Source organism: Ipomoea nil, unplaced genomic scaffold (genome assembly GCF_001879475.1).
Source record: "Ipomoea nil cultivar Tokyo-kokei standard unplaced genomic scaffold, Asagao_1.1 scaffold1564, whole genome shotgun sequence".
Classification (NCBI taxonomy): Eukaryota; Viridiplantae; Streptophyta; class Magnoliopsida; order Solanales; family Convolvulaceae; genus Ipomoea; species Ipomoea nil.
Window position 1 is genome coordinate 1,220,970 of NW_017617992.1, and position 72,089 is coordinate 1,293,058.

Here is a 72,089-nt window from a genome sequence, read left to right on the forward strand (position 1 = left end):
TGCTTGTGTAGCGCTTATTCACTATTGTAACTGTGTGTGGAAAATAGTGAATGGCGTAAAGTGGACTAGGAATATTACGCCACTTCCGAACCACTATAAATTGCATATCTCATTTACATATCGCACTTACTTAATTCTCTTTATTTATCTATCTAGTATTGGACTAACCCGTTTACTATTCACTGTTAATCTTAATCTTTCGGGTTTAGTGTGTTTTCACGTATGCATGTAACTCAAACTTTCCATGCTTAACATTTGAATTATTCTAAGCAAGTTTGACGTGTTGCATGTGACATTCATCATACGGTTGACTTTGCACGAAGTCTTATATATAATCTTGAATAATATTGTTAAATATTGAGTGAACCATCTCCTTTAAATATTCAAGATATTCTTTTCATCCTTACACATCATCTAAGCATATCTAACATGTGAATGTGATTCAATTTATTGATTGGCAATAACTCTTTACACATATTTATTCCGCTGTGCACTCCAAGTTAAATACTTCTCTATTTACTTGTTGTTTAGAGTTGAAATTACCAAAGAGTTATATATCTTGAAAAATTTTAAAAAGTCTATTCACCCCCCCCCCCTCTAGACTTTTTACCACCCTTTCGGGACCAACAGTGACTTTCTCTTGTCTATCCCTGCATAAAGCGCCTCTTCTAGGTGATAAGTTATTAAGAATATTTTATGTTCAACCTTACATGATTTAGTAGTTATTCATAGATCTGAAATACTGGATGTGAGTCTGTCCATGTCTCATCTTCACCAGCAAAAGTGGTGTTTACCATAGATTCCCCACCTTGAGGGTTTCAACCCCATTTCCCTTAATGCACTCAATGACTAATTTTCTGTTTAGTCCTTTTGTTAAGGGATTTGTTATATTTCTGACAGATCTCAAATATTTCATTGTGATCATGTCATTCACAATTAATTGCCTTACAGACTCATTTTTGACTCGAATGTGTCTTCTCTTTCCATTATAGATACTATTTTTTCAACACATATCGCAACTTGTGAATCACAATGTATAGGAATTGATGGTGTTAGACACCCACACAATGGCACATCTGCCAATAGGCGCGCTTCTTAGCTATTCTACTTCTTGTCCTGCTAGATCTTAAGCTATGAATTCTGATTCCATAGTAGATCTAGCTATGCAGGATTATTTTGTTGATTTCCATGATATAGCAACTCCACACAAAGTGAAGACATCCACTTGGGGAGCAAATTTCATCACTATTAGATACCCAATTAGCATCACAGTAACTTTCCAACATAGATGGAAATCCTCCAAAGTGAACACTACAATCTTTTGTACCTTTAAGATACCTCAGGACCTGTCTAAGAGCATTCCAGTGCTCTCCATTTGGATTATGGGTATACTGTTGAGCATGCTCACTGCATAGGCTATATCAAATTTAGTGTAATTCATCAAAAACATAAGACTTCCAATTATTTTTGCATACTCTTCTTGAGACACATATGTCCCTTGATTTTTTTTCTCAAGTTTACACTACAATCATACGGGGTTTTAGACGGTGTCACATCATAACTGTTAATTTTTTTTTCAGAAGGTTTTAGTATATTATGACTTTGTGACAAAATGTATGCATGTTCAATTTTACCAACTTTTACCCCTAGAATCACATCGGCTTCCCCCAAATATTTCATTTCAAATTTGGTAGATAATAGTCTTTTAGTCTCATTTATAGCACTAATATTTGCACGAAAAATAAGCATATCATCACATATAGACATATTATCGCAAGATATGAAACTATAGATTTGGTATAAACACAAGCATCTGAACGATTAACAACATAACATAGACTTAATATTGTCTTATGGCCCGCATGGGTAGCTCAACTGGTCATAGAGGTGAAACTTTGGAAGAATGATGATGTAGTAGCAAAAATAAGATCTGAGCTCGGGTGTGAAATATCGTCCTCAGGGGATTGGGGGATATGGCACGCAATATGCAATCACAATAAACTAGGCACTAGCATAAGGAAATCAACAAGAAGCTAAGCAAACTACAAGTTTAAGGAAATGATAAGACTAACACATATACACAAAGATAAACACAAAATAAAGAAATAGGACTCAAGCTAGGGAGCATTATCATCTAGATGCTTTAACAACCTAAGGGATTAGGGAGAACAAGTAACCAAGGAATCTAGCGGGAATACACGTAGGTATCCTAGTCTACGAACCATTCTCGTGATTAATAAACAAGGATTAGAACAAGGAATTGCCCCACTTTCATGGTGAATCAATTCCAAGCCCATCAAGCACACAAAGCATCTAAAACCCCCAATTTCCTCTATTTTCGTAGGAAGAAATCGGGTCTACGCAAGGGGTGGCTTGGATTCATCACCTAACTCTCGTTGAGGCAAGAAATCCTCCAAAAACAAGCTAATGAAAGTGTACATCAAACATTAACAAGATATAAATACAAAACCTTCACAAACACATGAACCCTAGGTTAGAGTTCTTCCCCTTTTTGCAATAATCACAAATCAAGCATCAAGATAGATAATACAACCCTAACTCAAGTCCATAAACTAACTACTCATGATTAAATAGCATAAAGAACACAAAAACATAAATGTAAAGCATAAACATTGCAAGATAAAGAGATAAAAGGGAGAAGAAAACTTCACTAAGAAATGGATGGTAAATCTTGGAATCCAAGTGTTGAATCCTTGATTACAAGCTTGAAAAATGTTAAGAAACCTAAATCTAAACCTAATCTAACACTACAATATGAAAGGAAGTGAAAGAGAGAAGCTAGGGCTCAACCATGGGTCAAAACCAAGTTGAAACGACACAAAAACGCGCCTAAATAGAGCAGAGCAGATTGGGACGCCCTCAGGGATGGGCATACGCCAGGGAGTACGATTTTTGGTACATTTCCAGTGAAAACTGGATCAGGGAGAAGAGATGCGTACTGGCATGCGTATGGGCGTACGGCAGGGCGTACGAGGCTGCTGGAAACAGAATTCTGTGCACTTGTCTTGACTTCTAGGCTATTTTTCTCATCTAAAACCATTTTATTGGCACTTATGGTCTTCAACAAAGTTGTAGCCCTTTAAGTTGGCTTTCCAATGGTGCAATAATCACTCCATTTGGACATTTCTAGGCCGATATATGGCCAAAAAATCGAACAGTGTCCGAAATGAGCGAAAATTACAATGTCTTGATCTTTTGCTCCTCTTTTGTTTTGGTTTGCCCAAATGACTAAGACCATTGAATACACCACTCTTAGACTCCCTTGGAAGAGTTTTGCCCATCAACTTAGCTTCTCCTTGGCTCCCATGGACTCTAAATGTATCCATAATGCTCCACTTGACTCCAATATCCACCAAAATGCATGATATTACTCATCTTTGATTCCAATGCTTTCCAAACCAAACTCCTTGCAAAATAACACAATTTAGTCCCGATCTCATGAAATTTGGAATGATCTATATGCAAAATGGCTTAGAGAAATGGTGGAAAATATAGACAAATAAGCACTTATCAACTCCCCCACACTTAAACATTTGCTTGTCCTCAAGCAAAGACAATAAATAAATTGCCAACCTAGCAATGAAATTGATCATACTCCCAATTTGCACAAACAATCAAACCACAATCCAACTTGCTACAAAACAACTTGTTTCAAGAATCACCTTAGCTTGGCACACAAGTTCCATTCTCAAGCCAATAACAAAGCACCAAAATTATTTAAGTGTGTGATGATCAAGTGTGCACAAATGCTAAGTTGAGATTATGCAAAACTTGGCTTTGAATGAGATTCCATAGGCTTGTCCTTCATACTCCCACTAGTTCAACTCTAAGATTGCATGCTAAGATCAAGTAGGACTTTATTAGGCTTGTAATGGGGCTAAGGGTGAATGGCTAACAAATGAAGGGGTATGGAAATAAACAAAGGAGAGAATTTCACATTTATTCATAATTGAGGCTAGAAGAGATATGACATCTATAAACTAAGGAGCAATTTATAATGGAACACAATGCAACACTCTAAAGAGGTGGGGGTTGAGTACAACTCTCAAAACAAACTTCAAACTTTTATTCTTTTTCTTTTCTTTTTATTTTTCTCATCTTTTCCAACACTTTTTCTCAATTTACTCAACATCTTTTTTTTTCTTTTCAAATCAACCAACAAACTTATTCAATGAATCAAGACCCCCACACTTAGACAAAATTATCAAGAGGATTGCTAACAAAACAAGCTCCAATAAAGATATCTTCCAAGAAAAAGAATAAATGTTCTATTCTCTCAAGGGTGGAAGGAAATATTTTGGCTAGGGCTTAAGGGTTAAATGATGAGGGTTAACACAAGGAAAAACAATCACAATGTAGGGACAAGTGCTTAGCACTTATTAAACAAACACAAAAGGCTCAACGGGGACAACTAGTGGTAAACACATGTGTAAAGGGTAGGCTTGAAAGACTCAGGCTAAACAAAATGGCCTAAATCATTTCTAAGCATGCAAACCTTAGACTTCACACGAGGAGTAATGAGGCAAGTTCTAGCAAAACAACCATGACCGGAATCTCACATAAGCCTTCACTAGCATTGCATAACACACAAGATCAAGAATTGATTCAATTATTAAGTGGTTAACAAGGCTATTGGCAAGAGAATAGATCAATCAAGTATTACCCCTTGGCTCATCAATCACAAGTTAAATTGCAACAAGTTCCACCAAAACAAACCACAAACCAACAAAGAGGGAGTAATCACAACTTCAAGCAAGGAAAAACAATTTACCAAACACTATGCACAATGAGTCATCCAAGCAAAGTTTCAAAAAGATTCAAAATTTCAAAAAAAAAAATTCAATATTTTGTCTACCCCCCACACTTAGAAATTACATCGTCCTCGATGTAAAAGAAAATAAAGCACAAGGGGGAAAATGTTGCACAATAAGCACAAGTGAGAGCATGATATATCAAAAATAAAAGTGTAAAGAAAAATAAAGAAGAAAGTAAAGTGCAATAAAATGAAAGATAACATGGGGTGCCTCCCATGAAGCGCTAAGTTTAACGTCGCTAGCTCGACTCAACCTCTCAAAATCAACCATCAAGGGATTGAAGGAGAAAAATTCCCATCTTTCTATCAACTTTTCCTTCCAAATATGTTTTCAAGTGACGCTCATCAATAAATTCCTTGGAGCTCAAGTTCATCACTTCAAAGTTTAAGACATTATGCTCATCCAAATCAAACTTCAAACATATCCCTTCCTCAAAGCCATTTTTAATCCATAAGTCAACCAAGGATTTCTTCCTAAACCTTCGATCAAGATAGTAGCTATGAACTCGATCCTTTTCTTGATCTCCACTTTTTTTATCTTCTTCATTTTCCTCATCTTTGGCAAGTAGGGAGAATCTTGGGTCATCTTCATGCACTAAAACAAAAGAAGAATCCTTGGATATGAAAATAGGCAAATGAGAGCCTCCACTTTCATAAACATTGACGCCTCCCGGTTCCCAAGTTATTCTAAAGTTCTCACCCAAGGGAGTGTCATCCAATAGAGGGCATTCCTTGTTTGTGCCACACATTCCATCAACTTCATCATTCTTTAGCACTTCTTCCATTGACTCATTCTCAAGTTGCTCCTTATCACCATTATCTTGCAACTCTACACTTTCTCCCCAACTTGGTGTCTCCATCTCAATGCGTTCATCATAGACCTCATCATCTTCATCTTCACCATCAATGTCCTCACCTCGCTTTTTATTTTCTTCAACCACATGACCTTCATTTGGCAAGAGCAACTCTTGTAGAACATCTACATTGGAAGACAATTCTTGAACGGGTTCTTGAGTTGTCAAACCTTGTATTTGAGCCATCATGTTGTCTAGTAGAACTTGTTGCTCATTCATTTGCTTAAGCATGTTGGCCATCATAAATTTCATCTCCGGATCTTGATCAAATGGTTTGAATTCTTGTTGAGGTTCTTGATAGAGTGATTCTTGAGGTTCCCGTTGATTCTTGGCATATTCATCATCACTTGGTCTCATGGGATAGCCCTCATCCTCAATGTCACCATCGGGTACAATAGTGACTCCCCAACGCCTAGCCAATGCTAAGGTCTCCTCATCTAATTCATACTTTCCAACACTTGGTGAATGGGTGTGATGATCATATGGGGGTTGAGTGTCTTGGGGGTATGGTGTGTAATGAATGGGTGAAGGGTATGGATTTGGAGAGTAATCTTGTGGTGGGAAAAGATGTTGAGGTGGAGTGTAATCTTGTGAACATTGAGGGTATTGATCATTAAAAGCATATTGAGGATCTTGGTATTGTTGAGGATAAGAATTATGGTATGGAGGTTGGGAATGACAAGGTAAGTCTTGGTAGGATTGTGGTGGGTAAGGATTTTGGAAGTTTGGAGTGTATTGAGAGTATGAGTTTTGGGGGTGGAATTGTGGTGGACAAAAATATTGAGATTGAGCATCATAGTAATGGTTAGGAGGTGGGGGTTGAGTGGTGCAAGGATCTTCATATCCATCATGTTGGTTACCCCCATAAGATTGAGAATCATAATATCCTCCTTGGAATGCATACTCATCCATGGTGAAAGTTCTTGATTGAGTGGTAAAAGCTCCTCCTTTTGAATCTAGAGCGTATGCACAAAGTATGGATCTTTCAACCAAAACTCAAACAAGGTAAAACAATTAGCTCTTTAAACAATAAAAAACAAACAAAAAGAAAGAAAAAGCTTAGTCTCCTAAGATTCCCTAAACTCTAATGCTAGTAAAATAAGCAATCACATAGAACCACCAAATTGCCAATCCCCGGCAACGGCGCCAATTTTTGATGTAGTAGCAAAAATAAGATGTAAGCTCGGGTGTGAAATATCGTCCTCAGGGGATTGGGGGATATGGCACGCAATATGCAATCACAATAAACTAGGCACTAGCATAAGGAAATCAACAAGAAGCTAAGCAAACTACAAGTTTAAGGAAATGATAAGACTAACACATATACACAAAGATAAACACAAAATAAAGAAATAGGACTCAAGCTAGGGAGCATTATCATCTAGATGCTTTAACAACCTAAGGGATTAGGGAGAACAAGTAACCAAGGAATCTAGCGGGAATACACGTAGGTATCCTAGTCTACGAACCATTCTCGTGATTAATAAACAAGGATTAGAACAAGGAATTGCCCCACTTTCATGGTGAATCAATTCCAAGTCCATCAAGCACACAAAGCATCTAAAACCCCCAATTTCCTCTATTTTCGTAGGAAGAAATCGGGTCTATGCAAGGGGTGGCTTGGATTCATCACCCAACTCTCGTTGAGGCAAGAAATCCTCCAAAAACAAGCTAATGAAAGTGTACATCAAACATTAACAAGATATAAATACAAAACCTTCACAAACACATGAACCCTAGGTTAGAGTTCTTCCCCTTTTTGCAATAATCACAAATCAAGCATCAAGATAGATAATACAACCCTAACTCAAGTCCATAAACTAACTACTCATGATTAAATAGCATAAAGAACACAAAAACATAAATGTAAAGCATAAACATTGCAAGATAAAGAGATAAAAGGGAGAAGAAAACTTCACTAAGAAATGGATGGTAAATCTTGGAATCCAAGTGTTGAATCCTTGATTACAAGCTTGAAAAATGTTAAGAAACCTAAATCTAAACCTAATCTAACACTACAATATGAAAGGAAGTGAAAGAGAGAAGCTAGGGCTCAAGCCCAGGTGAAAGGAAGTGAAATGACACAAAAACGCGCCTAAATAGAGCAGAGCAGATTGGGACGCCCTCAGGGATGGGCATACGCCAGGGGGTACGATTTTTGGTACATTTCCAGTGAAAACTGGATCAGGGAGAAGAGATGCGTACTGGCATGCGTATGGGCGTACAGCAGGGCGTACGAGGCTGCTGGAAACAGAATTCTGTGCACTTGTCTTGAATTCTAGGCTATTTTTCTCATCTAAAACCATTTTATTGGCACTTATGGTCTTCAACAAAGTTGTAGCCCTTTAAGTTGGCTTTCCAATGGTGCAATAATCACTCCATTTGGACATTTCTAGGCCGATATATGGCCAAAAAATCGAACAGTGTCCGAAATGAGCGAAAATTACAATGTCTTGATCGCTCCTCTTTTGTTTTTGTAACACCCATGATTTTCAAGACATTTAAAACTTAATAATAAAGGTAACATCTCATTAAATCCCAAAACGTAACATAAGTGTACGGGGTGCTATGCCACACCTGGGCTAGAGAACCCAGGTGCACAGGCTGTCTAACTACTATCCTCTGAAATATAAATGCATAATATGGCACGCAGGCCGAAAGGGAAACTATACTACTTCTACGCTCCAGTTCTAGCGCGCTCCAGTGCTCTAATCCTCTGTGCCTGAAAGCCAAATATATCTGTTCAGCGAGAGATGCTGGTAACCCACTCCAACGCGTTGAAATACAATACATATAGAGATATATATAGATATACGAAAACCATTTTGAGCATGAAGATATATCCTACGAACTCTAGCTTTAAAACCGGGAATGACTCGACAGATAAGGCCAGACACAAGCAACAGTTATAACAGTCATAAGCAGTTCATAACAGATAAGGCAAATAAGGCAAAGCATAAACAATGATCATAACCCAACATGAATAATCCCCAATATAAATCCCATAGTCACATCCCCCAAGACACTCCTAATCACAACTCGTCCATATCACAACACATAACGCACGTTGTTGGCGCCACAGGACCACTCGCATGCCCATACATGCGGGTCAGCGCATATAGCTCTGACACGGCCCCACAGCACCATGCCCCGTATCGCAACACGGGGAGGCCGATCGCAACCGACCGATGAACCGCAGCTCATCATAATGTTTGATCGCAACCAAACAGTTGACCGCAGCCCAAGAGAGTATGTCATCTGACTGTAGCCAGGAATTCCCATCTGACTACAGCCAGCCTCTGAACCGCAGCTCAGGAAAGATGTCACCTGATTGCAGCCAGGAATTCCCATCTGACTACAACCAGCTTCTGGACCGCAGCCCAGGATACCGTCATCCGACTACAGCCAGGAATTCCCATCTGACCATAGCCGGCTTCTGAACCGCAGCTCAGGATAACCAATCCGATCGCAACCGAATTGGGGTAACACGCACACATAACACATAGCAAGCACATGCAACCCACATTACACATTGGGAAGGGGGATAAAGCGTATAACAACCTTATGCGTGATCCATCACGTACTAAGAATAGTCCTAAGGGGTTCATACTCCTTCCACCTAGGTCAACGGGATACCAATTCAACTAGCATGCAATATAATAGACTCATAAACCTACGAACGGTACCCGAAATATCAAACTAGACATAGGCACGACAAACGGGGTCTGTTGGGACACCACAGGGATCGGGGAAACATCAAACGGGGAAGCCGGGGTCCCGAGGGGGGGAAGATTCCAGCGGGTAGCCGGTGGGTGGGGGGTCCACCCGCCGGCTGCCCGCCGGCCAACACTGTTCCGGGCAGCGGGTGCCCGGCGGGCAGCTGCCCGCCCGCCGGCTGCCCGCTGCCGGGACTGCCCGAAGTTGCCACGGGTAGGTGGCGGGTCCCCTACCCCCCACTGACTCTTTTCATCACTTTTCGCCCCGGGATCCGATGTGGAACCCGAAACCATGCTTAGACACTTTTCAACGTAATTAACGACAACACATAGACAGTTAACGGATCAAATACGATAAACGAACGGCACATAACCTATCATGCTTTTCTAATCATAATCAACACCCGAAAATGCGATTTCCCCACCCGATAATCCAAGAATAATATCGTACGATACAACCTAGGGTTCTAATTACTTTTATATCAACAAGAATACAATTCGTCTTCTAATTGCAAGATTCGGTAGGAACAACACATAATCATCAAGAATACCAATTAATCATCACAAACATCATAATCATCAAGAACAACACATAATCATCAAAACCCCAATTAGTCATCAAGAACATCATAATTATCAAGAAACTCCCAATATCAAGATTATCAAGATTCCTCATGGAATCATTATATCGACATCAATAATAATCATCATCAATCGCCATTTACAACAATATGGGGGAAACCCTAAGGGGAAATCATAACTATAAAAATAGGTTTTGTTGAGACATGGGTTACCTCTTAGCCTTCATTAATTCCTTGGCTATGAAGGATCTTTCTTTAAGCTTTCTTGCTTTCTTGATTTCTTCTAAGGGAATTCTTGGAGCTCTCCTGGGGCGATGGGGCGTCTAGGCGTGTGGGGGGTTCCGGGTGTCTCCTAAGTTCCCTATTTATATATTTAAGACTCCTAATTAGGGCCTGAATGGTATGGGTTTACTAATTCTATTCCTTATAGGACTCAGGGACTTGCTTTAGGGATAAGGGTCCATATTAATTAAAGCGGATCCTAATCACAATCTGAGTAGTAAAGGCCTACTTCCTTTATTCCTAATAGATAACTAGGTCTAGGATTCCTAATTAGGATCTGAATAGTAAAAGGTTTACTATCTTTATTCCTAATAGGCTTAAGCCTCTAATTTAGGCAAGGGTCCACGGTTCACGGTGGACCCTATTAATTAATTAAAGGGGAACTTAACATAATTAATCATATTTAATTATTATTAGCGGGATTAATTAAATAATTAATCCAGGATTAAAGGCCGTAACACGGGGTGTTACACTCTCCCCCCCTTACAAGGGGCTTCGTCCCCGAAGCCCGGTGTCATAGTCCACCCTTTCACCCCTAGGCATCCCGTAGTTTGGCCTCCTGGGTAGGAGTGTGGCCCTACGTTTGTCTTAGTTTGGGGTAGGCTGTACTTTTGGTGGCGTGGTGATAGAGAAGTTATGGGTGTACCTCGGTTTCCTGCGCTGGGACTGGGCGCCCCACGAGTGCCCAAGGCGGCCTCGATCGCTGCCACCCTCTGATCGAGTGCGCGTGTGGTGCGAATCAAGGATGAGAACCCTTCTTCCATAATTTGGTTTTGCCGGTTGAGCTGTGCGAGAATGCGCTCATTGACCGAGCTCTCGTTTTGATCCCTCGGGTCCCTTCCGGATCGTGGTTGCACTGTCGGGTCGGGCCCGTCATCCTCCTCCTGTTCCTCATTTTCTTCCGTGCCTCCGCAATCTTGCATGGCCCGCTTGAGCTTTTTGTTGGAGATGTCCAACCGATCAACCAATTCTCTACGTTCCACTTCGGGTTTTTGGCAAATTTCTTCGAGGGTGAGATAGTGTCCTCCCTCGGTGTAGTAGATGTCGTTGCGGCGGAGGTTTTGGGCATTGAAAACCATGCCATTGGCGGTCTTGACTTCGGTGTGGCTTAGGTCTACCCCCTTCTTCTCCATGATCCAACTTAGGATCATCCCGTAAGGTAGGCTAAGCCGGTTGCTTGTTTTGCAGAACTCTATGTGCTTTAGCATGAGTGCCGGCAGGTTGAACTTGATTTTATGTTTTAGGAGATACGCAAAGGTGCACTCCAAGCTCCTTACGTCCTTGCTCTTGTTATTGGTGGGCAAGAGGCTATCGGTTATAATCATAACCAATATCTTTTGCTCCGCCGATAGCCACTTTCGGTTGGGTCGAGTAGCCGAGGTGAATCCGTCCTCTTTCCCGAGTAAGTACCTGAGATAGTCCTTGTATCCCGTAGTTTGGGTGTCAATCCACCCTTTCCGGTCATAGTCGGACACACCCGTGGTGGTCAATTTCAAGAGCTTGGCCAAACGGCCTTCGGAAAGCACAATTTCCTTGCCGCGGACTTTGGTGGTGATTTCTACCTTGTCACCCCGTTTGGTGGCTACAAGGTGTTGATAGAACTCCTTCACCAATTCGGGGTACGTATCCCCTTTGATGGTGAGATACGTATCTAAAAGTCCTTGGTGTTTAAGCATATCAACCAATTCCGGAGAGAATTGGTCGGGTTCATGTGCTTTACCTCCGATTACGGTGTAATCGGCATTGTTCCACTCCGGGGTGCGGATTCCGAGGGGTTTCTTTGGCATCGCGATAGGTGGTACTTTTCCGGTGGGTTTTCCGGCGAGGCTTCCGGGGAGATTTCCGGCGAGCCTCCGGCGAGGTGGGCAGCGCTCCGGCGTGTTTTCCCGGCGGGCGTCCTCGACGAGGCGGCGTCTTCCGGTTGCGAGGGAGGCGGTGGCGAGGCGGGGTTCACGATGAGGAGGAGGTGGCGTGGGATTGGCGTTCGGGTGGAGGTGGCAGCGGGTCTCGGCTGGGCGGACTCCGGGCGGTCGGCGGGTGGTCTCCGGCGGCTTGGTCTGGACTGCGGCGAGGCGGGGCGGCGTCACCGGGGAGTGGCCGGGCGGTGGCGGCGTCCGTTCGGTGATGATGGGAGGTGGCTGCTATGGTGGGGCAGTGGGGTGTGCGAGAGGAAGGAGGAGAGGGTGTGGGGAGGAAGAAGGAGAAGAAGAAGGGTTTTTGATTTGGGGATTTTGTGGGTTTTAGGGATTTAGAGGGGTTTAACAAGGGAGTGTCCCCTTGAGGTTTCAAGAAACACTCATGGCTTGGTGGTTGGGACTTGGACTTATAAATGGGAGGTTTAAGGTTCAATCCTTAATTGTGACATTAGGCATTTTTTGATGAGGTGATTTTTGTCCTTTTCCTTGTTTCGTCTTTTAGTGAGGAAGGGTTGGGTGGATGGCATGACTTGTGTTTTACTCTCGTAGTGGAATCGGGATTTGAACGAAAGGGAATCTTTATTCATAATACTTTCTAAGTAGCTAAGCTAAGTAGACATATTGCTCCCGAAGTAATTAAACTGAATAAGTGGTTTATACGATACAGGGGGCGGTTACAAGGGGGTGATGGCTTAACCTAGACAGAATTCGCTTTCGGGATTTTCTTCAGCGGGGTCCGTATGGTCCTCGTCTTCAGGGATTGGGTTTTCCCCTTCTAGGTCTTCTTCGTTTCCGAGGTCGGCTTGCGTCTGGCTCATGACGAATATTTTTCCGGGAGCGCCGTAGCCTCCTTGATGACCGGTGCCCCCGTGTTGGCCCACAGTGGCGGGGCGCGGTCTTTGGGGTCGAGTGCACTGGAAGGCCTTGTGCCCCTGCTCTCCGCAGTTGAAGCATCGCCAGGGGTTGCCTGCGCAATCCTTGCCCCTATGGCTTTTGTTGCATCTCGGACAAGGGAAGCTCCTTGGATTAGCTTCGTTGTTTCCCAGGGTTGGTCTTTGGTTGGTCGGGTTGTTCGTCCTTGTGCCGGTGTCGTTTCTCGTTCTTTTCACTGGCGGTGCCCCACTTCCGGTGTTTCTTCTTCGTATTTGTTCCTGAACCCCGCGTTGGAGTAGTTGGATCCGATAGAGATTCGCGGCACTGGAGTAAGCCTCGTTGAGGGTCCGAGGTCTGCTTACCACTAGCGCCTTTCGAGCTTCGAAGTTGAGGCCCGACACGAATCTCTCTATCTTGGTTACCTCGGTGGGGACTAGCTCTGGCGCGAAGCGTGCCAGCTCGAGGAATCGTTTATGGTATTCTATGACGGTGGTCGTTCCTTGTTTTAGATGAAGGAACTCTTCGTACATGGATGCCTTCACGTGGGTTGGATAGAATCTCTCTCGTAGTCGTGTCTTGATGTCCTCCCAGTTGAACCCCGGTTCTTGTTGATAGGTGGGTCCCTCGTGGATCCACCAGAGGTCGGCCTCGTGCCCGAAGTAGAACGAGGCTATCTCTACACGGTGTCCCTCTGGGCATTCCACTACTCCAAAAATCTTATCAAGCGTCCGGATCCATTCTTCTAGGACCGCGGGATCCTCTTCTCCCGAAAACGTGGGTGGTCGGTGATTTGAGACTTGTCGGGCGACGTCCGAGTTTGCGTTTGATGGAGGCGGTGGGGGCCTGTTGTTGCGAAGGGCCGCGTCACTTAGTGCCTGTGCGACCTGTGTTAGTTGCTGTAGAGTTTGGGTTAAGGGGTCATTAGTGGCGGGTTCCGGAGTCCTTGATTGCCTTCTGTTCGGTGCCATGCTATCGTCTTTCTGGTCAGTGTTTATAAGAATGTTAAGTTAGAGTTCGATGCACTTCTGGTGAAGTGATAAGTGGGGAAGGGTTTTAGAATGGGGAAGGGCAACGTGTAGGGAAGTTATGTGTAGGTCTCACAATCTCACCGCGCGTCCTAAGATTCCTGAGCCTTATGTTCCTAGGTACCTAGAGTTCAAGCCTAACGTCCTAAAGTTCGGTCTTAAGAGTCTTTTCCTAGGGTCAACTTAGGCTCTGATACCAACTGTAACACCCCTGATTTTCAAGACATTTAAAACTTAATAATAAAGGTAACATCTCATTAAATCCCAAAACGTAACATAAGTGTACGGGGTGCTATGCCACACCTGGGCTAGAGAACCCAGGTGCACAGGCTGTCTAACTACTATCCTCTGAAATATAAATGCATAATATGGCACGCAGGCCGAAAGGGAAACTATACTACTTCTACGCTCCAGTTCTAGCGCGCTCCAGTGCTCTAATCCTCTGTGCCTGAAAGCCAAATATATCTGTTCAGCGAGAGATGCTGGTAACCCACTCCAACGCGTTGAAATACAATACATATAGAGATATATATAGATATACGAAAACCATTTTGAGCATGAAGATATATCCTACGAACTCTAGCTTTAAAACCGGGAATGACTCGACAGATAAGGCCAGACACAAGCAACAGTTATAACAGTCATAAGCAGTTCATAACAGATAAGGCAAATAAGGCAAAGCATAAACAATGATCATAACCCAACATGAATAATCCCCAATATAAATCCCATAGTCACATCCCCCAAGACACTCCTAATCACAACTCGTCCATATCACAACACATAACGCACGTTGTTGGCGCCACAGGACCACTCGCATGCCCATACATGCGGGTCAGCGCATATAGCTCTGACACGGCCCCACAGCACCATGCCCCGTATCGCAACACGGGGAGGCCGATCGCAACCGACCGATGAACCGCAGCTCATCATAATGTTTGATCACAACCAAATAGTGGACCGCAGCCCAAGAGAGTATGTCATCTGACTGTAGCCAGGAATTCCCATCTGACTACAGCCAGCCTCTGAACCGCAGCTCAGGAAAGATGTCACCTGATTGCAGCCAGGAATTCCCATCTGACTACAACCAGCTTCTGGACCGCAGCCCAGGATACCGTCATCCGACTACAGCCAGGAATTCCCATCTGACCATAGCCGGCTTCTGAACCGCAGCTCAGGATAACCAATCCGATCGCAACCGAATTGGGGTAACACGCACACATAACACATAGCAAGCACATGCAACCCACATTACACATTGGGAAGGGGGATAAAGCGTATAACAACCTTATGCGTGATCCATCACGTACTAAGAATAGTCCTAAGGGGTTCATACTCCTTCCACCTAGGTCAACGGGATACCAATTCAACTAGCATGCAATATAATAGACTCATAAACCTACGAACGGTACCCGAAATATCAAACTAGACATAGGCACGACAAACGGGGTCCGTTGGGACACCACAGGGATCGGGGAAACATCAAACGGGGAAGCTGGGGTCCCGAGGGGGGGAAGATTCCAGCGGGTAGCCGGTGGGTGGGGGGTCCACCCGCCGGCTGCCCGCCGGCCAACACTGTTCCGGGCAGCGGGTGCCCGGCGGGCAGCTGCCCGCCCGCCGGCTGCCCGCTGCCGGGACTGCCCGAAGTTGCCACGGGTAGGTGGCGGGTCCCCTACCCCCCCACTGACTCTTTTCATCACTTTTTGCCCCGGGATCCGATGTGGAATCCGAAACCATGCTTAGACACTTTTCAACGTAATTAACGACAACACATAGACAGTTAACGGATCAAATACGATAAACGAACGGCACATAACCTATCATGCTTTTCTAATCATAATCAACACCCGAAAATGCGATTTCCCCACCCGATAATCCAAGAATAATATCGTACGATACAACCTAGGGTTCTAATTACTTTTATATCAACAAGAATACAATTCGTCTTCTAATTGCAAGATTCGGTAGGAACAACACATAATCATCAAGAATACCAATTAATCATCACAAACATCATAATCATCAAGAACAACACATAATCATCAAAACCCCAATTAGTCATCAAGAACATCATAATTATCAAGAAACTCCCAATATCAAGATTATCAAGATTCCTCATGGAATCATTATATCGACATCAATAATAATCATCATCAATCGCCATTTACAACAATATGGGGGAAACCCTAAGGGGAAATCATAACTATAAAAATAGGTTTTGTTGAGACATGGGTTACCTCTTAGCCTTCATTAATTCCTTGGCTATGAAGGATCTTTCTTTAAGCTTTCTTGCTTTCTTGATTTCTTCTAAGGGAATTCTTGGAGCTCTCCTGGGGCGATGGGGCGTCTAGGCGTGTGGGGGGTTCCGGGTGTCTCCTAAGTTCCCTATTTATATATTTAAGACTCCTAATTAGGGCCTGAATGGTATGGGTTTACTAATTCTATTCCTTATAGGACTCAGGGACTTGCTTTAGGGATAAGGGTCCATATTAATTAAAGCGGATCCTAATCACAATCTGAGTAGTAAAGGCCTACTTCCTTTATTCCTAATAGATAACTAGGTCTAGGATTCCTAATTAGGATCTGAATAGTAAAAGGTTTACTATCTTTATTCCTAATAGGCTTAAGCCTCTAATTTAGGCAAGGGTCCACGGTTCACGGTGGACCCTATTAATTAATTAAAGGGGAACTTAACATAATTAATCATATTTAATTATTATTAGCGGGATTAATTAAATAATTAATCCAGGATTAAAGGCCGTAACACGGGGTGTTACAATTTTGGTTTGCCCAAATGACTAAGACCATTGAATACACCACTCTTAGACTCCCTTGGAAGAGTTTTGCCCATCAACTTAGCTTCTCCTTGGCTCCCATGGACTCTAAATGTATCCATAATGCTCCACTTGACTCCAATATCCACCAAAATGCATGATATTACTCATCTTTGATTCCAATGCTTTCCAAACCAAACTCCTTGCAAAATAACACAACTTAGTCCCAATCTCATGAAATTTGGAATGATCTATATGCAAAATGGCTTAGAGAAATGGTGGAAAATATAGACAAATAAGCACTTATCAAATCACCAGGGATCGAGTCTCACTAGCGGCAGTGTGGGAGCAACCTCTCAAAGTGAGGGGGGCTCCTTGTGCGTAGTGAGCACCGGTCTAGCCTCTGTGGTTCATGTTCAGTTGAGTCACCATGATTTACATCCTCCCAAATGCTCTGTCATGCCGGGGTGTGGGGGGCCCTTGGGGTTGGGGTTTAGCCTTTTGGAGAAGAATATTGTCTTATGAAATTTTTCATGCTATGATTTTGGTTTTTGTTTTAAGCCGTATAAGGACTTTTTAAGTCTACATACATTATGTTATGGTCCAGGAGTTGCACATCTTGGGGGTTGCTCCATATAGATCTCCTCATCAAAATCACCATTCAAGAACCTAGATTTTAGGTCCATTTGGTGTAGGGCTGTGCATAAACCGACCCACCCGAAAAACCCGACCGACCCGAACCCGAATATATGCACTTGGGTGGAATCCGAGCCCGAATTAGCATACCCGAACCGTTCACACGCCACGTAGCCGGTTAGAACGAGGCGGGTTGGGGGTTATAAAATCCCCCCGAACCCGTCCGACAACCCGAATTAGGGTAAGACTGCGTATACCCTAAGGTATACGACGTCGTGTAAGCGGTGTATATATATTGCCTTTAGAGGAAACCCTACTCATTTCCGCAGCTTCCTCGTCTTTCTTCTGACTTCTGAGAACTCTCTAGAGTCGTTCTCTGAACTTCTCTCGTGAGTCTCGTCTTTCTTCTCTGAAATCTGAAACCCTAGTTAGTTCTTACTTCTTTCTTCTCCAGATCTCTGACTCTGTGAGACTCTGAGTCTCTGAGTTCTCTCGTTCTCTCTGAGTTTGAGTCTCCGGTGGAAGCTAGCTAATATTGTTCGGTAGAAGCCCTATTCTAGAGTCTGGACGACCGGTGGCCGGTGCAGTGGATTGTAGATTGATGTCACGGTCTCACGGATTTGAAGCCCTTTGTTCTCGGGGGTTTGATTTGGAGAAACAAAGTAATCTCTAAACCCTAATCTTAGACATACTTAGATTATACTCTTATATATTGTGATACGTTGTTGTTATTTGTGATTCTATGATTCTGATGACTGTGACAAAGTGAATCTGTTGAGAAGTTCCGGATTGCATGTCACTTGTCCCTTATTTGTGAATTTTTGATCCTTTGATTAGGGCTTCTATGATTCTGATGACTGTGACAATGTGAATCTGTTGAGAAGTTCCGGATTGCATGTCACTTGTCCCTTATTTGTGAATTTTTGATCCTTTGAATAGGGTTTCTATGATTATATGGACTGTGACATTTTAGAATCACTTAGTTGTGATTGTTTGTGGAAGCCCCTAAGTCCCTTACACTTGTTGATTATACTTTGTCTGTATTGTTTGTGGAAGCCCCTAAGTCCCTAACCCCTGTTGGCTGTTGGATGTTACCTGTGTTGGTGAAAATGGTGGAAGCCCCAATTGTAACTACGAATTGTGAAATCCAGTAAAATGATGAATGTAAACTTCAGGCTTTCACCATCCTGATTTCTGGATTTCTTTGTCACTTTGTGTGATTAATGTGATACTGTGATTGTATCCATGTATGCCTGTATGTTACTATGTTTATAACTTATAAGTTATAAGTTTATGGATGTATGACCCTTAATAGTTAATTCCTTAAAGTCCCAATTATGAAATTTAGAAAAATGATGAAGTTAGGAACTGCCTGTCTTCTGATTCTGGATTTCTCTAATTCTGACATTCTTTGAAATGGTTCCCACTGTACTGATAGTATTCCATTTCTTTAGATGGAAAATATCATAGAGTCTGGTAGTCAACCTTCCAACTCTTCACTTCATGGATCTACAGTGGTGGAAGCTCAGACTGTTGAGATAAATAATGATCAACAGAATGTGCAACCTACTGCTGCGGTTCTTCCGAAGAAAAGGAAGGTAGTTGAATCCAGATCTCCTGTGTGGGATCATTTTGAAAAGATTATTGATGAGAATAATGTTACTGTTGAGGGCAAGTGTATATATTGTGCCAAAATATATAAATGTGAGACCAAAAAACATGGTACTTCATCATTGAGAACCCACATGTTTAACTGTCTTAAAAACCCTCACTCAAAAGACACAAAGCAATCACTTCTGACCTTTCAAGTTGTTACCAATTCTGATGCATCTCCTGCTACTGTTGGTGAGTTAGGAACTTGGGTCTTTAATCAAGAAGCTATTAGGAAGGCCTTAGTTGAAATGATTATAATAGATGAACTCCCTTTTAGATTTGTTGAAGGTCCTGGATTTAGGAAGTTCATTCTGGTATGTTGTCCTAGGTTTAAGATTCCATCAAGATGGACAATTAGTAGGGACATCAATTTGATTTATGAAGAGGAAAGGCTCAAGTTGAAGTGCATGTTTAGGGGAAACACTCAAAGAGTCAGTATTACTACTGACACTTGGACTTCTATTCAGAGAATTAACTACATGGTAGTTACTGCTCACTTTATAGATGAAGAGTGGAGGCTAAATAAAAAAATTATTTCATTTGTCCCTGTCACATCACACAAAGGTGAGTCTGTTGCAAAATCCCTTGAAAATTGTTTGCTGGATTGGGGTATTAGAAATGTCTACACTATTACAGTGGACAATGCATCATCAAATGACACTGCCCTAGGTTTTTTAAAAAAGAAATTGATGTCTTGGGGAACATCTACTGTGAAGGGCAAGTACATTCACATGAGATGCATTGCGCATATTTTGAATTTAGTTGTGCAAGATGGGCTAAAACAGTGTGATGATTCTGTGAAGAAGGTTAGGGATGCTGTAAGGTATGTGAGAAGTTCACCTGCTAGACTTAAGAAATTTAAGGACTTGTCTGAATGGCTTGGGATTGAAAAGAAATCTTCTCTGTGTCTAGATGTTCCAACCAGATGGAACTCTACATATCTTATGTTACAATCTGCAGTATTTTATGAGAAAGTGTTTTATTCACTTGAAGAAAGTGATTCTTCCTTCAAATCAGATTTGGGTGATTCTATTCCTAACTTTCTTGATTAGGAGTCTGTGAAGAGTTTGGTGAATCTGTTGAAGTGTTTTTATGATATGACAATAAGAATTTCAGGTTCTTTATATGTCACATCTAACACTTTTTTTTCTGAAATTTCTGATTTATATTGCCTATTGAATGGAATGGTGGAAGCTGGTGGTTCTGTGAAATTGATGGGGGAAACTATGAAGGTTAAATTTGAAAAGTATTGGGGGGATATAGATAAGATGAACTTGATGATATTCTTTGCAAACATTCTTGACCCCAGGGACAAATTAGAGTACATGCCAGCACAGATCTTACACATGTATGGTGAGTTAAAAGGTAAAACCTACTATGAGAAAGTGGTTGCAGCTTTTACAGAGTTGTTTGATGATTATGCTGCCTCTGTTGTCCCTATTGCTCCTGTGATTCCTTCTACTGTTGTCCCTACTGTTTCTGTCATCTCTTCTACTGATTCTTCACAGTCTAATGTTGGGAAACCCCAGGGTTTGTTAAAGTCCCGGATTAAGAAACAAAGAATGGAGAGTGGGGGAAAGAAAAAAACTGAGTTGGAAATTTACCTTGTTGAGGCATTAGTTGAAGAAGAATCTTCTTTTGACATACTTAGATGGTGGAAGCTGAATGCTGAAAGGTTTCCTATCCTTTCAAAAGTAGCTAGGGATGTCTTAGCTATACCAATATCCACTGTTGCCTCAGAATCTGCCTTCAGTACATCAGGGAGGGTTTTAGATCCTTTTAGGAGTTCTTTAACTCCTAAAATTGTGGAAGCTCTGGTTTGTACTCAGGATTGGCTTAGACTGCCTAATACCCCCATAATCAATTGAGGAAAATCTGGAGGAATTGGAGAGATTTGAACAAGGTAACATACTAACACTTAACTTTCCTGCATTTTCTATTTACTTTTATTTTAAACTTGTCCTTGTATTTGCAGAATTGGGTGCTGATGGTGGGAGTGGAGCTGGGAGGATTGGTGGTTCTACACTTCCTACGATTCCTGTAATGTTATGCTTTATACTTTATACTACTTTATATTCTTGCATTAATGTAATCTGTATACTGTATTACTCGTGACTCATGAGGCTTGGTAACTAATTAGTAATTAGTTGCTGCCTAGTTGTCCAGTTGTCCTAATGAGGCTTGGTAACTTACTAACTTGTTGGTTGCTGCCCTTGGACCTTGGTGCACTGGACAGTGCCACAGTGGTATAACTGTTAGTTGGTAAGTTTGTTGTTGGACTCAAGGGTGCTGTACTGCTGGTAATGTATCATTGTATTATGTATTTAAGACTTTAAATAATTTAACTATTTGTTATGGCGATGATGAAAGCTTCCACCAATGATCTGAAATAAGGGATTAAGCTGGTATGTTGCTCTATCCTCATGGGGATGTTGTAGCAATTTGCCTTTAATCCTAACTTTGATATGGACAAAAAGCTTACTGAGCCAATGTTTAATATCTTATTTTCTACATTTTATAGTTTTATAACTTATTTTGTTTTTGCTAATTCATCTTAAGTTTTGAGTATTGACAGGAAGAAGAAGAACAGTAGGCTAGAGCTAAAGTAGGAACTACTAAGCAATCTGAGCTAGGAACTTGGATATTTTTTGAATTACTGTAATTTTGGTAATTTTGTGCAATGGTGGTTGCTGCAGTGTTTTTTAGAAATTGGCTACTTTTACAGTTTTACATTTTGTATAAGCAAATTCATAATTGCCCTTGCCCATTTGACTTTTTGGAGTGTAACTGTCTAAGTACTAGTTGTCTAGTTTAGTAGCTTTACATGTAGTTTGTGCACAGTGCACTACATGTTTTTGTAAATTTTTTCAGTTTTACTTAATTTTTACACGTTTTAGTCAATTATTTAATTTTGTTTTTATATTTTAAATATCCGAGATGCATTCGGATATCCGACCGACCCGTCCTCAACCGAAATCCTATAAAACCGAAAAGATTTTACAAATTGATACAATGAGATTGGGTTTAAAAATAATAATCCGAAATCCGTGCGGTTTGGCCCTCCGAGTATCCGAACCGAACCGAACCGTCCGACGCACAGGCCTAATTTGGTGTACCAATAACCTATGCATATATGTTATAATACAAATAGAGCTCAAGCAATTGTAGTGTCAAGTTTTATCTCATGTGTCTACATGGGCATGGACTTACCTCATTGGTTCAATATGCAGTATTTGGGAGAAGAGGTTAATGTTTGAATCTTGGCAGTGGCAATGTGGGGATTATGCCTAAAGTGGACAGATGTCTTGTGCGCACCGGCATTTGGCCTTGTCTCCTGAGCCATTGAGTCACTGTGATTTATATCATCCCAAATGTTCTGTCGAAGCATCATGCACGCACGAACTGATCATCCCACCTAATGAGCTACTAAGCTACAATAATTCACCTCCACCATCTTGTTGAGTTGAGGTATGAGGGCAAGGAAATTTATTTTTTTACGACAAGCATAATACAAATAGAGTTAATAAGAAGTATTTATACGATAATTTAATGCTATTGAGATTAGGTGTAAGAGCATCCTTATCAGTTGAGGTTATTTCTCAGTTATTTGTGGGTCCCAGCATCCACCTCATCCTCCACCATCTCATTCAATCAAAAAAAAAAAAAAAAAAAAAAAAAAAAAAAAAAAAAAAAACCCTTCTCCACATCAGTTTTGAGTTATTTCTCAGTTTTTTATGCATCCACCATTAACCCACTATATTTTAATTACTTCTCTTACCTGCTGGGCCCACAAATATGCCATACTTTACATAAGAAATATATTTGAAATAACTCCTCCCCACATCAACTATTAATTTTGGATTGAGAGAATTCATGTAGAAATAACTCCTAAATAACTACTAGTGTGGATGCTCTAAGAAGACCAAGATATATAAATTAAAAGCAATAGGTCATTGCTCAAGTGGTTGTTTATAACCGAATGTTTTTCTAAAAGATACCAGGGACGACTATTGTATCCATTAGAGCAAATGTAACAATAAAATTTTTTTTATCAAGTTTTCTTAGCATATCATGATATCAACATTCACTATCTCATTTAGGCTCTACTTTGTAGAACTTATTTTAAAACTTATAATTTATTTTAATCTATAAATAAGTTATAAATCATGTTTGGTAAAACTTGTAGAGCTTAAAATAATATTTTATTTTGAAGCGCTAGCATAAGTAGTGTTTAAAAATAATTAACTATTAGCTTTTAATTTTATTCTCTCTTTTCATCTTTATTAATTTACACAAATGACATCATCTAACCTTAATTAATCAAAATTCTAATATTTTTATTTATCCTTTTATGTTTTTTCATTAACACTTATCAACTTATTCACCAACTAATTTACCAAATAATTACAAAACACCTTGTGCACAGATGGCACCCGGGTTGGACTCCTATATGAAAGGTTGTGAGTTTGAGCTTCAGTGGAGGCGTTATTGGCTCTTTGTGCGAGCCACTAGTCAGTAACATTCAAAAAAAAAAAAAAAAAATACCACATTAATTTCAATTAACTTTTCAAGTAGGTGTGCTACAATTTAAAATTACTCTTAATAGTTTGAGTTTTTTTTCATGTTTTTTTGTGACTAATCTATATCAATTATATTTTTATTATTTTTTATTTATTATCATTTTAAAATTTTAATTGTAACTACTATTTATGATTAAATTAAACCTATCAAATTTTAAGTTAATTAATAATTATAAAAATTTCAATTGAAATAATGTTATTAAAATTATATACTACTACATAATTTTTTAAAACATTGCATAAGAAAACAATATAGCAACGGCTAGATAGTCCATCAATAGTTATGTTGTGCATCCGTATGCACCACGTCGTTTTATTAAAAACGCGTATCCCACTTAAAAAATTCAGTTTTGATTCCCCTCAACAGCATTATGTTGTTCATTCATTTTGGAATTTTAGTTCATAGATTATGGATTTTTAGTTCATTCATTCTGGATTTTTAGTTCATCGATTCTGGAATTTTAGTTCATCAATTATGGAATTTTAGTTCATAGATTCTAGAATTTTAGTTCATAGATTCTAGAATTTTAGTTCATAGATTCTGGAATTTTAGTTCATCGATTCTGGAATTTTAGTTCATCGATTCTGGAATTTTAGTTCAAAATATGCACAATATAATGTTGTTGCTGGGAATCGAAACTGTATTTTTTTTTTTAAGTGAGACGTGCATTTTTAATAAAACGACGTCGTTTTTGCATCCGTGTGCACCATGTATGGTGCATACGAATTCACAGCATAATTTGCCATAGTCCATAGTCGACAGAATTGGAAAGCCGTTGCTACTTACGAGCAACAACCATTTACCCCCAAAAAAAATATTAATTGGCGACCACTTTAAAATAGGGGTGTAAACAAGTCGAGCCGAGCTCGAGCTCGTTAATGGAAGCTCAGCTCGAGTTCGAGCTCGGCAATTTTCGAACTGCTCAAACTCAGTTCGAGTAGCTCGATTGTTCGAACTCGATCTTGAACTTGAGTTCGAGCTTGATCCTGACCTTTTTAATTGTTATTTGTATATATTATAATTATATTATGTTATATTATATATTACAAATATTATATATTATACGGCTCGCGAGCGGCTCGACGAGCCACGAGCCTAGAATATCTAGGCTCGACTCAAGCTCGATTATTAAACGAGCTGTTCGAGCTCGAGCCGAGCTTTTACCGAGCCGCTCACGAGTGACTCGTGAGCGGCTCGGCTCATTTACACCCTACATTAAAACGCTCAACATGCGAGCATCCCTTCCCCCGGCCACCCCTCAAATTTTCAATAGTTCAATACTTTTTAAAAAATAAAAAAATTAAAAAAAAATTAAAAAAATTAAAAATAAAAAAACAAAACAAAAAAAAAAAAAAAAAAAAAAAAAAAAAAAAAACCACTTCATCAACAAGAAAAACTCGCCATGAGTTTTTATTATCCGAAAAATAGTCCAAAAATACGATGGTTGGGATGCTCAATCTTATTAAAACACTCTTATCGCTAACAGTACAAACCAACTCACCTAAGACCTATACAAAATGTTTGAACTAGCCATCTGGCATCTAGTGGGGCTAACACTATATTTATTCATACGTTTTATTTCATTTTCCAAAGGGTGAACCCCTCCCCCCACCCAACCCTAAGAATAAAGTTTCACCTCTATGACCAGTTAAGCTATCCATGCGGGCTTTATTTCATTTTTCATCTCACTACATATAATAACATTGTTTTGCTTACTTTTTTAAAAAAAAAAAAAAAAAGAATCATAATAACCAGTTTAGTTGGCATGAGTAACCGTGCACTCTCATTCCTTAAGAGAGGTCAGAAGTTCAAATCCTCTCTCGTATGAAAAAAATCAATCTGGTCTGAGTATAGTACATGTTTAAAAATATCTCCTACAATTAGGACCTTCTCAAGACAATTCATTTATATTCGATCATTTCCATTTATTCATCCAATAAAATCCAAATTAAACAATAAAGATTTTATTCCTTAAGACTTAATGGCATGTTTGGTTCATGGAATAGGTCAGGAATGGAATAACATTCCTTGGAATAGATCTATTACATCGTTTGGTTGGATCATTTTGACATGGGAATAGCATGCCTAGGAATGAGCTATTACCTTCGCAAGGGGAATAGTCATTCCTAGGGGGAGCCTTGGTATTAGCTATTCCCATGCCCTTGGGAATAGCTTTTATATCACAAATACCAAAAATATCATTTGCACATTATATAATATTTATATTTATTTAATAAATATAATGTATTATATAAATGTATATATTTAATTAATTATAATTTTTATCTATCAATAAATATATATATATATATATATATATATTTAATTAAACGTGCTGTAAGAGTACACTTATCTTTTGTCCTTATATATTGCGCTCCAACCTCTAACAGGGCGTTTGGTTTGAGAGATTTTAAATTCTCTTCCCACTTAATTCTCACATAATTCTATAGGCCATTAAATTCTGTAGTTTGGTTAGAGGGAATTGCAATTCCCCCATTTTCATGGAATTAAAATTCTATGCCCCCCCCCCCCCTCAGGATTTTAATTCCTGGGATTTTAGGAAGAAAAAAAAATAGTGATGAAACAAATTTACTCTTCTCTTGTTTAACCTAAAATGAATGTCTGATCTTTCTTTTTTAACAACAACAATATATATTTTAGACTTTATACTACTTATTCCCTTTAAATTCCCATATATACCAAACATTGGAATTGAAATTCCCAGTAATTCTATTCATGTCAACCAAACACCGAAATTTAAATTCTCATTTTATTCTTAGTAATTCAACTGTTATGAAATTACAATTCATTTCTCACATAATTCTCCCCTCCAACCAAACGCCCAGCAAGGTAAGGTTTTCAAAATCCAAAAGTAATTACTTAGCTTAATCACACGGGTGCTAATCTCTAGTACCTCTGAGTTCAAAACTCAACAGTCTCTCATTGATAAGCTCTAATTTGTTTTAGAATTGTCTTAATCACGCAAACTTTTATACCAAAATAAAATGCAATATTTTAATGTCTTATAATAATGTAGCATGTCCATATTTTACTGTATACATCCTCGGATAATAACTATGAATTTTTCTCGTCATAATATATACACACAATCACATTAATTAGTTGCATAATCTATTTTTAGAATATTGTGCTATACTATACAACGTTATAAAAGTTTTAGGCTGATATACTTAGTAAATTATACTGTGGATCAAGGTCCACCTTGTAATTGTGGACCATAATTCAAAACGATATTCGAATTATGTATCTACAATTAACATATTATTTATCTTCAGTTAACAGATTATGTACTTATAACAAATTAAATGTATATAATATATTAACTGAAGATAACATAATATGTTTTTTTTTTGAATGCTACTAGCTCTATTACATTGTAGTATCTGTTCATATACTTTCTCAACCTACTAAAACACAAAGAGCTAATAATGCCTCCAATGAGGCTCGAACTCACAACCTTCCAAATGGAAGTCCAACCCGGGTACCTTTAGACCACATAGTCCTGGTGAATATATATAATATGTTAATTATACGCACATAATCTAAACAGAGCAGAGTCTACACTTTACAATAGAGTTAATACCCATTTTGGTCCTCCGACTATTAGCTAATACTCGATTTAGTCCCAAAGTATTAAAAGTACCCAATTTAGTCCTCTAACTTTTAAAATCACACTCAATGTGGTCCTCCGTTACAATTGTCATCTATCCACCATTATTTTGAGTGAAAAGAAGTCAATTTACTTGGTCCAAACCCATTTCTTCCTCTGGTTAACGCCGCTGGTGTCACTTCATTTAAGGAAGAAATGTGCTTTATCAACTAAAATGAAACTTATGCCCTTCAAAATAACGGTGGATAGATGGCAATTCTAACGGAGGACCACATTGTGTACTATTTTAAAAGTTAGAGGACTAAATTGGGTACTTTTAATACTTTGAGACTAAATCGAGTATTAGCTAATAGTCAAAGGACCAAAATGGGTATTAACGCCTTTACAATATAACGCAAATTATGCCCTGGAAACGTGTTCACCGTGAATGGTGAACACAAGTCCAAACGACGTCGTTTTTAGGCAAAAAAAAAAAACGCGGATGTGAATTTAACGGCGCGCGTTTGATCAAATTATGAATTTTCTGTTAAGAGATTATGAATGTAATGAAAATTCATAATCTCATAACAGAAAATTCATAATCGCATAAAAGTAAAATATTTTTTAAATTATGAATTTTCTGTTATGAGATTATGAATGTAATGTAGATTCATAATCTCATAACAAAAAATTCATAATCTCATAACAGAAAATTCATAATCTCATAACTGAAAATTCATAATCTTATAACAGAAAATTCATAATCTCATGGTTCCAAAGTGAATGTGTAGGCATGGTTCCAAAGTGAATGTGCAAGGATGGATTCATAATTTATGAATGTCCGTGATTTCAGACAGGAATGTGTAGGCATGGTTCCAAAGTGAATGTGCAGGCATGAATTCATAATTTATGAATGTCCGAAATCATTGCTCACCTCAAATTAAAGTGAAACCGCGAAATGTGAAAATGAAGAAAAAAAGTCACGCAATTAAAAAAAAAAAAAAAAAAAATAAAAAGGAGGATGTACTAACACCGTTGGAACCGTGTTCCATGGCATAACGATTCCATGGCATAACGATTGACAATATAACTATTGGATATAGTTTATACTTTAAAACTTGTTTCAGTTTGGGCTAGCAATAGCCAAAGCCCAACAGTATATAATAAATCAAGATCATAAGCCTATAAATCTAACCCAAACCCAATTAAACGAAGCCCGAGAATCACGGCCCACAATTTATAATGGAGCGTTATGTTGTGCAACCGTGTGCACCATTCATTCTGGATATATAGTTTAAATTAAACACAAAATAACGCCTTTAACGACAATCGAAACTGATTTTTTTTTTATGTCGGACGCGCGTTTTTAATCAAAACGACGCCGTTTTTGCAACTATGTGCACCATGCATGGTGCACACGGTTGCACGGCATAATTTGCATTATAATGGGAGTTGTTATACCATGGATCAGGGTGCACCTTGCAAGGTGGACCTAGTTCTAAACGACATATAAATTATGTATTTTTAATATTAAAATTGTGTATGTCTAGAATATAAATTGAGTTTTTAAGTCAAAACACACAACAATGTTGAAGAAAATTTGTGAATACAATACATTAGTATAACATCCTAATCTGTAGTATTTGAAAGGAACTTGTGAATACAAAACAATGTAATCAATTATATATATGTTAACATTGTATGTTCGTAGTATACAAATTATAAATTTTTAGAAAATAAATTATGAACATTTAATATGTAAATTTTGAACATTTGGATCGGGGTATACATAATAATTTGCGTTACAATGGCGCCTGCATATTAACATATTCAATGGGTTCTTCTTGAAGCATCAGACATGCATCAGTTTAGTGTCCAATTATCGAACAGATTCCACATGCTTTTACAGTTTGCATGTTGCCTACAGCTAATTGACGAACAAGAGTAGTTAAACAGGAAATTTGTTGTTCAAGAGCATAAATGTAATACCTCATTCACTTGCTTAGATAGTTGGACAAGTCTATTGCCAAACTGTTGAGAGTTTGCTGTCATGTTTGCAATTAGATTTCTTGCAGCATCGGACGTCTTGTCTACTAGAGCCCCTCCATTTGCAGCATTAATCATGCTCCTATCCGTCAGAAAAAGTCCTTCATAAAAGCATTGAATAATGGGTAATTGATCAATGATTTGGTGGTGTGGGCAGCTTGTGCAAAGCTTCTTGAAATGCTCCTAATATTCATACAAAAACTCTCCATTGTTTTGCCTTATACCACAAATTTCCTTTCGAATGTTGGCCGCCTTTGAAGCTATGAAATATTTCTCATGGAACACTGTCTTCAAGTCATTCCATGTGGTGATGCTCCCGGAGGGTAAATAGTATAGTCAATCCTTCGCTGAATCTTTCAAAGAAAAGGGGAAGGCTTTCAACTTGATTTGTTCTTCAGTAACCTCTGTAGGTTTCATACTTGAGCACACCACATGGAATTCCTTTAAGTGCTTGTGAGGATCTTAACCTGCAAGTCCATGAAAAGAAGGCAAAAGATGAATTAATCCAGATTTTAATTCAAATTGCACATTAACATCTAAGGCATGAAAAGTAATGCAGCAATTATGTAAAGGTACTGAAAGCAAAGAAAAATTTGTTTTTGGGACAAATGAAAAGAAAACAAATAAATAAACAAGAAAAGCTCCCCGGCAACGGCGCCAAAATTTGGCGAGCTGTCGTGGGCTCCCAAATTAAAGCCTTACAAACGTAGTAACGGGAGTAATGATCGACCCCACGAAGAATAATTAGTTTAATGTATGTGTTCAAATTAAAAGGAATGGGGTTTGGTACGAAATTGATAATCAAAGTAGGTAAATGAATAAAACGATGAAGACAAAATATTGAAAGCACTTATAATAGAAAACATTGGTTAGTAAATATCCACTGCTGAATTTAACACTGATCATTGATTCAAAAGGTAATTAATATGCAATTGAATATTTGTCGTGAAATTATTTTATTTTCGTTTTCCCTTAATTGTAAGTAACTAAATCACATGCGGTTTAATTACCCCTAACTACCAAATAACCTAAGCACAAGCGATTGTATTAATTTAGAAAAATATTCTACCTGAGATCAATTATCACTAAAGCCGTTAATAATCCGTCTTCGTCGCTACTGAAATTAGCATGTGATGGTGTAAATTTCCACGGGGTAGTCTTTTACACCATATGTGTGTGGTGTATGTGTATGTAGGAGGGGAAGGAAAGTTGTAGTTCCTTTCTGATGATGCAGAGGAAAGATAAGGAAGAATAGAAACAAGAGAATATTGAGTGTTGAATGTTGAGGCTTGTTATTGAATGAGATTACAAGGAAGGATTAGGTCCTAAAGGGTTGGGTCCTTTATATAATTATAGGACCTAACCCTTAGAAAATATAATATTTTTTAAGGGACACTTACCTTTCAGGGTACAATAATATTACATTAATTATGCATTTTAAATTTATACGAGTAGTCTTTGTCTATATTTATTCATCAGCATGACTTGTACCACAAATTATTATCTAATACAGCAAATAATTATATCAAATAAATAACTAGTAGGCTTTCCTAGCAATTAATTGATACAACTATTAAAATAATTTAAAAAAATATTTAATACTCAAATGCATAAAAATTATATAACAAAAATAAATAAATAATCTCACAGCATAATCAATTTCGTGACTTCAATTTACTAAACTAACCTAAAGAAAATTAGCTTCGCAGAGACATTAATAACAACTTCAAAGAAAGAAAAATTAAGATAATCTAGAGGAAGAAGAATCGCCCCCTCAAGAGAAATTTTTCACTATTTATACACCTCTCAATATGGACTCAAGTCATTTTCTACCACCCACTTCCTGTAGTTCCGCGTAGGAAGAGGTCATCGCCTAAGCTCAAACCGCTCATAGTGGACATTTGCGCTGTGATTGACGAAGTGCTTCCTGTTTTTTCGCTGTGCCGCACGTCCCGTACGTAGGAATGAAACAAATGTTTAATTTGTTTTGCAATCGTTATACCGTGCACCACGGCGCACATAGCACTGTGTACCTCGCACCTCCCAAAAGGTCAAAATGATGTCGTTTTGTTAAGTTATGTAGGGTGTTGACGCGATTATGTACATTATGTTATACAATTATGTACATTTTTTTATACGATTATGTACATTTTTTTTATACAATTATGTACATCCGAAACAAGAAATTTATGTGTATTATGTTAAGAGTTTATGTGTATTATTTATTATATTAGATTATGTATATTATCTTTTCAAAAAAGAATATGTGTATTTTGTTATACAATTAATCAATTATGTACATTCTGTTATACAATTATGTACATTCTATTATACAATTATGTACATTTTTTAAACATGAATTTTAAAATAAAAAAAAAAAATTAACAGCGACAAACAGAAAATGAAATTTCCAAAAAAAAAAAAAAAAAATACAAAACGACATCATGCGCCCTGGTGCACGATATAAATTGCCTTTGTTTTGTTGCTAAGAGTTGGTCCAATATAAATCACTAATGAACTTGAGCTTACTTATATTAAATTAAAGTAACTAAAGAGTTTACTAATAGCTTATTGTGCTCAAAACACATTATTAACTAGAGGAATAAGGTTTAAATTGTCCACCGAATGTAACCTGAAAGTGCAATTAGGCCACTAAATGAAAAAAAAAATAATATAATTAGATCACTAAACACTCCAAATGTATGCAATTTCACCTGATAGCAAGTTACCATAATTGCACTCTTTTCGTTTATGAAATGAATAGTAACCTGCTATCAGGTGAAATTGCATACATTTGGAGAGTTTAGTGGCATAATTGCACTCTTTTCGTTTAGGGACCTAATTGCACTTTCAGGTTACCTTGGCTAATTTGGACCTTATTCCTTAACTAGATAAAATATTTATTTTGCTTATTAATTATTAAACTCCAAAAAGAAATAAGTATTATCTAATAGTAAATAATTAATAAAATATATTATAAAGATGTACATAAAATAAGAGTGCAAAAATGTCTATCAACAAATCTAAGGGCTATGCAATTCTTTCAACTTTCTCACAACCATTTGACATGTCAAATCCTAGCTTTCTTGAAAGACTTCAAACTTTTACAGAATTTGAATCTTTCCTACAATGAGTTTGAAGGAGCAGTCCTAACCACTGGAATCTTCAACAACACAAGATCTGTTTCAATTGCAACAAATAAAAAGTTCTGTGGGGGTATACTTGAGCTGAAACTTCCTGAATGCAATATTACAAAGTCCAAAAAGAAGAATTTAGAAGGTTATTTGAAAATAGTAATTCCTATGATTTTTGGGATTGTTGGGCTAACTGTTGTAGTGTTTATTCTCTGTCGTAGATGGTTATGGTTAAGAAGACAAAGAAAATGACCCTTTCTTAATTTGATAGAAAACTCAATCTTAAGAGTGTCGATCATATCATTCCCTCTTCAAGTGCACTAATGGGTTCTCTGAAGAAAATTTACTAGGAGTTGGTGGTTTTGGAGCTGTATATAAAGGATCTTTTAATCATGATGAAACCGTTGGAAAAAATAGCATTAAAATGACATTTTGAGTTATTATTTTGTGGTACAAATATATGTGGGATCCATTTCTGATTTGGGTTGGGTCAAAGTAGATTCGGGTTCTTCGTAGTGAGACAAAGAATTTGATATAATGTACGCTCAAAATGGATAATAAGTGAATGAGAAATTGATTCTCAAAGTGAACCTATTTGAGAGAAGTCAAATTAAGCTGAGAAAGCTTAAAACTTAAGATTAAACTTAATTAGTGTGACAACACGAGTTGTCAAGCTTGAGAATAAGCTTTTGGGAAGCTTAATTAATGTGCTAATTTGTTAGCACGAATTTGGAATTGGGACGAAAGATGCCTGCAGAAGCTTTGGTTTCGGTGCCTTTGTTTTGGAGCACGAAGTAATACTCTTTGGCTTAGGCTCTTTTCGTGCTCCTTTCATAGGAGCAGCACGAGTTAATGCTATATGCATTGATTCGTGCTGCACCATTTCGGTGTTTGCGGACCACTAGAGTGTGGTTTTCTATCCCAATTTCGTTCAACCTTCAGGTTTGTACGGACTTCTCGGTCACTCAGATATTTTGAAACGGGTCATTATAGTCGGTACGAACTAATCGGATATTAAGTCCGTGACCGTTAATATTATTTCTATAATAAGTACGACCGTTTCAAACATTATAATTCAATTATTAAATTGAATTTATGTTGGTTAATGTGTAATGCTGATGCTATTAAGTACCAATCTCATATATAAACATGTTGTGGGAGCAACCTTTTTGAGAGAGTGATAGAGAGAAAGTGAGAAACAACACAAGAACACACAGAAATTCTAGTTTTCCTCTCAAAACTCTGCTCCTACTTCATTCTTGAAGTTGTGTTCTGCATGTGCTCTTGTTCGCCGGGTTCGTTCCTTTGGGTGCTCAAACGTCGAACCGTAGTACGTTTTATCCTGGGAAGCCTAGGCCACAACGCTACTAGCACTTTTGGGGAGTGGCAAATAAAGTTTTAAGGAAAAAGGCAATTCACCTAACTCGTACTTACCATCTTTCTTCCTCTCCTTTTTTGTTTTGGATTATGCTCTAAGCAAAAATCCTTTCTACTTTCTTGTTGATTGAATTGTAATATGATAATAGAATTTCCAACAGAAACCCATTCCTCGAGAAAAATGCAAATGAAACATCGTAAACTCAATTGCAATGGAAGTGGAACTAACCTTGGTGCTCTGTTCTTGAGTTAAAGCTGCATCTTGAATTCATTGTAGAAATGGAAGTAGGATCTATGATGGTTTGCTTTATCGGATCGTAATTTCAGAACGATTAATTTAATTTAATCCTATCTTTGTTAGTCCATACCAAAACAATTCTGAAATTTCTTTTTGCTTTTACAGTTTTCAAAAGGTATTTATACATATTTTTAAAAGGTATTTGCAGATAATATATACTCCAATTACGATATCAATATTTAATTTAATGGGAACCTTATGAATTAGTTGCATTTTAGTCTCCAGGAAAACACTGAGATTGAAGAGAATAGGGCGTAAAGTTTTTCTCAAAGGATAAACATTCTCATGGATGTGGCATCTGCTTTAAATTATCTTCATAATGATTGTTAACCTGCAATAATCTATTGTGATCTAAAAACAAGTAATGTTCTCCTTAATGAAAACACGACAACACATGCAAGTTATTTTGGAGAACGAGGAACTGTGGGTTATGCATCACCTGGTAAGTATAGTTATTACTTATTAGCTTATAACAAATATAGTTATTAGCTGCATTAATTGATTGTAAAAAAAGTGTTTGGTAAAATAATTGTTACCCGATTACATACAAAATTATTTTTTCAAAAAAATGTCAAAATTAACTAATAAAATAATTATTTTACCAAACAAGACCTACACCTATTATAAATGACTCTACTACATGTAGAACCAAATCTTACTCCCTTAAAGTTACTTTACATGGGCCCGTAGAAAAATCATTTTTCAAAGCAAAATATGCCTTTCGAAGAAGGCCATCAAAAGCAAGTAATGTATATAGACATGTATCTTTGTGACTAATCTAGGATATACTCACTGGGAGGAAACCAACAAATGAGTTGTTCCAAGATGGATTAATATCATATTTCTACAGAGGATAAGGAACTATTGAGTAATGAGTACATGAAGATAACAAGCATCAAAATGGCATTTGGGCTTGACTACAACTTAAGGTTTCATTTTGATAACAGGAATAAAGAGGACTTGTCTCAAATATCCAAAAACAGACAATAAATAGATGAGAAAATTAAGGAGTTCATATATCTAATTAAAAAGCAAACTTTGTCTAAAACATATAATCTCCAGCACAACAAAAACTAGAAATCCATCAAACTCAAAGCATCAAATTTAATCATCAAACAGACTAAAACCCATTTCATCCTCAGATTCTTCTTCTGGCTCTTCTTTCTTCTCCTCGGCAGCAGCAGCAGCTGCCGGGGCAGAGCCAGCAGCAGCAGCAGCAACTGGAGCAGCAGCAACCGCAAACTTGGAAGGATCCTGCATAATTAACAAAGTAATTCATCAACATAGGAAGGAAGCTGGAATACAAAATCTCTAGCAATAGAACAGTGACAGGTAATTGAAAAAAGTATATATACAAACCTTGAGATACTCCTTGACTTTATCAGCCAGTGGGAAGGAGTAATCTGTTTCAACGGCAATAGAAAGCACATTCTTGTAGCCATTGATAAGCATGTGGGGAGCAGCAGCCAGTGTGGGGTAAGAAATAGCCAGAGAAAGTGAAGTAACCATTGAAACACCCAGGGCAAACTTCTCAAGCAGGTCATCCTCAGTTAAATCAAGCACCTCAGGGCTAAAAACAGAACCATTATCATAAACGGAGAGCACAATTAGACCATAGGAAAATGGCCTGATCCCAAGTTTTGCGAGCAAGGCAGCCTCAGAGGATCCCACTTTATCACCCTTCCTGATAAGCTCCACAGGGGTGATAATTTCAACAGTACCCTTGTTAATCTTAGTGGGGATATTCAGCACTTGGAAGAAAGAGGTCTGAGAGGGATCAAGACCAGTGTTGCCTGGTGGGACAACAACATCAATTGGAGCAACCAGACCAACACGAGCAGGAGCACCAACCTGATAACATCAACCAAGAATAATAATTTTCAAAAGAACTATAACAAAGCTGCAGTATATAGAATTAACAAAGTAACTGAGCAAATAATGTGAAATTGAATACAACACTAAGGGGGCGTTTGGTTCAAGTTATATAACATAACCAAGGGAATGTGACATTCCAAAGCTCACATTCCTATGTTTGGTGCACATTATCTCAGGGAATCTAACATTCCCCAGGAATGTCACATTCCCTCCACATAGGATTTTGAAGGGAATGTGATTCCCTTCAAAATCTTAGGTAATGTAAGATAACCTTGGTTATGTTAGTTTATTATTATTATTATTATTATTATTATTATTATTATATATAATTATTTTTGTAATTATATATATTTTTATTTTTATTATGTTATGTTAGCATATAAAATAATTTTGTTTCTCAAGTTCAAGATTTTAGTTAATATTTTAAAATCATGTAATTATATATGATACCGTTATCTTATTTATTTATTTTAATTTTTAAATTTATTAAAATATATGAAAATATGTTAAGGATATTATAGTGTGTATAAAAGATAACCCTAAACCAAACATGATTATATTACATACCCCAATTTTAACCAAACATAGGAATCTAACATTCCCAGTAATCTAACATTCCCAGCAATCTAACATTCCCTAAGGTAATCTGACATTCCGTGAACCAAACAACCCCTAACAGAATAATTATCTAATTATCAGAAAAACAATGTCATATGAAATCAATCAGGTAATTACACAAGAGAGACCAATAATAGGATGCTGATATTGACAAATTACAGATGCAAGAGCAAAGTAACATAACATTTATTAATGCAAAATATAATAATTCACTGCAACCAAATAATGCTTCTAAATCATCTTTAGGAAACAAGAAAAATTATTATTCATACATAGCATATTGCATTACAAAAAGAAAGAATCAACAACACTCAATAAACCACAATTAACAAAAAAAAAATGCAGCAGTGTATTAAACTGACCTTGTATTTTGCAACCTCCTCACTCACTTCCTTCAAATCACCCTTAGTGAAAATCAATCCAACATTACCCTGAAAACGAAACACAATTCCATAAATTAAGCAAAATTTATCCACCACAACACTTAATAAGCAACACGAAGCAAAAAGTATAAAACGAATCTCTGTAATATAAAAATACTTAACTCGAAGCTTCAAACATACAAACTTAAAATGTTATAACCTCTATAACTATAGCATTATACAACTAAGAAATAATAAAGCAACAATATATGTAGTTCCCGAGCAATAGAACAAGAACACTTACAACCAAGAGAGGGATGAGGTTGAGGATGGCGGTGTTTCCAGTATTCTCGGCGTGAACACGAATGCTACGCTTGATCATGGTGTTCTTCCCCATCAACACCACAGAGTCGCCCCTCAGCCCCTTCCTGATGTTCTGGAGCTGATTGCTGCCGACGTTATCGGCGACGGCAATCAGGATCTGAGTGTACTCATCGAGAAGCTGGCAGAGCTTCTGGTCATAAGCGATCTTCTTCTGGGCCTTAGTCTGCTTTACCGCCATTGATACAGTTAGAAGATAGTCAAAAGTACAAACACTCCTAAAACCCTAAGTTTTACAGAAAAATCTAGGGCCAAGACAGACAACAACACTGTCAAGGCGGACAGCTCGGAGCCGTCGCTTTAACCTAAGGTTTTTGAGTCGGAAAGCTGGAGAGGAAGAAGGAAGAAAATGGCTTGAAAGTGCGCACAGGAGAATGAAGCGGAAAGATAAGCGAATATATAGTGGAAGAAATGAAGACCTAATTTCAACGGTAGAGATTCGTTTGTTAACCCCAACGGTAGCGATTAAATCTAGGTTATACTGATGGGCTGGACGTTTGTTTTGTGCCCTGGGCTGTATCTTTTATGAGTGGTCCGTATTTACAGCAATTATAGTGTGGACCGCGGTCCACAGTTTCATTTGCCCTGTATTTACAATAGTTATGCTGTGCAACCGAATGTACCATGCGCATGGTGTCTATGGTTCAAAATGATGTCGTTTTGATTAAAAATGTGCGTCCCACTTTAAAAAAAAAAATCAGGTTCGACTCTCAGCAATAGTATTATTGTGGATATATAATTATGAAATTGTGGATATATAGTTATGAAATTGTGGTTATATAGTTATGAATTTATGGATATTTAGTTCATTCATTGTGGATATTTAGTTCATTCATTGTGGATATTTAGTTCAATCATATATTGTGAATATTTAGTTCATTCATTGTGGATTTTTACTTCATTCATTCATTCATTGTGGATTTTTACTTCATTCATTCACTGTGGATATATAGTTATGAAATTGTGGATATATAGTTATGAAATTGTGGTTATATAGTTATGAATTTATGGATATTTAGTTCATTCATTGTGGATATTTAGTTCAATCATATATTGTGGATATTTAGTTCATTCATTGTGGATTTTTACTTCATTCATTCACTGTGGATATATAGTTATGAAATTGTGGATATATAGTTATGAAATTGTGGTTATATAGTTATGAATTTCTGGATATATAAAAATGCTATTGCCGGGAATCGAACCTGATTTCTTCTTTAAGTGGGACGCGCGTTTTTTAACCAAAACGGCGCTGTTTTGCAACCGTATGCACCTTGCAAGGTGCATTCGGTTGCACAGCATAATTTGCGCTGTATTTAAAAGTAGGCTTAGGCCCAAAAGTGTATGTTACAGGATTATACTATCAAATAATCTATATTCAGTACACAAATAATCTACTTTGAATATATTAAAAATGTATATTGTATTAAAAATATACATTATTTGAGTACTAAAAATACATTATTTTGTATAATATACATTCAGTACACAAATAATATTTTTTATATAAAGAAGCTAATTCATTAATCATAAGTTGAAACGTTTACAATAAAGATCGATAAAATGATAAAACGTTCTTTACAGTCAGACATAGAAACAACTTTTCTAGCAATGCTACAAGAAACTTGAATCGCATACTGTTTTACAATATTGAAGTTGAATTCATTGGAGGAACTTGAAGCTTCTTTGATGTTGTTAATGATCTGGCTACCCAATACTGACTCTGTTTGAGAAGTATTGTATACCACCTGAGTATCTATTGCAACTCTTATGTCCTTAGACAATATCTCCATTAATGTGAACTGTATATCATAGTTCAGATTTTCTTCGATGAGATAAACATAAGTCATGACCAATTAAGGTGAAACGATTTAATTGGTCATGACTTATGTTTATCTCATCGAACAAAATCTGAAGTTTCACCTTAATGAAAAGAGAACTCACCAAATAAACGAGAGGAAAAAACTCGTCAGATAACCAAGAGGAAAAACACATATATGCAAAAAATAATAATAATAATAATAATAATAATAATAATAATAATAATAATAATAATAATAATAATAGTGAACAAAAACAAACAGATAAAAGCAGTGCGAAAAGGAGTGGAGATTGAGGGAGAGGGATAAAGGCGGATAGTGGCTGTGGAGATGGAGGTAGACGGATGAGGGAAAGGGGAAGTTAAAACAAGTGGCTAAGGCAGAGGAGACGGTGGAAATCGAACGGAGGAGACGGTGGAAATCAAACGAAGAAGCAAGGAGATGGCAGCAAGGGAAAGCAAGGTTGGGAGATGGTGACAAGGGACACCGCCTCTGCTCGTTTCGCGGAGGTGCCTGAAGATGGAAACCCTAGTGCAGAGAGAGAAAACTGTTACACTCCCAGTACCTCAAATTACAAATAATGTATTTTTAATATATTAAAAATGTACATTTTGTTATGATTCACACATTGCTGTGTAGACCATGGTCCACTCAATAATTTGCATCTATATTACAAACTTACAATATATGACATTTGTAACCCTTAATAATCCTCCTTTTTTTTTCTTTCAAACATATATATCTATCTATCTAATGCCCCTTTGAAACTCGTATTTATAATTTGGGAATTGGTTACTGTAACACCCTCTTTTTCTTAAATTTACTTAAGCAACTAAACATTTAAAAGATAAACTAAACAGCGGAAATAAACTTAATAAATTAACTTTAAGGGAGCGTCACCGCCACAAACACCCTTCACGGTGATTGCACAGGCTAGGGTAAAACTAACAAACAAGTCCAACTAAAATCGAGAATCTAGGGGATACAACCTTGGTGTTCAACACCATCAAAACATAAGTTTACTACAATTCATCAAACGAGTTTAGACTACAACATCATTCTAACTAGTCTAACTCGGAGCTCTCCCTCTCGAACCTACGAGCTCGAACCACCTGAAAGGGGTTAACAAATAAACAAGTAACAAGCAAACCCGTTAGCACGAAGCTGAGTATAACGCCACTCAACCATGTAAAGTAAGTACAATATATACTTTGGAAAACAAGGTTCCACATTCTTTGCTCAAGCAAGTTTAAACACTTAACATACTTTGGCGTAACTTCTAGATGCTTGCAACTTAATACTCAAATAGGCATACTTAAACATAAACAACTCATCACATTCTCATCTTATAAACAATCTAAAGCTTCTCAAATAATCAAAATTCTCATGCTTTCTCCTATAAATCAAATATGCAACTCATGCTATCAGGTACTTCTCATGCAATCTCGTGCAAGATATATCAATAGACAATCTCGTGCTACTACTCATGCAATCTAGTGCAAGACATATATAAATAAGCAATCTCGTGCTACTTCTCATGCAATCTAGTGCAAGATATATAAAAAAAAATATAGATATACTGTCACACTCTAAAAAGAATACTTTTTTGTGGAGGTTTATAATGTCATAAATGACTTGCTTTTCTTTTCTTTTCTTTGAGTCTCAATGACTCTCTTTCTTTCTCTTGAGTCTCTTTTGACTCACTTTCTTTCTCTTGAGTCTCTCTTGACTCACTTACTTTCTCACACTCGTGGACGGTTTAGGGATTCACAATGGTGTGAATTAACCCATTGGGAACTGCGTATAGCCGACCCAATATCTCCTCCCGTCCACAGAACCAATCTAGTGGTCCTTTTTCTCACTCTGTGGAATCAGGTATCGAACTATCAGTGTGCACACCTCCTGACCAGGATTCCAAGCCTGGCGGGCAGTTTCCAACCTCTTAGTAACGTGAGAATACGCCTCGTTACTGATTATCGGATCGCAATTGTCCGAATCTTCTTCTTTTACTCCGAAAGGACATAGTCCAAACGGGTCCTCCAAAAATACTGTTTTCCTCACCATAGATATATATAGATAGATATATCACTCATGCATCTCAAGATATGCAAATACTCTTCTCATGCAATCAATGTACATAACTTCTCAGCTAAATCTCAATATGATAAGATAACGGATCTCTACATGAATATGAGATTTTAGAAAATATATTTAGGCTCACATTGGCCTCTTATGCACATTTTTAAAACATGACATGCTCAACAATGCCATTTACTGTGAAATGATGCTTCTAACTTGTATTTACTGTGAAACTCAACAATTTTATAAATCATGCTTGCTACTCAAAACTTAACAATTCATTTCAATAAACACTTAACAAGTATTTAACATGCTATTGGAACTCAAGTTGCTTCAAGGAACTCATTTACTGTAGTTTAACCTTCAATTTGAACATGCTCTATACCCTTTCAATAATCTTAACTATAATAAAGCAGAATGGTCTGGCCAAAATTTATGGCTCTAATTCCCGCCTAACAAATACTATGCCGTTGGGGTTAGCCTATTCCGTTCTAGCGTTTATTGTTATTAACTTCTGGGCGGCTGATTTAAATTGAGACTCTTCGATTCGAGGATTATTTTGTATTAAACATTGGTACTATGAAGGCTGTTGATGGCATTGATCCAGCACATAAATATTGTGAGTGGTAAGTCACATACCTATTGTGAGTGGAGATCGAAACATTAGAGCATGCATTATCATAAGTATTGTTACTCAGCCTGCATAAAAGTGCATATTAAAACAATGTCCAGTTAAAGAGAGTGGAATTTTGGATAAATGTGTAGACTGTACAAGGATATTGAATTAAGTGTAAAATAAGATTATGAATTAACTTAGAATAGTACGTGTTAATGTGAACTTGAATCTGGACTCTGCATCCATATCTAATGTGAAACAGTGAGGCAGTTACAAAGACCAAATTTTGATCATTGATTACAAAGAGGAGATTAAAGGGAGACATAGTGTAATGGAATCACAGCTGAAAGACTTGGCAGTGAGATCTAAGTAAGTATCTTAAGTTTATCATTCAAGGGTTACAACCCAACAATTGCAGTTAAATGAATTGAAAATGGTATATTATATGAACTATTTCTGGAATTGAAAATAAATTAACTCAGAAAAATATGAGTACCAAAAGTATTTTGTACCTGTGAATGTCCAGCTCTCTGTTTCAAATCTTACAGATCTGACTGTACTCAAGATCTGACATGCATGAGTTCGGTCTTTCCTATACAAACAATATCGGAGAGAAATACATTAGTCACAAGATATTACTGAAAGCATAGAACTGAATTTCAGCCAGATCAAACGAGAAAATCAATCAGTAAATAAACACTGAAATCGAAAAGCGCTAAACCACAATTAGTTTTTCGTAGATCTCCCAGTCTTCCGTCTGTAGTCGTTCTGGGTTGATTTTGGGTTTGTAGATATATGATACACTGCTGCAATGATTGGGTCAATCTACTAAGATCGCCCAAATTTTGACTTCAACGTAGCACATGTAATGATCGTGTTCGAACTCGGAGAAATGGATTAGCTGAGATTGCTCGATCAATCTGCGAATATCACTTTTTCGATACCGAAATGTGTCGGAGAAGGCAAAGCGGAAGCACAAAAATGAGGAAGATTATGGATGAGAGGAGGCGTGGTTTCTAGAATCTACGACACCCTTCTCATCTTACGCGTGTGCAGTTGTAGCAGACATCCAAAATCTAAAAAAAGGCAAATGTATATTTGTTTGTGTTGGTGAGACCCAACTTCGTGAGTGTGTATATATATGCTATTATTTTAATTGGATTATTATAGTAATCATAATTGTAATTACATGTTACATTGTAAAATAATTGTTATAGTTGTAATATTATGAATAAAATAATTATTAATAGTACTCTTTAATTTTAATATATTATTATTTATTTACATATTGAATCACCAACGTAAATCAAAGCATTTTTAAAGTTTTGAGAAAATATGGTATTGAGTAAAAGTTTAACTATTATAGTATACTTTAAAGTTTTACGGTATATAGTATGTTTGTGGCCACCAAATGGTAACCAACTCAAATTTGCTTGAGTGTGTACATACACTACACATAAAATGAAATTAATAATCGTATTTGGCTCTGTAAGCTATGTCATTTTTTTTGTATAAAATAAAAAAATAAAAAAAAAAAGAAGAAGAAAGAATCAGTTTTAATGTAGTAATGTATATTTATTATTAATTCTTTTTCTAATAATTCATTTGTTAATTGTAGGAAGAACAATTCTAAAGATAGCATTCATGTTGATGTTGTTCCAATTTTAGACATTAAAAAAATTCCCGACGAGAATAATGTTTTAGTCCAATCATTTCGCAATGCCAGGACACATATTGAAGCAAATTTACGGGTTGAAATAGAGATAGAGACTAATTGGTAAACAAAATAAACAACTAATATTGTTTACAAAAAAAAGTTTTCAAGAATATGTAATTTGAATTTTGTTTATCTAACATTAATATTGATTAAGTATTTTTACTTTGGAATAATGCTTACAAACATTTATTAGTACACAATTCAATTCTTTACAATAAAATGCTACTTAATATATTCAATTGTTTAATATTTTTTTAACATCCTTTTATTTTTGGTATCAACAATATAAATACTTATAATTATTCGACATTGTAGTCATATCGCGCATCACAAATACTTATATATCTTTAGTTATAACATATATGTTTAGATTTTCATACCGTGCATCGCACGGGTAAAATACTAGTGCTAAACAATAGCAGACAACTCAACCAATCATATAAACATTTTTGGCATGCTTTTCTATCCAAACTTAACACATAGTGTTCATGCTTCTCTACTTAATCAATCAAAAGATAACAAGCTCAATACCCTGTCCAAAACGACACATAGCTGAGCCACAAGGGCCCGACCACTACACAGAGAACTGTCAACGGACCTAGGGGCGGGGCTCCTCTAAGCCCGCCCACTTGCCAGCTCTAGGCAACGGTCCCCTACTAGGGTCGCTACCTAGGCCCGACTGGCCACGGTTCTAGCCAACGGTCCCCTTGTTGGGCCGTTGGCTGGGACCGGTAGGTCTACTGGTGCACACTGCCTGTGCACCAGATGCCTCCTTTTCTCCTGCAAACACTTCTCAAACAAAACTAACTCAACCAACACATCAACAACACATTATAGATCATCTCAAAGCTCAAACACAACATTTATTTAGCATTTCTATTCATTTCTACTCACTAAAGACTTCACAGAGTCTTGAAAAAGAGATTGGGAGTCCATGGGTTATACCTCTTGTTGTCTCTTCTTCTTGCTCTTCTTCCTTGAGTCAAACTTAGCATCTACTCTACTCAAACACCATTCCATTCACCATCTAGACACCTCAAACAACAACACAAGCCAAGCCTAGCAAAACTCAGAGATTGAAAGCTAGGATGGAAACCTTAAGGAAAAGAGGTGAAGGGGTGAGATGAAAAGCTTACTGTGTTGTTTTTCTTCTACTTGGTAGACAAGAATTTGGGAAGGCAAAGAAGAGATCAGGAGAAGACAATGTAGCTAAAGAGATAATTTATAGGGTCCAAAACCCTAGGATAAAAGTCAATGATTGGTTGAGGGCAAAGTGAGAATTTTACTTGTTGCTATAAAGATCAGACAAAAGCTTGAAAGCTTGTGGTCCACCTTGCATCATGGACCAAAGGCTAGAATTGCTATTTAAAATACTTTGGCGTTGAAAAAGGAATTTACCCAAAAAGGTTTATAGATGAACACTTGTTTTAAGCTTCTCAGAACTCTCCCGATTTCACTCAGATAGATTTCTCAGTTCAAAACGTGGCACGCAATGTACCCGGAAAATCAGGATATTGGAATTAAATCCAATCTTAGTGTCGAATTGAATTTTTAAAAAAATGGCTCAAAATATAATATTCAACACTGCTTCTTTTGTAAAAATTTTATAGAATGAAAATTGACTATTTTGAATTTTCTTAAAACCGAATTTATAAAATAAATTTTGGATTTTCACAGTTACTCTAGTAAAAAAAAAAATGTAAAACTAAGAGCTTGAGAATTAGTTGCTTTCGTAAAAAATATGTGAAAGTGAGAGGTACGGCCCAAGTTAGCCCCTCGCAAGGTAGTTTCGTATCACATGCTCAACAAGGCACTAAGGCGCAAATTATGTAGTTGACTCGTGTCCATAATGCATTGTGGACACGAGTCCAAAACGACGTCGTTTTCAGGGAAAACGCGTTATTTCAGTTAAAAAAAAAAAATTTGATTTTGTCTCGCCGTTAACAGCGTTATTCGTTTGTGCCATTATGAATGTACAGTTATGGCATTATGAATGTACATTTATGGAATTATGAATGTAAGTTATAAACTTATGAACACAGAGCTATGATATTATGAACTTACAATTATGAACATATAGTGATAAAATTATGAACATAGAGCTCTAAAATTGTGAACATCGAGCTTTGAGAATTACGATTTTACAGTTATTGCATTATGAATGTACAGTTACAGAATTATGAATGTACAGTTATGCAATTATGAATGTATAGTTATGAAATTATGAACACAGAGCTCTGACATTATGAACTTACAATATGAACATATAATGATAAAATTATGAACATAGAGCTCTAAAATTGTGAACATAGAGCTTCGAAAATTATGAAGTTACAGTTATTGAATTATGAATGTAAAGTTACGGAATTATGAATGTACAGTTATGAAAGTATGAATGTACAATTATAGAATTATGAACATAGAGCTCTGACATTATGAACATATAGTAATAAAATTATGAACATATACTCCTATAATGAAGTTCTAATTTTTTTTTTTTAAAAAAAAAAAAAAAAGATAACAATGCCTAACGGCACTGTTACCCGTGTCCAGCATGCATGCTGGACACGGGTCCATAGCATAACGATTGACACTAAGGGGGGTGTATTCAATCATGACTTTCATAGAGTTTTAAAAACTTTTATGAACTTTAAAAGTTTGGAGGTATTCAATTCAAACTTTTAGACAGTCTTTAAAAGTTAGGCGGTATTCAATTAAGATTTTTAAGGAGTCTTTAAAAGTCGTGTGGTATTCGATTAAGACTTTTAAAGAATCTATAAAAGTCATGTGGTATTCAAAAAGTTATGAACTTTTGTAGACTTTATAATTTTAAGACTTTTGTAGACTTTTCCTTGTCAAATATAAATAGGTGAAATCCAACCATCAACCCCAAGATTTCAAAATTTTCTTTCTAACAACTTTGAATGTTTTCTCTCTTAATCTAAACTCTATTTTTTCTCCTCCTATCTAAATTCAATAAAATTATTATTTTTCTTCATTATCCTATATTTTCCTCATACATAAACTCTACCAATTTTTTTCTCTCTCCTAAACTTTACAATCTTCATCTAAAAATTCGAAATAATATTATTTTTACTTCATTATTATGGCTTGTTTATATTGATTTTTATTTTTTCTATGAATTTTTTATCCCTAACTTTCTCTAATTCTCCCTAAATACATGAACAAAGCAAATTGTTCATCGTCAAATTTTAGTATATGTTTCATAATATTCATATAAATACTTATATACTTTGATTTTTATTCTTTTTATGTTTATATTCGTAATATATATATATATATATATATATATATATATATATATATATTAACAACATGTTACTACGAATAGCGAACTACTATTCGCAACAACAATTTGGCCGGGTTGCAAACAGTAGCACCTTGTTGTTGTTCGCAGTCTCAAATTGTTATTGCAAATAATAGTTCTTTGCACGATGTCTAGCAATATATCAAGTATAATTTTTTATATATATTATTAATATTAGATTTTTTTTTATGAAACTTGTAACTATATTTTTAAATATTTATTTGATCAATTCTTTTATTATAAATTTTATTGTTCAATATTGTTATAAATTTCCAATGAAATAGTTTTTTTTTTTTTTTTGTTAATATTTATTAATAATATATATATATAAGTAATTAGCATTTTTTTGAAGAATAAGTAATTAGCATTTTTTTTTGAAAACAAGTAAGTAGCATATAAGTCTTAGCATACTATGGATAAAAATAATAATGTTGAGTATGTTGATATGAGTGAAGAACTATATAATAAGAAGAATTTTATGATATATTATAAATGTTTTGTAAGAAAATTATAAATAATAAGAATCAAAATCATTGAAAGTTTGTAAGGATGTATTCAATTTAGAATTTCAATGACTTTTGTAGACTTTTTAAAATAAAAAGTTGATAAAAGTCTATGAATGTTTCTTTATATAGACTTTTATAGAGTCTTATAAAGTTTTAAAAAGTTTTGAAGGACTCTATGAAAGTCAATCAAAGTTTATTAAAATCTATCATTTTAAAAGTTTTTAAAACTCTACAAAAGTTATGATTGAATACACCCCCTGAAGTAATATAACGCGGGTGATTAAGTAGCCCAAACACAGTGTAAATCTCCGCTCACTTTTGACCTGTCTCTTATTGATTTCGCATACAACTCTCTTAAATTCCATGTCTTTCATATTTAGAACATCAAATTCTCCCATTCTTTTTACTTTGTACTCCACCCCTTCAATATCTCGAGCTCAATCTTTCAATATATATATATATATATAAAATGTAAATTGTTAAAATTATCACATTCATATTCACAATGATAAATTGAGCATGAATCAAACTTTAGTGACTAAATTCAGTCATGTGTCAAACTTTTGGGGTCAAAATGAGAATTTCTCCCAACTGCCAGGCCCACCGTAGTGACGTAGTACCGACAACGATGACGTTACACCCCGCCATTTCCCTGAATCTAGGACTTCCAAGCTTGCTCGAAATCGCTCACAAACTCACTGAGTCCATCTCTCAACTGTCTCAGCGTCCTCCATGACGTCCACCGGATATCGAGATCGGACGTCGGAGTTCTTATCCCTGTCAAAAACACTGAAGAAGATCGGAGCAACTCCACCGCCAAACCAGCACCAGAGCGACGCCGTTTCGTCCCCCTCACAACCGCCGCCGAATCCGGACCGATCCGAGTTCAGTAAGAAAGCTTCACGAATCGGGCTGCGGATTCACCAAACTTCGCAGAAAATCGATAGGCTCGCAAAATGTAAGCTCCTTTGATCCTTTCTCCGCCTCTCACTTGTGATTGGACTGAAAATTAAACCTGCTTGATACTTGTTCTATCAATATAATATGCAGATTGCTTAAGAGTTTATAGAATTGATTTTTGCATTCTAATGCAGTGGCGAAAAAATCATCAATTTTTGACGATCAAAGCAAGGAGATTCAGGAATTAACAGCCTTGATTAAAGATGAAATCACGGGACTTAATGTAGCAGTTTCCGATTTGCAAACGCTTCAAAGTATTGAGATTTCTGATGGAAACTATTCTCAAGATAAAATTGTTCATTGTAATGCTGTTTGTGATGATCTTAAGAGTAGACTTATGGGTGCCACAAAACAGTTTCAGGATGTGCTAACCACTAGAACAAAGGTGCTTATTCCAATTTGAAATACCTAACTTACTACTCCTTTAGATTTGCCCTGAAACTATAGTGCTTGATATCTTCTTTTTGCAGAATATGAGAGCACACGAAAACCGGAAGCAGATCTTTTCTACGAATGTGTCAAGAGAGAACCCTTTAAGGCAACCAACATCTTCTGTGACAGAGCCACCCCCTTGGACAACCTCACCTTCATCAGGTGGTATTCTGCCTTCATCAGTGTAAGTGTGCTTCTCATTTGGGGCGTTTTGATAGATGCAATTTGATTATCGGGACAAGTTTTCCATTGACACTAGAGTCTCAGACTCTTAGCTATTGTGGTTAGCAAATAGTATTAAGTGTATTAGTGCTTGAGTTGTAACCATTCAGCTTTGCAGTATGAACTTTTTTCCTGATAGATTTGATCAGTAATTAACTAGTTATCACGCTTCCTTGATTTCACGCATAGAATAACTAGCTTCTCAAGTTGGTCAATTTTGCCTATATTGTTACTTCATGAAATGTGTGTGCTGTATTGCATGGAAGAGTATCATACCTTGAGGTTTCTTCAATTTGTTTTGTGAGATGTGCCTAATTAATTTTCAGTGCTCATTCTTTGAAGGCCTTCTGTTTCTCATTTTTGCTTCTTGATTTTGAATTGTGATACATGCATGTTTTTGTGCTTTTTAGCTTTGGGTATAGAGCAACCTTAAATCTCCATGCCAGCTGTCCCACCCTAGGATTAGTCACTGTGTCCGACAGTGGAAACCCTGGGTTACATAAAAAAAAAAGTGCTTTTGCAGCCTTAAACACTCTAATGTTGTACTTCATGGTCATGCTAATTCATCCATCATATGCTCGTCAATATCTTTTCTTCTAACTTTCCTTCTTCTATCTCATTTCTGAATATTTCAGACCGCCTGCTAATGGAGTTCAAGTTGGCAACCAACTAAGGTGTGTTCCCTTGTCCATATAAATTAGTGACCTTCCAGATGTGCTAAAATAGCCCCAATAGATGTCGATGGCTTATACTATAACATTATTTTGCATACTTCCACACCATAGTATTGATGTTATGGATTTTCCATGATTGAAAGCTTCTTTGTACAATCCTGAAATTTAGTGTTTCACACACGCTTCTCTAAGGATTGATGAGAAATTTTGCATGCAGACGAAGGCTCGCTACAGACAACACTCCGTCCCATCAAATGGAAGTGTCCATGATACAACAGGTAGTTCCAAGACATGAAAGTTACTCACAGAATCGAGCGGTTGCTCTTCAAAGTGTGGAATCCACAATTTCGGAATTGGGTGGGATCTTCACAAATCTTGCTACAATGGTCGCACAGCAAGGGGAACTTGCTATAAGGTTGTGCTTCATTTTATTTCTCCATGTTCACATTTATGATTTAGGAAGTTTCATTACTCGTTTCCCTTGCTGTTTTGTTGCAATGAGAGAATTAGGGGAGAAAGGAATTGTAATTCCGTGGGAATAGAATAAGGTGGGAATAAAGTAGGATTCAAATTCCATTGTTTGGTAGGCAATAATAGAATTACTGGAAATTTCAATTATAGTTTTTGGTATATATAAGAATTGAAAGGGAATTAATATAAAGACCAAAATGCCCGTTGCAATATGGAAAGATGGAGGACTATTAGGGAGGGCAATTTGGTCTTCACACTACAAACTTTCTTCCCATTTATTATGGAATTGCAATTCCTAGGGGGGATGTGGGTTTTGCAATTCCTCAAATTTGATGAATTGTAATTCAATAGAATTACAATTCCTCCCAACCAAACTCCAGAATTTTCCACTTCTTGGAATTAAGTGGGAAAGGAATTGCAATTCCTCTCTACCTCATTCTGGATGCTCACCATCCTGTTCAATGCCCTTAATCATAACTGTTTGCAAAGCAGAAATTACTCATCTGACTATCCTAGCATGATAAGGTTGTCATTTTACTCATCTCTTCTTAGCATTCTCATTTGGGGCAATATATTGCCTGGTGAACATGGACAGGATTGATGACAATATGGATGACACGCTGGCAAACGTTGAAGGTGCGCAGACTTCTTTGTTGAAGTACTTGAACCAAATATCATCAAACAGGCAGCTTATGATCAAGATATTCCTTGTTCTGATATTCTTTTTGGCATTATTCATCTTCCTGGCTTGACTGTAGTTAAGGTAAAGTGTGGAAACACTGTAATTTTTGCATCTGGAAATACACTCTGATGCCATGCCATAGTCCAACATTCTGTAGAATGGTTTCTGTCAATTGGTTGAGGTAAAAGATAAAGGGTTTGTATGCAGTTTTGTGATACAGTTCTCACATTGATTCCTTCTTGATCTGAAATGCATGTTTTTCCAACAAAGTTATATATATAGTCTAAAAACAGTGTTACACAGTTCAATTTGAATACAGAACTAATGACACAATCGGGCAACTTCATTTAAATTAGTCGAACGGTTGGCCTGGTATTTTGGTAATCATAAGGTTACAAGTTCGAGCTGTTGCCCCCACGAGGTTACAGTTTGACTCCCAGCGAGGTGGCCTATTGGTCTACCTTCTTGTAGTCGTTTGACAGTTAAAGTCAAAGCAAAGTTTCTTTTGTCACCCAAAAAAAAGAAGAATTTTTTTTTTTCCTATTAACCATAACCAGAATCATAATGGAATTTCTATAGATATAGACCAAGATCAATTACGGGAGCTCATAATATAATTTTTTGTAATTTTCAGAACATCTGATCAACCTTCAAAACTACCAAACTTCCATTTGTTGATCTTATGACGACGTTTTAATTCAACTACTAACATCCTTTATCCTTATTTGCAAATTCAAATCGTTAACAGCTAATAATTAATCGCAAATTTTACTAAACATATTTTGAACAAAAAAAACTCATACAAACCAATTGCTCAAATAATCTATAGCCAATACAATTCAGTTCCCAAACAAGACTGGATATATATCCTATAAAGTAAAACATCATTTGATAGATAACTTTTGTGTTAACTTTTCTTGGAATTTTTAGCATAAAATGTCATAGAAAGTGGCTATTTTGTGGTACAAATATATGTCAGATTAACTTACGATTTGGGTCGGGTCAAAGTGACTTCGGGTTCTTCGTTAAGACGAAGAGATTGATATATTGTACGCTCAAAACGAGTAATGGGTGAATGACAAATTGACTCTCAAAGTAGACCTATTTGAGTTGGTGATAATGATGATTTTCACACATCTATCAAGTATCAAATCACAGTATAAAGTTTAGATATCGTTGAGATGACTCTTGTAATGTTAGGAATTGATGCAAAGTGGAGTTAAGCACAAGCTAAAACTACCCTTTTAGAAGCTAGACCTATCTATAAAGAGTTTGATTGATATAATTAAGCAAATAACAAATAAACAAGTAAAACAAAGGACCGGGACTTGGTTGATTCAAGTTAAGATGTCAAATATATATTATCTATCATTATAATAAAGCACTAAGTTTCTGCCTAAACCAAACTCCCGCCCAATTAAAACGACGTCACTTTAGGTCCACAAAAAAATATCTACACTAAATGGTGCTAAACAAAGCTTAACGCGTGCAATTTAATTGTGCCGGCTACTTTTTGGTAATACCAAGTAAAATAAATCAATTTAAATAGACTTCTAATAATTACAGACTTCTAAAGACAGTGTTCATATTAAACACTGCTTCGAAAACATATTTCTCAAATCTAAAATAAATAAATATAAATAGACTCATACTAAAGTGACTTAATGATTTAAATGTCTGATCACCATGCTCTTGGAAACTGAAAGGTTGACAGCACCATTCATACTTCCAAGATAACATTCAAGATTTTGAAATCCATAGTTTTACATTCTATATAAGCCTCTGTCGATGGAGACATCCACTCCCAACTTCACCATATCTGCAGTTCGTATCACCTGCCAATTAGAAAAAAGAAAACCAAAATATTAGCAAAGAAACCATGCCAATGTATGGTGCTGTAAAAGACATTGGCCCTCTCGATAGGGAGAAAGCAATAAGAGTCAAGTGTGTTAGATGCTACGAAATAGCTTAAAACAGAGGGTCTACAGAGATCAAGAGTCGAGAAGTGTTGGTCTGTGATAAAGAGGTATTTTAGTTCACTGTTTAATATTTTAGTTTACTGTTTAAGCTTTAGGCTTTACACAGATTTATGCTCTACAAATGTTTTATTTATTTTACTAATCTTATGTGCATGGAACTTTCATTCATTTGAACATGCAAAACAATGATGTCAAAAAATACAAAAATATTTTCATAGAAGGGAAGCTCTATTCAGTCAAAATTTTTTTGGTGTTCACCCACTATTATATGTACAAAACTTGTGATCACAAATATATGATCAGGCTGAACTATAAGACTCATGTAAAGGCAATCAAATCCAAAGGTTTTCCTACTAAGATGTTTCAGCTAAAAACCTATGACTCTTTGAAAGACCATACTCAAGTCAATGACAAGGTGTTGTTTGGTAAGTATTTTGTTCTTATTTTTGCTATTTTTCATTCAACTATTTTTGTTTTATTTGGTCTACTATTTATTTATTATGTGTTGATACAGATTTAATGGGCAGAGTTGTCGAGATCCATGCTCCTGTTGACAAAATCATAGGAGGTAGACCCGCCAAACTCCTAGACTTTAAAATGGTTGATAATGAGTAAGTTTCATACTAACAAATATGTTCCTATATTTCTAATGATTATATTCTTTCTAACACACTTGCCTATAGGAGAAATACCTTACAGTGCACTGTGTGGGACAGTCATGTTGGTGCCATGCTACCATACTATGATTCTGGTCTTAAAGAACCACTAATTTTGGTTCTTCAGCTTTGTCGGGTAAGTTATAATGATAGATTATTCTTTTACATTATTTCTAGGTTTTCCATTGTTCGTTAACATCTATCATGCTAATAGGTGAAATCAGAATCACTAGCTGCTATGATGCTACCCAACTTCATTTGAATGCATCTTACCAGGAATTTGCTGATTTTAGGTCTCAGTAAGTGCCTGAATTTTTTTATTTTTTTTTATTTTTTATCTACACTCTATATTTTCTAAACTATTGTATCAGATATTTATACAACTGTGTATTAATTTTACCTATAGGTTAATTGCTTCAAACAGCCCTTTACGCAGTATCAGTACTGCAACAGTGCTGTCTCAATCAACAGGAATTGATGACTTCGCCAGTGGTGCTTTGAGTGTAACTATAGTAGCTGATCTATTGAAAAAGAAGCAGGTTAGACTCTATACTTATAAAAACCATGAATACAGTCCACAAAACTGATTATAGATTTAATAAGCTAGATTACATAAGACAGAGCAACCAAGTGATATTTTGTATGGCAGAATGGGGAATTCTATGTACCTGCTGAAATTGTGGCGATTGAAGGTTCTTTTGGATGGATGTACATCTCTTGCATGTCACCAGGATGTAACAGAAAGCTTTATGAACAAGCAGGTGATCTGATTTGTACAACTTGTGATAAGAAGTATAAAGAAGGCATGGCAAGGTATCAGGTCAAAGTTATTGTTCTAGATAAAGGTCTAGGAGATGCTCCCTTCCTTTTATGGGATAGGGAGTGTTCTGAATTAGTTGGTATCCCAGCACACAGTTTGTACACGAAGTATAATAAGGTAAAGTTACATTACTATAAAATTTAACACATACATATAAAGTCTTTTTGTATTTGTCTTTTTTAAAAGTATGCTATTTTGTGTATTTTAGGTTTCTGACATTCCAAAAGAATTTGAGTCCTTAGTTGGTATGAGAATGGTATTTAAGATATCATTAAAAATGGAGTTCATGAAGGGAGCTAATTCAGTCTACACTGTTATGAGAGTTCTAAGGGATGAAGCCTTAGTCTCAGCATACTGTTCTAAACTGATTGAAGACCAAGACAAGGACTTGATATCAAAAATGATAGATGAGGACGAGGAGGAATCAAATCAGGTTGTTATTGTTACTAAAGTAAAAACAATTTTTACATTTTTAATCCTATGTTTGACATGTTTTGGACTAAACTTTATTTTAATATACAGGAAGCTTCTAATGGAGACAATGAGGTCAACAGTCCATTAAGTATACAGCAGTCTCAAAGGCTAGACAATGAACCTGAAGATTCTAATGGTGTGAAGAGATCGCTTTTGGACCAATTCTCCTCCTCTAGCAAGAAGGGAAATACTGTTGTTGTTAAACAGGAAAAACTTTAAGATCTGGGATATTACAGACTATTATCACATTAGTGTGGTTTTTATCTTTTTAAACTAATCGCTTGCCCTGCTCAATTTCACTGTGTTTGTGCTGAACAATTTCAGTTTGTTTCAATCTATAATTAGACTCTTTGCCTTTGTTATTTACCTATGATTTCTTTTTATAAACATTCATAAATATCTGTTTATTAGTTTATATTGTTAGATATATGAAAATGTATGCAGGACAAGAAGGAAGGAAGCAAGCAAACAATGTAAGAAGGAAGCAAACACAATCACAATCAGTTAAGGAAGCAAACACAGTCAACCAATGTACCACACAATGGTTTTCAATTCTTAAATTATAGCCATATGCTAAATGTGTATCCAAGTACTAAGTCTGTATTTTAAATTATACTCTATCTAATGTAATAAAACTCATTATTTACATTGTATACAGACTGCTATTTTACTTTAAAACTCACACAATTTAAATATCATCATTAGCAAACTACCAAAAAAGAGAAACATCTCACAATAGTAAAACAGTAACACTTCACAGAGAACATTTAATCAATCAAACACACCAATGATGTAATTAAAAAAACTAAAATTTAAAGTAATCAAATATACATTCACTTTATAGATAGTCCTACATTCTAGACCTTTAAATCAACATTACTTTAATTTAGATATAGACTTGGTCAAGTTAAAATGTAATTAAACTTTAAGGATAAAATTCTAACCAAAATAATATATTGATCAGAGTATAAGTATATAGTCCTATATTCTACACTTTTAAATGAATAGTACTTAAAAATTAAAATTGACTTGGTCAATTAAAAAGTAGATAGTCAATTTTATACCTAACTCAATTAAACCCTAAACCAGCAATAAAAACAAATTAAAGAAAAAAAAAATAGAATTGCTGTGTATTTTGGTCTCCCTAATTTGAAAATAAGAATAATATGCATTTAGGTCTCCCTAATTTGAAAATAAGAATAATATGTATTTACGTCTCCCTGATTTGAAAATCGGAATAATATGTATTTCTCAAGAAGTAACTAAAACATACAATAGCATAGTGTCAGTATATAGTATTAAAAAAAAAAGTATACTATAGCTTGCTAAAAATCCAATGTAATTAACATTGTCATAACTACATTTCAAACCTTAGTAAAAAGAATATATTACTTTAATTTAGATATAGACTTGGTCAAGTTGAAATGTAATTAAACTTTAAGGACAAAATTCTAACCAAAATAATAGATTGATCAAGAGTATAAGTAGATAGTCCTATATTCTACACTTAAGGAACATTACTTAAAAATTAAAATTGACTTAGTCAATTGAAAAGTAGATAGTCAATTTTATACCTAACTCAATTAAACCCTAAACCAGCAATCAAAACAAATTAAGGAAAAAAAAGTATTTGATTGCCAAAAATTTAGTTTAAACAAAGTTAGTGTTGAAACTCAGAATACTATGTATTTAGGTCTCCCTAATTTGAAAATCAGAATAATATGTATTTCTCATGAAGTAACTAAAAACATACAATAGCATAGTGTAAGTATATAGTATTAAAAAAAAAATATACTATAGCTTGCTAAAAATCCAATGTAATTAACACTGTCATAACTAAATTTAAAACCTTACTAAATAGAATATATTACTTCAAAATCATTAAAAAAAATGAATGTATTACGGAAACATTTACAATTTTTAATTAAAATATGATACACATTCCTAAAAACAAAATCCTGAAATTTTATGGATAGTGTAATACAATCTATACTATATATAAAAACAAAATCCTGAAATTTTAACTTCCCGCCCAATTCCTAACAAATCTCTCTTCCTAATAAAATATATTGATTTCTACTTTCCCATTCGTACAATAATTCTGCGTTAAAATTCTATTCTAATATTATAAAATAGTGTAATACAATCTATACTACATATAAAAACAAAATCCTGAAATTTTAACTTCCCGCCCAATTCCTAACAAATCTCTCTTCCTAATAAAATATATTGATTTCTACTTTCCCATTCGTACAATAATTCTGCGTTAAAATTCTATTCGAATATTATAAAATAGTGTAATACAATCTATACTATCTATAAAAACAAAATCCTGAAATTTTAACATCCTGCCCAATTCCTAAAAAATCTCTCTTCCTAATAAAATATATTGATTTCTACTTTCCCATTCGTACAATAATTCTGCGTTAAAATTCTATTCTAATATTATAAAATAGTGTAATACAATCTATACTATATATAAAAACAAAATCCTGAAATTTTAACTTTCCGCCCAATTCCTAAAAAATCTCTCTTCCTAATAAAATATATTGATTTCTACTTTCCCATTCGTACAATAATTCTGCGTTAAAATTCTATTCTAATATTATAAAATAGTGCAATCTATACTATCTATAAAAACAAAATCCTAAATTTTAACTTCCCGCCCAATTCCTAAAAAATCTCTCTTCCTAATAAAATATATTGATTTCTACTTTCCCATTCGTACAATAATTCTGCGTTAAAATTCTATTCTAATATTATAAAATAGTGTAATACAATCTATACTATCTATAAAAACAAAATCCTGAAATTTTAACATCCTGCCCAATTCCTAAAAAATTTCTCTTCCTAATAAAATATATTGATTTCTACTTTCCCATTCGTACAATAATTGTGCGTTAAAATTCTATTCTAATATTATAAAATAGTGTAATACAATCTATACTATATATAAAAACAAAATCCTGAAATTTTAACTTTCCGCCCAATTCCTAAAAAATCTCTCTTCCTAATAAAATATATTGATTTCTACTTTCCCATTCGTACAATAATTCTGCGTTAAAATTCTATTCTAATATTATAAAATAGTGTAATACAATCTATACTATCTATAAAAACAAAATCCTAAATTTTAACTTCCCGCCCAATTCCTAAAAAATCTCTCTTCCTAATAAAGTATATTGATTTCTACTTTCCCATTCGTACAATAATTCTGCGTTAAAATTCTATTCTAATATTATAAAATAGTGTAATACAATCTATACTATCTATAAAAACAAAATCCTAAATTTTAACTTCCCGCCCAATTCCTAAAAAATCTCTCTGCCTAATAAAATATATTGATTTCTACTTTCCCAATCGTACAATAATCCTGCGTTAAAATTCTATTATAATATTTTAAAATAGTGTAATACAATCTATAAAACAAAATCCTGAAATTTTAACTTCCCGCCCAATTCCTAAAAAATCTCTCTTCCTAATAAAATATATTGATTTCTACAATAATTCTGTGTTAAAATTTATTATAATATTATAAAATTGTGTAATACTATTCCTATTCTAATCTATATCTATTTTATATATCAGTGTTACAAAAATCGTGTCGCTGGTCTCGGCGAGGAAGGCCGGGATCGGCCTCCTCAGCGGCTGCCTCGTCGGCACAACCGGCCTTTATTTATTTATATATATTTTTTTAAGTTGTAAAGTGTCAAAAGTTCGGCAAGGCATAACTTTTGATTCCGTTGTCCGTTTTGGACAAATGTTTTTTTGAAATCGCGTATTTTTTCGAGATCTATCCACCGCAAATTGCCATAGGCGGTTTGGCCCACCAATTTCTAAAAAAAATACTTTATTAAAGAGTTTCTAAGAAAAAACTATGAGAACCTTATGTTTTATTAATGAATTTTTAAAATTTTTAATTAATCAATTGTCCTGTGCATTATTTAATAATCTTTCTTTATAATTGGTCAAATTATTTAATTATGGTAAATTTGGGAATAATTAATGATGGTAATAGAAATCCTAGAAGAATATAGAATTGAACAATATTTAATTATTGTTATATTATTATTGTGACTCACGGAATACAAGAGTTAATGCCATTTTTGGTCCTAGACTTATTGGGGCATTGACACTTTTCATCCTCCATAATAAACACTGCCACTTAGTAGCCACTGTTATTGATCTTTGGACAGTTTTGATCCTCCGTCAATGACGCCGTTTGTTGACCGTGAATTAGAAGGGTTTTTCTGTCTTTTTATGTTTTAATCCTTGTATTTCTCCATCCATTGGTCACTGCTACATCCATTTCTTCAAACTGAGGTTATCCGCTTCAGTCCTTTCTTACATTAAGAAACCATCTTCACCCAACTAACAATCACGAATTTTACATTTGACATCAATCTCAAGATAATGGAAACAAGTGCAGTTGGAATAGAAAGGGCGTTAGTCCATGCCTGTGGAAATTTTTTCGAGCATACAACATAACTAGCAAAGTCAGGAATATCACCCAACCCCTCCCTTAACCTTTATGCATCAACTATAATAGGTATGCGCCCCTACTCTTTGCCTCCTGCACTACAATCAAAGCAGTCTCATGCAGCCTTCCATCTAAGTAGACAATATTTACTCCAAGCGCTGAAGACAATTTTGATTTGGGTATGTAGACCCTCAGATATCATGGGTGGATACCCTGGAGTGAAAATGCACGTGCGAGTTTTTTTTTTGGTTGTCAACAATGACATATGTGAGTGGTGAGTTTCCTCCTTTAGACACCACCATAAAAGATGTATCCACACCATCCCTTTCAAGCTCATCAAGTATTCTTTCGCCATGCGAGTCATCAGCAACTTTAGATATGATCCTTGGATTAAGACCAAGACGAATTTTATCATTCGGGTTTGGGAATGAAGCTACAGCAGCCAGGAAGTCAACATCGGCCATTCCAACACCTCAGACAATGCGATTTTTGGGGAGCGGCGGATTACACATTTTCAGCTTGAAACTTCAATGAATTTCAGGTAGAATAACAGAGTTTTTGAGGTTGTGCACCAAGTAGTTGTGGTCAGAGAGAGAGAGAGAGAGAGAGAGAGAGAGAGAGAGAGAGAGAGAGAGAGAGAGAGAGAGAGATGTGAAGGATATTTGTGGTCAATATGGAAGGGAGGACTTACAGGTGCAAATTCTACATCACGTCATCTACAACTACAACTGCTATTTACCATACGCCGACCTGCTGCCCTCTCTGCTTCGCCGGAACCAAAAACCACCGGTGAAGGCCTCAACCTCGCCGGATCTGTTGCTGCACCGCCAGATCTGCCTTACTGGTCCGTCGCCGGAAGGAGTTACTGCCTCGTATGCTCGCCGCCGTACCCACAACTCGCCGGAGAAGAACCTCGATGCTACTCACTACCGACGGTTACTACTAAGCCGCCAAGTCTTGCCATCTCGCCTCACAGGAGTCACAGCAGTGCTGGTCTAAACAAGATTAGAAGAATAAGACATAAAAAGACAGAAAAGCCCTTCTAATTCACGGTCAACAAACGACTTCATTGACGGAGGATCAAAACTGTCCAACGACCAATAACAGTGTCTACTAAGTGGCAATTTTTATTATGGAGGATGAAAAGTGTCAATGCCTCAATAAGTCTAGGACCAAAAATGGCATTAACTCCGGAATACAATACAAGAATATTTAATTATAGTTATATTATTATTGTGCCTCACGACCATTATATACTAACAATACTTGAAAAGAAACTAATAATAATAATAATAATAATAATAATATAAGTGGTAATAATAATATCTAAAAGTAATTAAGTGTTAATAATAATAGTAAGAATATTAACGTAAGAGTTGTAACATAGAATAAATTGTAATAATTAATAACTATAGTCTAGGATTAAATTTGAAATTGTCAGGAAAGATAAACGACCTCTGGTGAAATTAACTCTTAAATAATTATATATCGATTTAAATATTCTTAATATATTACAACAATTCCATTCCGTGCATCGCACGGGTGAGAATACTAGTTAAAGAAAAAAAAAGTATTGAATTGCCAAAAATTTAGTTTAAACAAAGTTAGTATTGAAACTCAGAATACTATGTATTTAAGTCTCCCTAATTTGAAAATCAGAATAATATGTATTTCTCATGAAATAACTAAAAACATACAATAGCATAGTGTAAGTATATAGTATTAAAAAAAAAAATACTATAGCTTGCTAAAAATCCAATGTAATTAACACTGTCATAACTAAATTTAAAACCTTACTAAATAGAATATATTACTTCAAAATCATTAAAAAAAATGAATGTATTACGGAAACTTTTACAAATTTTAATTAAAATATGATACACATTCTTATTTGACATAGCTGAGTAACATTTCTCTTTATAAAATTACAAAATCACACTGCTTTTTAGCACATTACAAAATCACACTGCTATTTTCAAATTGACAAACTATAACATCATGCCAATTTCTGTAAAAAGTACACAATAGAGGACTGTTTTTTATGACAACACACCTAAAATAGAAACATTTAATCAACTAAAATTTACAAAATGAACAACTAAACAGTTGAAGAGTAAATACTCATCCCCCAGTACATAGTATATAATCTACTCATTACTCATGTGAACACTAAGAATCTGTGATATCTAAGAATCTGGCAGCACTGCCACAGATCATCATGTAACATGTATTCAACTGCTGTGAAAAAAAAATGTCAAAACAAATAAATGTAATTTTGCATTTCCTCAATTTAAGATTATTATTAGAGATAATCGACTGATGTACTGGACTGACTGATTCAGAGACTTGAATTGTCAAATCAGCTAGTTAGATTGCAGATTAGTTTATAGAGGAAAACTAGAGAAGATAATAAATCAACACATACGATGTTTATCCAGTTCGATACAGTGTGTATCTACATCTGGGGGACGATCAACGAGGCGTCCAATCCACTAACTCATAATCCAATGTACAAAGGTAGAGAAACAATAATCTCACCCAAGTGCCCCACACAAGGTACGTACCCAGTCTACAAAGGTTTAGTGGATTGTTGAAGTCGGAGAGCCACGCATGCAGAAGTCCAATGAAATCCCTTCAATTGGAGAGCTAACTCTGATGCAGTCCCACGTTGTTCCCACAACTGAGTGATCTTCGCGTCCTTTCGATTAAGCAACGTTGGTTCTTCTCAAGTTCTTCATCATAATCACCAATAACTTATTACTTTGAGAAGAGACATGATAATCAAAGATATGTGTTTCTGTGTAGCATGGAGTGTTTTTGTCTTCTTAAACTCGTAACCCTAATTCTTGATCGAATGAGGATACTTATACTTCCTCGGTAAGAACACTCTCCAAAAATATCTTTGATTGTAGATGGTAGGACGATTTGTGAAGAATGCAATCTTTAAGATTCGGTCCATACCTTCCAAACAGATCCGCTGATATTCTTTCCAAAACTATCTTCTCAAACCGCGTTCAGTATTTTGGAAACATCTCCCTTTAACAGATCTTCAGTGTCAGTGCGTCTGTTGATAAACCTGATCAATCAGTCTTCTGTAAGAGTAAACAGACACCAAGCTAAACTCTATTTTAATTTGCCATAATAATATTTCCAATTATACGTTGGGGTTTTGAACAAAATAAAACACTAACAAACTCCCCCTTTGGCTATTATTTGGCAAAAGAACTCGACTAAGAAATGAACATTTAGCTAGAGATATAAAAGAGAACAACTGTCGCATAAAGGGAATAGTGTCTGAAATACAACCCATAAAAACAACAGCACACAAGCCGTGCTAGACAAAAACAAGTAACATTCTTCACAAAACATAGGGCCATCACAAAAACACGCCCAGACAGGGCCAGAAGATACTAACAGTCACAACAAAAATTCCCCCTAAGTTTAGGCACTCCCCCTTTTTGCCAAAGATAGACAAAGGAACCATTAAGCATTCGAGGGACCTTCACTTTCAGACTTCACATTCTCAGCAGTAGCAGACTCAGTCAAGCTCAATCGAAGCAGAACAGTCGCAAGTTCAGTACGGGCTGCATTGAGCTGATTCGTGATAATGCCATTCACGCTCTCTAGCTCAGACACTCGAGCCTTCAGACGTAGGGACAGCTGCACATCTTTAGCATGTGGCGAGTCTTCAACAGTAGTGTCAGCTTCATATGATGGAGGAGCATTAACTGATGTAACATCCCGGATATGCTTGCCAATCAACAGTATATAGCAGAGACGAGGTAATAATCTCACTTTGCATTGGTACCAGGCCCTGCGACGTCAGAACTCCAAAGATGAGATTAGGATAAGGCAGTCTTACCTTCTGTTCCCTTGGATGAATCAGGGTGATAATATGATAGAAGATCTACTTTCCCAGATCATTTGACATCTTGGTGTCGATTCTGAACAGAAGAGCAGCCAGTTGCTTCCCAACAGTATGAAAGTGTGCAGAAGGGAGCCAATTGTGCATAGCAATACGGTGCAGGATAACATACTTGGAGGTAAACACCGAGCTTGACAGGGTGTCAGGATCACCTGTAGGCCATATTGGAGTCTGACCACCAGTGAGAGTTCTTGCAACCAAATCCCAGTCTGTAATTTTTTCTTCGTCGACAGTCTTCAAGCCATAGTAGTCATTAATCATGTCTGGGCCGAACACATACCACTGCTCTATGATGAAAATCTGCTAGCATCGTGTCCCAGTAAGGTTGTCAATTTCTTCATTCAGATTGCAGTAAAACTCGTAGGTCAACAGCTTCGACTAGGGACAAATGGATGTTACAGTCTTTAGTAGGCCAACCTCACTCAGCAAGGGTAAAATATCACAGACAGAATTCAATTGATTCTCATCAACTGATCTCTGAACAATAAGCTCTCGTCTCACCATAGTAGACCACTTGCCTTGAGCTGTTGCAGAAACAAACTGTGGCTTGTAAATGGAGGTGTCAGGACTGTCAGACGCAGCTTGTACATCAGGAGTGACACTCATTCCTCTTGACCGGGTTGTAGCTTTCATTTTCCTAGTAGCAATGGTTGAAACAGTTGCATGAGCCTTATTCTTGACTGACGATCTCAAGGTTTTAAACACTTGCTGGACTGGTGGGACACTCTCAGCCTGCACTGACTCGGCTGATCTTCGTCTTTTCTCTGGTTGAACAGTTTCAATATTATCATCACCAGTTTCCACAACTACTCTTTCTGGGTTACCTTTGTGTTTTGATTTCCTTGTTTCTCTAGCAGGAGAATGATCAGTAGGGCTCGGAGAAACAGAGTTGTTTGTCTTAGACACAGGAGCAGATGAAGATGCAAGAAGTTTGGAGACTTCTCTAATTCTGAAGGTAGTGGAATCTGGATGTGCTGTCTATTCCACTGTAAGGGACCCAATGGGACCAGAGGATGGGGCTTGTGGACCGTATACTTCAGCCAGAATTTTCTCATCATCACTGTCTATCGGCACAGAAGGATCAGCAGGATGAATGACCCTGTATGGTTCAGGCACAGAGGTAGAGGGTAAACCCGCAAAGTGTCGAATGTGATCAAGACTCTCAGCCAAGGTAGTGGATGTATAGACATGAACACCATCAATCGAATCAGATGGACGAGGGCTTATAGATTTTTCAGCTTCAATCTCAGCGGATACCTTATGTGAATCATCAACTTGGCAAACCTCAATAGTGGACTTAACAACATCAAACACAGGACCAACAGAAAGTGTAGATCGCACAATATCAACAGAATAAACAACCAGACTCAAATTATCTACCTTATTAGATTTTTGAACTTTTTCTTCCGACTCAATGTCAAGAACAACTTTTGCAGACTTAACCATTTCAGAAGATAACTGGTGTGGATCATTAGACATAGAGGACTTAGCAGACAGTAGCGTATTTTCAGTATCAGGTTTTGCGACAGGCAGAGCAGACTCAATATCATCAGAAAGTAATTTAGCAGGTTTATCAGGGGAAATCTTAATAGGAGTTTCAGAAGTATTGGACTTGTTTCGCAGAATCTCAAGACGATGTTTGGCCTCGTCCTGTGCAGCTTGAAAGTAGAGAGGACGAGCTTCTGCCATTCGACGCGAGACTTCTTCCGATTCCAGAGCTCTTTGGGCAAAATATTGGAGGAAAGTCCCAGCTCGGTTTCCATCTTCAGGTTCAGCAATGGAGGCAGGGCTAACATCGTCACTTGCTTCTGAGGCCAGCATCAGAAGATCGCTTGTATCATCATCCGACCAGTCCGCATAGAACTCAGGGTAGTCTGAAATCACCGTGACTATGATCTCATCGCGGAGAGCAGAGTCCAGTTTCAACTTCTTCTTCATTGCGAGTTGGAGGAGAGTTTTCACATGCTTCGTTGCGTTTACTGGTGTGTGGACTTTCCTTCCCAACTTGATAATGATATTCCTTACTGCATCGGCCATATTTGTGAGATTTGGGGAAGAGAATGGAAAACCCTAGGCAGAGAACCAGTAGAGGATTAACAGAGAACAAAGTAGTGTTTAGAACTCTTCATCCACTAATATTGATCAGATGAAATATATAATCCCGAGGGTGATGAACACTATTCAATGCGGCTGTCAGAATGCATGCAGCTGTGATGTGATTGACGCAACGGTATAACTCCTTTTTAGGGATGAAACGGAAGATTTGAAATTTGAATGGGACAATTTAATTTTGGTAATCAAGGTTAAGATATTATCTTAACAAAAACATAAGAGAGATTAAAAAGGAAGTCAAAGATGTAATTTTGACCCGAGATTGAGAACATCATACTCTCTCCTTCTGTGTTACCGTTCTGCCTTACTGATCAATCCTGCAGATCCCCAGAGTAGATCTGAGAATCTCAAATCGATTTGCATCTAGAGGCTTAGTCAGTATGTCAGCCAATTGCTTATCTGTTTGAATATATTCCAACTCTATCTCCTTTGATTATACCAAATCTTTGATATAGTGATGCCTTATATCAATATGCTTAGTCCTGGAATGTTGAACTGGATTCTTTGAAATGTTTATTGCACTGACATTGTCACAGTAAAGTGTCATAGTCCTTTGAGTGAGACCATAATCTAGAAGCATTTGCTTCATCCAGACCAGTTGAGTGCAACATCCTCCAGCTGCTATATATTCTGCCTCAGCTGTACTTAGAGAGATTGAATTCTGTTTCTTGCTTAGCCATGATACTAAATTCTTACCAACAAAGAAGCATCCACCTGATGTACTTTTTCTGTCATCAATATTTCCTGCCCAATCAGCATCACAGTATGCAATCAGACTGAGTTCACTGTCCTTGGAATACCATATCCCATATTGAACTATACCCTTGATATATTTCAAGATCCATTTAGCAGCTATCAAATGTGACTCTTTGGGATCAGATTGATATCTTGCACACATCCCAACACTGAACATTATATCTGGTCGACTGGCGGTTAAATAGAGCAGACTTCCAATCAGACTTCGATAGACTGTGATATCAACTGATGGACCAGTATCATCTTTTGATATCTTTGTGGAGGTGGAAATAGGAGTCCTGGGTGTTTTGCATGATTCCAGATCGAACTTCTTAACCAAATTCTTAGCATACTTTTCTTGTGAGATAAAGTATCCTTTAGGACTTTGTTTAACTTGAAGTCCTAGAAAGTAAGTCAGTTGACCAACAATGGACATTTCAAATTCTTCTTTCATGACTTTCACTAAGTCATCAGTATATTTCTGTAGAGTAGATCCAAAAACAATATCATCGACATAAATCTGAGCTATAGTAACATGACTACCAGTGGGTTTAACAAACAAGGTTTTGTTGACACTCCCTCGATTATACCCATGATGCAACAAATACTGTGTCAGACGTTTATACCATGCCCTTGGAGCTTGTTTGAGCTCATAGAGAGCTTTTCTGAGCTTGTAGACATGAGTTGGATGAACTGGATCTTCTAATCCTTTAGGTTGTGCCACATAAATATCTTCATGCAGATAGCCATTCAAGAATGCTGTATTGACATCCATATGAAACAGTGTGAATCCCAGAATACAAGCTACCGCCAATAAGATTCTGATTGACTCCAGTCTTGCAACAGGAGCAAACGTTTCATCATAGTCAATTCCCTCTATTTGGGTATATCATTGAGCAACTAACCGAGCCTTATTTCTTGCAATATTACCTACTTCATCAGTTTTATTTTTAAAGATCCACTTTGTTCCGATTACGTTAACATGTTCAGGTCTTGATACCAGATCCCATACATGATTTCGTTCAAACTGATGTAGCTCCTCTTGCATTTCCTTAACCCATAAGTCATCCTGCAAGGCTTCCTTCACATTTTTTGGCTCTATTTTGGAGGTGTAACAGGCAAAGCCGGCTATTTCTATCAGATTGCTTCTCATCCGACTTCTGGTGTGCATTCCATCTGTTGGATTACCAATTATGTTGTCTGATAGATGATTTTTCTGAGTTCTGGTGGGATTATTCTTACCATCACCATCCGAGAGTGAATTTTCCTGTTCAGGGCTATCTTTATCTTCTTCTGACGAATCATGTGTGTCAGACAGTTTGATTTCATCAGATGTTTTTGACGAATCACTGATAGGGAGATCTGTCTCTGGATCAATCACAAATGTTTCATTTGCTTCTTCTGGATTATCATCTATAACAACATTCACTGATTCCATGACTAATTGAGTTCTTTTGTTGTAAATCCTATAAGATGCCAAGAAAGATGCCCTCATCACTCTTGGGTTCAAATTTTCCTCTTTGTTCCCTATCAATTAGAACATAACATCTTGTTCCAAACACATGGAAGTACTTCAAGTTTGGGTTCTTTCCTTTCCATATTTCATATGGTGTCTGAGACGTACCTGGTCTGAGATAGACTCTATTGACTGTATGACACGCTGTGTGCACTGCTTCAGCCCAGAAACATTGTGGCAGATGTGATGCGTGTAACATTACTCTTGCTATTTCATGTAAGGTCCGGTTTTTTCTTTCCATAACACCATTCTGTTGTGCTGTTCGAGGAGCAGAGAACTCATGAGCTATCCCATTTTCTGAACAGAAATCTGAGTATAAGGAGTTCTCAAATTCTTTTCCATGATCACTTCTCAGCCTTTGGATTTTTATAATGCGCTCGTCCTTTTCATTTTGTACTCTTATGCATAGAGTTTTGAAGGCATTAAATGCCTCAGATTTTTCTCTCAGAAAATATACCCAACTGAAACGAGAGAAATCATCCACACACACAAAGATGTATTTCTTTCCGCCAATGCTTTCAGTCTGAGTTGGTCCCATAAGGTCTATATGAACCAGTTCTAGACATCTCTCAGTAGTGATTATCCTTACTGCTTTGTGAGGAGCTCTTATTTGCTTCCAAATGGCACACGCACCACAAACTCCTTCCTGTTCTATTTTGAGCTTAGGTATCCCACGTACAACATCTAATTTGATCATATTGTCCATATCTCTAAAGTTTTTGTGTCCCAATCGTCGATGCCACAGTTTTGACTCGTCTGTTTTAGATATTAGACAAGTAGTTTCATTTCACTAGTACAAAATGGAGCAAAGAAATATGACATTAGGCTACCCTTCTTTAAATAAGGGTAGTGTATTGCTAAAAAAGAAAGGGGCGGTGGCATACTTGTAAATAAATGAATAAGAAACCGCTACCTTTTTTTTTTTTTTAAAGGGTAGCGGTTTTCCAAGGGAATATACTTTCCCCTGCTCTTGCTCGTAGAAAGGGCAGCGAAAACTAGATTTGGAAACAAATATTTTAAAAAAAATTTAAAAAAATGATCACAGAAAAAAAAACCACATCTCGCTCTTAGACCTAGCTGCGCTCGCTCTCAGATCTCACCTCTCCTCAACGCCTCATCACAGACCTCCACCGTCGATAAGGCCTCATCAATGCCTCTTCTTGCCTCCGCCGTCACTGCGCTCCTCACCACAGATCACACCTCCGCCGTCGACACCGCCTCCCTCATCCTCCTACGACGCCGCTGACACCGCCTCTCTCACCACGACTCCCTCAACCTCGATCAAAATCCGCCGCCGCCACCAAGCTAAGGACTCCAACCCCTCTCTCATCAGCCACGCACGACGCTGCCTCCGCTACAGTTCTCCTCAGCCGCCGCCATAGCTGCTTCTGTGACTTCCACCGTCGGCAGCTGGTCTGCCGAACTGTACGTGCAGGTAATTTTTTTTGTACTCCATTGGGGGTTTGCTTGGGTATTGATAGTGGGACGTGGATTGCAGCATAGGCCATCTGTGGGGAAATTTCTGTGTAAGTGGTCTGAAGGGTACTTTGGGGGGGGGTGGGGTGGCTGGCAACTGGGATTGAATTGCATCTCAGGTTTGGGAATAAAAGTAATATCTCTGAATTGTCTCAGGGAGTGACTGTTACTCTCTTGTTTTGCTTGCTGATTGAAAGTGAGAATTGTGCATATAGTTGTTTAAAATGCAGTAGCATAAAATCCTAAAAATGAAGGCAGGTTCTGTAGCTAAAAACAGCATCAGCAACCTAAAACTTTTAATGTAGAAGGTTGGTGCTGCAAGGAGGTTGATCCCACTCTGGGAGAGGATGCCTCTTGATAATGGCCCTGAGTATGTTTGAATATGAGCATTGATTTCAATATTTGAGCTATGAGCATGATGTTGGAGCTATAAATTAATGGTATTTACAGTTGTTAGGGAGGGCTGCTATTGCTTCTGAGAACGATACCTCTTCTTTGTTGGATGGTGCAACATAAGTAATGAGCTTGCAACGAATTTTGATGATTGATTTGCCTATGAGTGGCTCCCATTTCTGTAGTAGGTAACATGTGCTTGAATCAGGGGGTAATATGATGTTCTAAATAGTTTTATTCTGCAGTTTGAGCTGGTTCTGCTTTAGAATTTTGAGTTGCTTTTGATTGATGCATAGCTTCTACTGCTTTTGTTCTGGAAAGATGAACTGAGAAATGGCAGAATGGCTGTAAGGAAATTTGCATTTCTGTAGGCTGATCACATCTTGGGAAGTGATATCTAGGCAGTAGCAGCTCCAAACTATTATAGGGAGGAGTTGTTACTGTTTGAAATGTGTGAATAAGGAAGGATGGTGGAGTCATGGACTTGTAGGAATTTTGTGTGGAAGTTTTTTGGCAGAATTATGGCCATATTAGTACTTGATTTCTGGGATGCTAGATGCCTTCTGAAAGCAGCAGCAGCCTGAAACTTTTAAAGTGAAGGGCTGTTGCAGCTTTGGCTTGATAAATGATCTTCGAATGGCTACAGAAGAGGTTGAAGCTACTGGAGAATGCTTGGTCCATGTTGCTTGGTGGTCCTCTGTTTGATGTTGCGCCATTGGAATTGATTCTGTCCAGTTTTGTGCTATTGAAAAAATGCAGACAGAGGAGGTTGAGCAGCTCAACGATGCAGATGGTATTGAATATTTATAGAAATAGATTGATGGGTTGTATTTTGGAATCTGGAGCATACAGGTTGCTTTGCCGATAATTTTGATTGGTTGTTCTGGTACAGTTATTTGTTTGCACGGTACAGAACTGCGTAATATGCATTAGTAATTACTTTGAGATAGTAGATGATAGTGTACCACTATTAAGAAATAAAGCAGTATCATGTACTGATTATATACTTCTTATACTCTTTTTATTGAAATGCAGGTCTAATTGTAGGTGACTTGGCTAACATTTCAGCTACTGAAACAAGCATTAATGTATTATCTCACATATATCATATAGCCTTATATTTTCTAGCTTCTTTATCTAAATGATAAAATGGATCATTTTAATTTTATTTTATAATATAAGATAAGATGTGACTGTATTATCTCACTATATCATATATGCAATTTTCAGAAATTGTTCTTTTCAAACTTTGAAGCAATTGTGACATTTGTCATATTCGGAACATTTATTGCTTCAATGGTTACAGGTGTCTTGCTGTAAGTACATCACTGATATTTTTGTTTTGAATTTTCACCATCATTTTGGAATTATTTTACATTTCTATGCTCATTCTTGTTCCATCCTGTCATTCTTCTGTCCATATTTCAGGTTATGCTCTACACTTATTGATAATTTATGTAAAGTAGTTCTTCTGACATGATTGTCTGGAGTTAGGATCTATTTCTTTGGGTGTGTGTAGATAGATAGATATAGGTATTGATTGTTAGTAATGTTATTATTTTCATATTGTATTTGTTATAATTATAGTTAATAATTGTGTGGTGATAGGTTAGTTGGCTATAGCTAGCCTATTAGATAGGAGTGATTTACGTTTCCTATTCCTTTATTGTAATATCTACATTTGATTGTAACTGATTGAAGTTATCTCTCAGCTCTCATTTTGATTACATGTATGCAGTCATGTGACAAAAGAAGAAATATAGCAGATTAGTATTGTGTTGATTTGTAATCTTTTTTTTTTTTTTTCATGAAAGGGAAGCTTTCTTCTACTTTTGATATCATCATTTAAAAAAAAATATTGTAATATAACTTTTTTTCTTCTATCAAATAATAGTTATGTTTGTTTGACTTGTTGCAGGTTTGAGGTCTCTAAAGTAGTATGGAATATGTTGTTTGCAAAGTGTCTAGAGCTTAGACGTTTAAAGTATAAACCACTTGATTCCCGGAAAAGCAGTGGGAGATACATGCCTTATTCTAATGTTGACTCTTTTCTAAAGGTTAATCTTCTTCATCATATTCAATGTTTATCTTGGTAAAGCTGTTAATCTCAATTGGTTTGCTATATGATAATCCTTGGAGGGGTTCATTTTTCATTAAATGTTTGTTGGTCTTTAGTGATAGCAGTACTGTGTCTATAGCACTGCTTTAATCTGTTGAATAATGGGGTAAGGAAATCCACTAATTAATAGTATGTGTCCTTGACCATTTAAGCAGATTGAGTTTTTTTTTTTTTTTTTTTTTTTTTTTTTTGAAAACTTTAAGCAGATTGAGTTTGTTATTCACAGTAGCACGAAAGTAAATGACTATTTTTCACTTTAATCTTTCAATGATAATAAGTTGTGGTGGTGAAGGTTACTAGTTCCCCTGTTCGTGTAGATACACAAAATTTTGGGATTGAATGGTATCGATCTCTTCTCCCCATCAGATGTTGTTGAAAAAAGAAATGTTCGGACAAATAATGTAAGACAAATAAAGGTAAGACAAATATTTAAGGGCACTATCAAAGAAAGCCAGATAAAAACATTTAAAG

At 36.5% G+C, this 72,089-nt stretch overlaps 3 protein-coding genes and 1 long non-coding RNA gene across 5 annotated transcripts; 2 read left to right on the forward strand and 2 right to left on the reverse strand.

Moving 5' to 3' along the window:
* Positions 1-35,160: 35,160 nt before the first annotated feature.
* On the reverse strand, positions 35,161-37,812 carry LOC109189849 (60S acidic ribosomal protein P0). The gene is made up of 4 exons (XM_019340474.1): positions 37,350-37,812; positions 37,046-37,114; positions 35,550-36,041; positions 35,161-35,444 (listed from the first exon to the last, which is right to left on the reverse strand). Exons 1-4 carry the CDS (start codon positions 37,605-37,607, stop codon positions 35,295-35,297), a joined length of 969 nt encoding a protein of 322 aa, XP_019196019.1. The 5' UTR covers positions 37,608-37,812; the 3' UTR covers positions 35,161-35,294.
* Positions 37,813-40,094: 2,282 nt separating this feature from the next.
* LOC109189838 lies at positions 40,095-43,051 on the reverse strand. Its single transcript, XR_002055643.1, has 4 exons — positions 42,663-43,051; positions 42,454-42,533; positions 41,965-42,024; positions 40,095-40,358 (listed from the first exon to the last, which is right to left on the reverse strand). It is a non-coding gene; the product is annotated as an uncharacterized LOC109189838 (long non-coding RNA).
* A 5,072-nt stretch (positions 43,052-48,123) lies between these two features.
* LOC109189808 (syntaxin-31) lies at positions 48,124-51,202 on the forward strand. 2 transcript variants are annotated; one of them, XM_019340437.1, is made up of 6 exons: positions 48,124-48,450; positions 48,587-48,837; positions 48,923-49,068; positions 49,742-49,780; positions 49,998-50,195; positions 50,822-50,941. In XM_019340437.1, the coding sequence occupies exons 1-6, from the start codon at positions 48,225-48,227 to the stop codon at positions 50,850-50,852; spliced, it is 891 nt and encodes a 296-aa protein (XP_019195982.1). In that variant the 5' UTR covers positions 48,124-48,224; the 3' UTR covers positions 50,853-50,941. The 2 variants fall into 2 exon arrangements, with proteins under 2 accessions (XP_019195982.1, XP_019195981.1); XM_019340436.1 differs by having other exon boundaries at positions 48,125-48,450; positions 50,847-51,202.
* A 1,610-nt stretch (positions 51,203-52,812) lies between these two features.
* Positions 52,813-55,081, forward strand: LOC109189832. The gene is made up of 9 exons (XM_019340459.1): positions 52,813-52,877; positions 53,216-53,337; positions 53,427-53,523; positions 53,596-53,704; positions 53,746-53,867; positions 53,975-54,107; positions 54,218-54,505; positions 54,597-54,821; positions 54,911-55,081. Exons 1-9 carry the CDS (start codon positions 52,813-52,815, stop codon positions 55,079-55,081), a joined length of 1,332 nt encoding a protein of 443 aa, XP_019196004.1.
* The last annotated feature ends 17,008 nt before the right edge of the window (positions 55,082-72,089 follow it).

Coding starts and splice junctions, on each gene's coding strand:
- LOC109189849 (XM_019340474.1), bottom strand. CDS start 37,607: ATGGCGGTAAAGCAGACTAAGGCCCAGAAGAAGATCGCTTATGACCAG. Junction 37,115..37,349: donor ACCTCATCCCTCTCTTGGTT/GTAAGTGTTCTT, acceptor TTTCGTTTTCAG/GGTAATGTTGGATTGATTTT. Junction 36,042..37,045: donor AGGAGGTTGCAAAATACAAG/GTCAGTTTAATA, acceptor TGATGTTATCAG/GTTGGTGCTCCTGCTCGTGT.
- LOC109189808 (XM_019340436.1), top strand. CDS start 48,225: ATGACGTCCACCGGATATCGAGATCGGACGTCGGAGTTCTTATCCCTG. Junction 48,451..48,586: donor AATCGATAGGCTCGCAAAAT/GTAAGCTCCTTT, acceptor ATTCTAATGCAG/TGGCGAAAAAATCATCAATT. Junction 49,069..49,741: donor GGTATTCTGCCTTCATCAGT/GTAAGTGTGCTT, acceptor TGAATATTTCAG/ACCGCCTGCTAATGGAGTTC.
- LOC109189832 (XM_019340459.1), top strand. CDS start 52,813: ATGCCAATGTATGGTGCTGTAAAAGACATTGGCCCTCTCGATAGGGAG. Junction 54,108..54,217: donor ATCTATTGAAAAAGAAGCAG/GTTAGACTCTAT, acceptor TTTGTATGGCAG/AATGGGGAATTCTATGTACC. Junction 54,506..54,596: donor TGTACACGAAGTATAATAAG/GTAAAGTTACAT, acceptor TGTGTATTTTAG/GTTTCTGACATTCCAAAAGA.